Genomic DNA, 72,089 nt, shown 5'->3' with positions numbered 1-72,089 from the left:
AAACAGTCAGATAGGAGAATAATGTAGAGAAAAAAGTGCAACAAAAAATGTAATAATTTATTTTATTGTAACACTGCATTGGTCGCATAAAATGTTTGAAAACCACTGCCAAAAAAAGTGTTTAAAATTTAATGAAGCGGCGTTGGCATGACAGTAAGTATGCCAATTTGCCATGTGCTAGACTTGCACTAACTACCTCGAGTTGGGTCCCGGTGGCACCCCAATTGTTTTTGCAGCCACCCCTTGGGTACAAAGTTGGCCAACAGAATGCACTAATACAGCTAAGTGAGTGATGCGGCCCATGGGACTTCATTGTTTTACAATTTGATGTTATAGGTGAAGTGTGACGTCATGATCTAAATAAATGGGCAAATTTAATCTTACAAAAAAAAATAACTTTTTATTAATACTTTTGTTAAATAAACCTCGTCTAAGAAAAAATATATCATTAGGAAGAATCACTACGAACTATTGTCCATTCATTATTCCCAAAGAGATTTGAAGGCAAACAGGTGGCCAGTCGTAAAATCACAACGAAATTATTTATCTTTCATGCCAGGCTGCTGGGCCTTATAGGCTATGAGGCGTTTGGATCCTTCGGCTGAAGGATGCAAACGCAAGTATGAGACCTTCTATTAATTCAGTCTAGCAATGACGATGCAGGTAAAATTTTGTAACTAGATATAAAATTAAACATTTTAATGAGCGTAAGTTGTTGAAACAGTAACTCGCGTTTGGTCGTTTGAAAGAATTTTGCACAAAACATTAGTCTATGAGATTTTCATCAAGACTACATTAATTAAGTGATACTATAAACGTCTCCATGCCGACCTTAATTTAATTAAAACCATTTTTTGTGAAATTAATTTATTTAAAAACAGACGGTTTTCAATAAAAAAAATCTTGTAACCACATATCTATTATATTATCGAGAACTTTACTTATTCGTTGCTTCGTACGGTCGTCGGCATCCCTAGTTGTCAGGTCATTGGCACATATATCATCCTTGACGATACCAAGCCAGCAATAGGGTTTGAGTCTACTGTCAGGGCCAGCACTATCGAGTTTCTCAAGCCATAATACTTACAATTTTTCACTTGAAAAAAAAAATGTTTGCAGGATTTTTAATTTGAGTGCGATATTCGCGAGTGTCGCCTTTTGTAGCAAAATCTTGGCTATCAATCAACGCGACACTTGACTGAAGACTTACATTTATCTTTCTAAGGGTGACGACCGTGGACGCGTGTTAACTTTTAGTTAATTTTGATTTATTTAATGTCAGGGGTATGTGAAACCCTATTTTCGAGCTACTGAGACTTATAAGTTATATTTAACAAAGCATAAGGTTGAGTTGATGTTTACGTTGTGTTACGCTATGTACCCCCAGGTTTCACTGCGTCACAGCCTCGAATGACATCGGAAGCACACGAATGTTAAAGAGAGGGATAGAAATACAGAAATTGGTTAATATAAGTATTTATGTGGAAATTGCCATGATTATTATGTCAGACACCACGTATGCTATCGCAGAACTAGATTGTAAGTCAATCAAGCGAAAGGGCTAAACTTGAGATTATTCTGAAAGGCGCTTCTCATGGGCAATATAGTGAGAACTTGCTGTGTTATCTACCATCTAAATTATGTAAAATGAAAATGATTTGATTTATAAATTAAAATTAATAAATATTTGATTTGATTTGATACCTTGATATAATCTCAATTCCTTAACTTCCTGTTGCTCTCCATTTACACTCAAACTACCTACTACACTACCTGTACAACTCTAGTTGTACATCGCTCCCTAGGACGAGTTACTTATTTATTAGTTGTTCTAATAATAACAATTTTCGTAGTAACAATTTTCTTATCTCCAAGCAAAACATAACAGAAATAAGGTCCTTAGGTAATGCGGCCATTGCGTGACCGCACACGAATTGTAACCGAAACGTAACCAATGCCTAATGGAACCGGCGGCATCATCACATTTACTTGGCGTCCTACGTGAGCGATAAACACGACAAAGCTGCGCGACATATCTAATATTTGATTACTTTACTGTACGAATACTTTTTTAGTATAGTGGGCAAACCAGCATGCATGTCGCTTGATGGATATCAGCAAACCGATACAGATCACCGGCGCATTGCAGAAAGATACATGCATTTTTTTATGGAATCCTATGTACATTACTAACTCTATTACTGTAAGATACTTATCATAACTATTTAGATTACTGTAAGTCTTCTACCTCCCTCCGCGTCTGAACTTCAAAAGATGGCAGCTATATAATCAACGACTACTTTATTTATGTAATACAAGCTGAGTAGTCTTTTGATGGCACCGTGGTGCAAAAAAATGTAACAATTGTTATATTTCTAATAGGTTAAAGTCTTTTTTTCTGTACAACTGTTACATATTACGCAACAATGAAAAAAAAACCGAAATTCTTATGTATTTTATTTTTTGCCGTGATTATCATACACGCACAGCGTCGTATCACTTTACGCCGCTTACTGAGGACATAAAAACGCATTTTATCTATCATTCACAAAGAAAGAAAATCATAATGTGTTCCTGATTATTAGATTTGCTTTAAGGAGATGAAACCAAAAGTATATTATGTGCCTAGCAGATCTCGCACGCTATAATTTCTGTTTTTTTTTGTTCACTTACTGTAGGAAGGCCGCTTTTAACCGATCTAGCGATATTTCTCAAGTTCAATACCATGATATGGCTTCACGGCTACTACATCCACATAATTTAGTGAATTGTATTGCAATTTTGTGATTCAAAATTGCGCCTTACGGACGAACGTAAGTCTGGAGTCTAGCCATCATACATTATGTCGACATTAAGTCCTCTGTCACGTCTGTAAGCGATAAACTCACAAACTATTGTATGGATTTTTACAATAGTGTTACCCTGAGGAAGTATTAGATGTATAGTGTACTATGTTGCTACACCAGCGAAGCCGGGACCTGGCCTCTAGTACAATAATATAGTCCATTTCGACGTATTAAAAATATGTGGTTGTTGGAAATAGCAACATTTTAGTATTGTCTATGACGTTTGTCTTTGGTTGTGTTTCTCGAATGCTCTCTCTATCTCGCTCTCTCTCTCCCCCTCTTTTTCTGGACGAATACACGCATTTCATCACCTCCGGACGTTTTATTGCATCAGCTCTATTAAATACAGTCCTAATAATATTTTCATCCATTAACATTGGTTTTAAGATGTTTGCATCAAAGTGATGCGACACAAATACTTCAAAATAAAAATAAAAATAAAAATAGGCCAACTAGCCCCATATATTTATATTATTTACTTAATTACGCAAAATTAGTACTAAATCGAAGGCTATACATGCATCACGTGAGAGAACAAATACGGGGCAATATCGTAGCACGAAAGCTCCGTAAGCTTTCGAAGTTAGCGATCGTTACGGCTCATTATAGAGCTTGTTGTGTGGTCGAGGGAAAACGTCTAGGTATAAGTAATTAAAATTTAAAAGGCATCTGAATAATACAGTAACATCAGCCGTCACACATAAATGATATTTGGTCAAGTAGATAGGCCTGACTTATCTTTCTAATCTCATCGCATGTTAGGCTGTGTTCGGAGCTGTGATGCCCCGAAGCCCGAGGCCAGCGTCAAAACTAAGCCAACGATCCTATATCATACATAATAATAATAATAGCGATAAATTCAAAAACTACTGCACGTATTTTGATTCGGTTTTCACCAATAGATAGTGTGGTTCCTGAGAAAAGTTCAGGTGTTTATTGTTGGTATAATTTATTGTGTTTTTACCCAAGCGAAGCCGGGACAAATATAATATTAACTTATATGCATGGGTGGCAAAAGTCGGTTTCAAAAGAGAGAATTTACCTTTTTTTTATCTCGTTTTTGCATGTTAAGCGTTATACCTAATATTTTCTTTTTGTGTTTTTGTTATAAAATATTTGAACTACAAATACTTGGTTAATATTGTATACCGCCGTCCAATAGCCGCGGTGCGCTGAAGCGTTGACCTCTGATTTGGTCTCGATAAGACCCGAAAATACTTTGTAGACCAACATACCGACGAAATTGGGTCGTATAAATAAATAATTTTACGATGTTACCCCACAACTAACTAACAGTTAACAGCCAACCATTAAAATTGTATAAAAAGTCGTAAAAACTCAAAAGAAAATAATAAAACACATCATTTCTTTAGTGAAAAATAGTTAAATTGGAATGCATTTTTTATCACGAATTAACCTTTTAGTATAGTCGACCGCATGTCAAGGTACTCTACATTAATCTTTACACTAACAGTATTAGAGGCGAATGTGCTATGAGATTGATGCTGATTGTACCAAGCATTGAAGATTAGTTAAACAATTTGTTATAATTCTAATATTCTAATATTTTTGAATGCATGTAATAAAACTTATATTTGTACGTAAATCAGTTAGGGTGATTTGTACCGTTTTTAACCGGCGGCGGCGCGGCCCTTACGATACACAAAATATTGTACTTGCGTTTTTCTGCCCACGTTAAAGTTAACGTCAAAGTTGACGGTGCAACCCACACTTAGATATATGTAGTTTATTTGCTAATAATAATTAATCAGATTAAAAGACGAACAAACACTTCTACAAGTATATAACACAAGTCTCGAACTTACTTTGGGGCTAGCTCAATCTGTGTGATTTATCATAATATACTCGTAGGTGTAAATTTATTTAATTTTTATTTATATTTCTCAAAAAAAAATTTACAACAAACAACACGGCAATATTAGGCTCAAAGATGAACGTAGAACGAATATTTCTTTGATAAAATTTCAACAAATATTTTTTGTGTAACTTCTTTCCTTCACTTCAACTTTATATAAATTATATTCTAAAATTAGATTTTCTATTAGAACAAGTACGACTTTCTTTGTAATCTTAACTAAACTTTCTAATCTTTTTTTTCTAATCTTTCTAATCTTTTTAGGTTAACTGCATTTTTTTATTATTATCTATTTTGTAATTGTGTCAAGCTACTGGAAGTATTATATAATCTGTGGTCATGGTGTGTTTCTATTTCAATTTTGTATGCTCGACATCGACTGAATATATTTATATAATATTTTATGGCATTTTATATAATGTTCATTCAGCAAATAAACATTTCATTCTACCTCGCGACAAAATCCTACCGTAAATCCTGGTAAAGACCAGGAGTAACAATAGTTATTACATATTATGAGTGTTCCAGTAAAAAATATTTTAAAGTTTCGTTATTATAGAAATATTCCAGTGTAATCTCGTAAAAAATGTTTTTGTTACACGTGTAGGTATGTATAAAGTTACCCATTACGAATTATACGAATTTTCCTGAAATTCAAATGAAAACCCTAAAACACAAAAAAGAGTACTTCTCAAAAATCAAGTTCGTAAAATCAAAGACAACTGTTATTAGCTCTGGGTATTATATTTCTGCTTCAGTTTTAAAACTTTAACAATAAATCAAAGTAAACATTTTCTCCCGCTTTGATAGAGGTCAAGTATATAACTTCGTTGTTTTAATTCTTCTCTTCTATTACGTATATTTAGTGGTCAATACTACTCGAGGAACTCCATAGCACAGTGCTTTGCGTGCTCAATGTATGGTTGACTAAAATTGTATTACTTATCTCGAAATAACCCGGTGAAGGAAAACTTCGTGAAGAAACCTATACACTGGTAAATTAACTTCACTAGTTTGTTGGTTAATCGAATGCCTCTTGCCAATTGTAAAAGTTTAGACGACTTGAATAAAATCTGACACCGGCATTTAATCGAAAAGTAGTATCAAGATCTCACATGCTTACGAAGGCACATAAGTTACTATGTACTTTTACACTTTACTGCTCACCACCAATCTGCATTGGACCCGCGTGGTGGGTCTTTCCTACCCCGTGTCCATTTATAACGAAGGCCAATATTCCAGCAGTGGGAAAATAGGTAGTACCTAGGTACATTTCACTTTTTTAATATACCTAAAGAGTTATTAACAGTTACTTGAAAAATTTATTGATAGAAACATTTATGAAATGTGATTCAGCGAATCAGACATAATCGGTATGTTACAGTTTACGAGGAAAATTTATTATTACGCCATATGTAGCCTTCAACTTTTGCCAATGGCCTACGTGCCCGGGCATAATTTCAGTTTGAAAACATCGACCAGATTTGAGACCAGTCTCTAGTGTAGTAGGAATATACAAACACGAATTATCTCAGGCAATCTATGTTAATTTAAAACTTCCGTTAGTAAAAAAATAAGCTACATTTTTTACATTCAATTCTTTACGTCAATTTTGAAATTAAATAATTTATTCTGTCATCAATTTCGTTAGGATAGGATTTTTTTGGCTTTTTGTCAAGTTACCTTGCCTTGATCTTACCTTACCATACTTCTCCTGCTAGCTTACCCTGCCTGTACACCGCAGTAATAGCAGTGAAATTGCAATGAAACTGATTAGTTTTGATAATGTGGACTGTACACAACTTAAGCTCTTTTTCATGTATTTTTCCAGCTCCAATTAATACCAAACCAGCAACAACAAATAAAAATAAACTTCAAATTAACGAAATGGCCCAGTATTGATAAAATACGAAACGAAATTGTGAATATTGTTCGTAAACTTTTTGTTATTGTTCAAATTGTTCGTTTCGACAGATACCTCCAAGTTCTGTCTTGTTAAATGTTAAAGCTATACATCAAAATTGAAGTAATCTTGCCGGGGGCTGTATTAATTGATCAAAATAATGGAACAACGTTTGTTGACTAGCTAACAATTTCTAAAGTTATTACTGTTTGTTACAAAGGAAAGCGTGTCTCTCAAAAAATTTATTTGACATTCCTTTTCAAACATTTGATTTAATTGAAATATGAATAACTAAAAAAAGACGAACTAAACTAGCCTAAATTTTTATTTGAAATAATGTTTAATATATCATTTACATATTTCAAATGATCGAATTTATTTATATGGTAACTAATACGCTCAAATCTTTAACAAAAATCAAATATACCTCTTGATCAAATAAATATAAAAAAAATACATAGTTTTCCTCAGCTAGTAACTACAATATGTACAATACTGGGACACTAAAGATTTCTGTAACAATTTGACTGGTTGTGTGATTGTGGTTTAAAAAATCTCGTCTCCTGATGCTTAAAAGTTAGATAGTATAACCAGGAACAATCCATATCATGTAATTAATTACTCTTTTGGGAAACCAGCACCGCTTTATCACTGTCACATACACTTAATTTTTTTTTTCTTTTTATTACACAAATCGTTTATATAATTTACACGAGTGTATTATTCCAATTTTAAGCATTGAACATGTCTGACAAGTATAATGGTCTACACTTATGGGTTTATTGAAGAATACTCTCTCCTCTGAGCATTTTCTGGTTTCTTCCCCAGCCCTTAATACCGGAACCCAGGGTCCGCTTAACTGTCTATAAAAATTTTAAGAAATTTAATTTACAAAACATCTATTACTCAATCTGCTAAGATCAAACTCGACCAAATAATCACAGAATTTAAACTCCTAATGCAAGCTGCACTACAAATTATGTTCATCCTAGAAATAGTATATCTCCATGTATTAGCTGGTAATAGGCAGGTTCAAAGGCTGGATTGTAGCTGTTATCGTCTCGGGACTCATAAAAAGAGATTGCTTCCAGTCGGACGACGTTTTATTGACTTATTAACATCGATATCAGATCGTAACACTTGATTCTTGGATCTTCCATTCGCAGTATATGTTATTCGACTTTGACCTCATAATAATCTCTTTGAATACACTTTGAGCTATATATTGAGATATCTTTATTTGTTGCCTAATATATTATTTTTCTAACTCAATATATTTTAAAGAAAGGGTAAAATTAGATTCAGTGATATCTCTCTGTAAATAGCTATTTATTTCACATAAGAGCTTATACCTATCTCCTTCTAGCATGGAAAAAAGTAATCAATAATATTGAAGCTAAATATAACAACACTTGTACACTTGTATGAAAATGAGTTTTACATCTACTTGGGCTGTCCCCAGTTCCTTCGGTTACCTAATAAGTTATAATTAGAAAAGAGAGGGCATCAAATCGCTGATATGATACATCAAAAACTATATATTTTATCTCTACAATAGCAATACAAATCAGAACAAAGATCTTCCTATAAAACAGCGACAACTACATTGATATTTATTGTGTGATTTAGAAGAATTAGAAAAACTGAAAGCGACCATATATTATTATATAATATAAGTATAATATAAATTGTAATGAAGTAGTAAAATATCGAAAACTTAGAGTGTATTGCACCAATCAACTTTGACATTACACTTTAAAATGCGTGCCGTCGTCATTTAAATAAAATAACGTTCTTTTGCGTTTTTCTACGCAGGCTAAAACTAACGTCCGAATCTTATTATTTTAACATTTTAATTACACCATAACTTATATAAAGCCAGTAAGTTTTGCAGCCAATCCATTCCCTTCTCGAAGTAAAAAGCAAAGAACAAAATAAAAGATTACTACACCTGGTGCGGGGCAACTTAAATTCAAACAGAACAAACTTGCTATCACGCTTTAGTGAGACTCAATAAAAAGTTCTACTGTACACTTGGAGGCAAAATCTTGTTATACCGATTTGTGAAACTGCAAGCGTGGTTCGTTTGCTACTATGATTTCATTCTTATGAAATATAAAAATCCCAACACTCGTATAAATTTTATATCTCAATATTGCATTGTGTAACGATTTTTCACAATCGCATTGTTTTTAATCACTATACATATTATAAAACAAAGTCACTTTCCGCCGTCCGTCCTTATTTATGCTTAGATCTTTAAAACTACGTAACGGATTTTGATGCCGTTGTTTATAATAGTGTTATTCCTGAGGAAGGTTTAAGTGTATAATTTATTAGGGTTTCATACGAGCGAAGCCCGCACGGGCCGCTAGTTAATAATATGATATACTTGGCGAATTAATTATGCCTGAGATGTATATATTTTAATATTTCCTAATCGATCGATTTCCTCTCAATGGTAATTTAAAAAACCGCTAATTCGACAACAATTTATTATCTTTGTCACAAAATTGCCATAAAATAAAAAAAACCTAATGTAGCAAAGTACATTTTGAACGTGTAAATTTGTCTTCAAGTATAAATTGTAGGAAAAAACTTGCACTGCAGTGTACACTGTACAGCCAACTACTGAATTCAAGCGACCCCGCTTTACCGGCGATAAGGATGAATGGGAGTAGGACATCCTGCATTGGGTTCCTGCAGCCCTTTGCTACTCATATTTGCCCTAATTTCCAAATATTCGCAAATATTGGCTTCACCATTTTACAAATTTCTCAAAGGTTCCAGACATATTATACTCGTATATGGAAATATGTGTAGAATATTATAGACTTCTTTTATGTAATACAAAGTAAATTAATGCAAGATTACAATTTGCCGCGTTAAAGTGAAATAAAAATTTACAGTTAGTAAAAATATAGTATTATTATATTTTATATATATTACAGCTATGGTGATAGTTAAATCTCAGAAATGACACCATAACTAACTAAAACGCTCACTTATTATTGTTTATATTCAGTTTAAAAGTAGTTCTTAAAGCTTTCAACGATGGATTTTTATACGTCGTCGCACCGTTGAAAATTACAGCCGACAACAAATCAACGGGCCCAAACTTATTTTAAATTCCGCTGATACTGCGCACATAGAGGGTAACTTCCCAAGCAGTAAACTGTACAAATTTTTCCCATTAATTCAACAATAATCAGGTTCTCGTAAATCGTGTCGAGTGTATCATTTAAGTCGGCCAAAATCGGACAATAGGCGGTAATCAATAAGAGCCGGCGGGCCATTGTGCCCTTAATGTGTGGGGATTAGCTATTTGCTCCGTGACGAAGACAAATTATATCCTAACTTCGATTAATTACATCGCTTAACTATTGTCAATATATAAACACTTGTACGTGAGTCGTGCACTGTTCAGGTATAAGGTTAAACGTCCACTGCCAATTTACTAACTAGTTTAACTTAGATAAGTGCGCGGTGATTTGCTTTCATAAGTAACCAGCTGTAGCCCGAAGATACGCACCAGTGAAAATTTCAATATTAAAATACCCTATATTCTATTCTAGGTTCAAAATCAAATCATTTATTCAAAAATTAGGCCTTCACAGGCACTTTTTCACGTCATATTCTAAATTAAATGATATTTACCAAAGCTATACAAAGCTATTCTTCTCTTCAGATTTGGTGGAAAAGAGTGTTCATGTATTAATTTTCACTCTCCATCATAAAACATAGAATGCCACGAAATCGCAATATTTGTATGTACTTACTTAAGTATAAATACGTAAATATGGATAAGTTGCTCTTTGGTTGTGTCATTCTTTTTAAATAATACTTAATATTTTATTTTTATATTAACATTTCTTTTTGTATAAGCATTCGTAGTGTGAAATTATATAAAACACTTGAAATAAAACGATTCACAAAATAACATTATAAAAATTGACTAAATGTAATGTCGAGCCAATATAGCTTTTAATATTTGTGTCACGCGACTTGCCACGTCTCGAGAGAGGAATTTTCATTTTACAGCACCAGTGCTTTTTTATTACATTAAGCTAAAGTATAGCTTGATGCATGAATTGTATATTTTATCTCCAAAAAGAATTATTTATTTGCTTAACTTTTGTTAGAAATAACACGAATATAAAATTACAATAGAAAAAAAACCCTGATAATTAATCTCAAATTGTAGATATTAGCATTCGCCTATCCAATATAGGTTTTCATTTGTTTATTTGGAATATGTAAGATACTTATTGCAAATAAACAAGAAGGGTATAATACAGAGAATACATGTTAAAATAATTTGGGTCGTTGGGCGATTGAGACTGCGACTTGGACCACGGTCTCAGTGGTCCAAGACGAGATTTGAACGGGTTCACTGAGTTGAGACCGCAGCTGTTAATATTTGTTTTTATATTACACCTAATCATTTTATATACATGATTAAAATAGTATTTGTGGCGGACTTGTCCCATGAAACTCTGTCTCCAGCCAGCGATAGATTGATATATGCATTACATCTAACTTGCAAATCTAAATTACAAAAAAAAAGTCAGGGTTCTTAATATGTCTTTTACAAATGAACAAATATGAAAACTAACAGTTTCTCCGTACAATATGAGCTCAGAAAATTCAGTCTTTTTAAAACCGTGACTCGTGTTATAGCGTTGAAAATTCACAGAATACAATTTAAAAGTTTTACAAGTTTATACAGTGAGTTTAAGCAAATAAGCTGACTTTTTTATGCAAAGGGAAAACCTGCTCATATTTCACACAAGTAAATAATGCATTAAAATTATATTTCTTTCTTATTCTAACACAGTCACCATTTGAGTTTCTACATAACTGTTATAACAAGTTTATAACACTAAAAAATGTGTACCTACGAATGACCGTGCGAAGTGCTCCAGTGCTAAATCGCTGAGGAAACAACCGGTAAAACGCTCACATGAGAAATAGTTTTATAAAACGCTTTATTTTCCGTGTTTCGTTTAGAATCGAGTCCCGCTATTTTCTTTTTTATAAAATTAAACTTCATGCAGGTGGATTCGAGTTTGTCATCAATAAAAACCAATCTGGAATATTACAAAGGGTAAGTTCATTTTAGCCTAAAGTTCCCACGGAAGAAAAGGCCCGGGGCGCTAACACATGCGCGACCATCCCTTATTTGACATTTCGTATCTTAAACGCTGGCGCTGGCAAAAGGTCTAAACATGTTTCCGATTGCCCCTCGAATTAAACGAGTGCGAACAAAAAGTGTATCGTAAGTGTTCATTATAATGCTCCCATTGCAACTGCGAGTCGACCCAACACGGAACTCAGTGGCGTATCTACCTTGGGCTAAATGGTCACGTGTACCGGGACACTGAAGCTCAGGAAGCTCTTGAACTCTTAGCTGATAGCTAATCAAATACTTTATATACATCGCAACTCATCTCTTTATATCATAAAAGTTTTACAGATTAGTTAACATGTAGCGCCGGATATTACACAAGGGCCTTAAGTAGGTAAGTATTTACCTACTTGCATCGTCTATTTTATTTATTTGTATGACACAAATAAATAAAATATATGTGTTTGAATGGGGCCTAGAATCTTTTTTTAACTAGCGCCCATTATTACTACTCCGTTAGCTACGCCACTGGCGGCATTCAAATAATTTCAGCGGTTTACATTTCAACGGCAGTATAAAGCAGAGCAATTTACCTTTAATGATGACTGTAGACCTTTTTTCCCGATATATTTCACGGAACCCCAAGTTTTTATGGGAGTGGAATACAGGAGGGTTAAACGGAGTTTTCATTGCCTTTTTACCTCATAATACTCGTATTGCTCAGTCGAGTAATTCCGAGTTGATAATCCGAGCTCGGTTTAATGAGCCAAATGTTACCCTGACTGGATTAACCAAAGTGCTCGCATGATGTTATACAATTTTACCTGTATTCTTTTCACTTCCATTAACTTTATACACACGCCGGCACTGTTAATATGCGACCTGGTTATGCGAAGTGATTTTTGTGATCTTTAATTTTACAAAGCGCTTTAAAAAATTTTTGAACAATTATCCTTTCGCCTTTTATCTATAACATAAAAAGAAATGAACAAGATCTTATTGTATCGTATGAAGTTTTGAAAGTTTCTGAAAATTGGTCTTTTTAGGCTCATAAAAATATATTAAACAATTTAAAAGTTTTGATTGTTTCTCGGTCGTTTATTTTCAATTTTGTTACGTTTTAATTCTTAGGATCAGTTGCATCTATCAATTTGAACGTTAACTTTAATCTGCGCACATTTCGCCATTTTATCTAAATGACATAAAGACAAAAAGTTAACGTCAAAGTTGACTGATGCAACTCACCCTTAACTGTATTCTAATTTCAATATAAAGCTTTATGCCAATTTTCATTTAAAATATTCGAGCGGCTAGTAAATGGCAATTTTTTTTTTCTTCGAGTTTTAATTATTTATTCATTCACTCAAATATATCTTAAACGAATAATCAATTTATTATGTAATTACTATTTATTTATGTACCTATATTATAATATACTATATCAGTATTTCAACACTTAAATCATTTGCATTACTTTAGTTAATATAATGTCATGATATTATTAAAATTCATCAATTGTATAACATTTATTCAAAAATGTATTAAAAGAAAATTATTAAAACAATGAAATAAAAAAAAATGTATTAAAACAAAAGAAAGTAAATAATTTAGGTATTATAATATAATATGCAAAACTTCAGTAAGTATCGATTACCCTAAATAGATCTAATTAGTGTTTAGAGCCTCTAATCATAATCAATGTGAGTTTATTCATAGAAAGCTATGACCCCTCGGGCAGAAGTTGCTCAAGTTGCGAACTTAGCTCAGCTAAGTGAACGATGTTACCCGAGGGCCCCGCTAACATCAAAACCACATTTGGTCGTTCAGTTCAAAGGCCCTTAAAGATTTTTTTAAGCCCCCATAAATTATTAGTTACTACAAATCCATATAATTCATGCTAATATTATAAATACAAAATCTGTCTGTATGTCTTTCTGTTCCTCTTTCGCAGAGAAATTCATTCGCGCGTGCGAAGCCAATAAATAGCTAGTACGTTAATATACTTGTTGTTGGCCATGACATTTTGACCTCGCGGACACAATAAATTTTCATTGCAAACTCGCCGCTATTACCGCGCCATATACAGGTCCGCAGGTTAACTTAATGCGCTGTTGACTGTACTACTAAAATAGTGTAACATGATTCCGCGCCTGTATAATTTATAATTAAATATATATTGATATAAATTCAAAGTAAACTGCAAACATCACACTCCCTTTTTGGGCAGTCGTGTAAAAACAATACTGCTATGGTCTTCAGTGCAGTTATCGACAAAGTTCACCAATTTAATTGCACGAGCAAGTTGTAACCCGAAATTGGCGGATCATCGAGAGCCCCTTTATGCGGCGCTCGCCAAATTGATTTTGCATATCCGTGTGCACCATCTATCGGGTATCAAGATTAACCAGCTGTGAAATGCACATTCAGACGTTTTTTACAACGAAGGACATACCTACTTCCAAACATATATATACATATATAATCCATCCTTCCATGGAAGTCATACGAAGTTACGGGACAGGACCTGGACTGCTGAGAGGCAACAACATCATTTTCAAAGAGGTTTAATGTTAGGCAGACATTCTTGAAGATATAAAACTCGTAAAAAAATTACTAAGAGCCGTGCCCCATTGCTCAGTCGCGCTCCGTCGTTTTCCCGTCAACAGACAACGCAGAACAACGCATAAATTGTATGAAGTGCCGACGGACGTCAACGCATGTCAGTCAAAACAAAACCTATAGAAAACAACGAAGCAACAACGTCGTCGCAACGGAGCACGACTAAACAATGTGGCACGGCTCTTAGTCATTATTTTTAGAGTTTTATATCTTCAAGAATGTCTGCCTAACATTAAACCTCTTTTAAAATGCTGTTGTTGCCTCACAGTCCAGGTCCTGTACCGTAAGTATGACTTCCATGGAAGGATGGTTCTATTCTAGCGGGTCTATTTGATTTGAATAATATAAATACAAATTTTAACCTTACTTAAAACGCTTAACCTACAATTTGTTTTTATCGTCTATATCAGTAAACTACCAAAATATACTATTTTAGTAAACTACCAAAATAGACTATTTTAGTAAACTACTAAAATAGACGACAAAAACAAGGGTTGATTTTTTATGTTCATGATTTCGAAAGTCTATCCTAATATTGTATTTTTGTGTGCTTTAAAGTCGTTTCAAAATCCAAAGACGTTCACGTGTCTAAACTCTCTCTCTCATCTGAGCGTTTCCGGCTACTTCCGTTCAGCCGTTGGGCGTCGAAGCCCAGGGTCCGTTTGCCAACTTTTTAATTTTAATTCGTATTTCTTGTATATAATATAATTAGTTCTAGCACAAAGCTATTGAACGGCGCGAGGCTCTGGGCAACTTGCCACACGGAGGCGAATTTTCCGAGTTGCATCCCCCTAGTTAGTAATTTTCTTACTTAACATTTCACATGCTCCTCTAGTAGAACCAAAGTAACCATTAATATTAGCCAGACTATTTGCCAATAATCTAGTAGTTCTACAGTTTGTAAAAGACTAATAGTATATAGTATCTAATAGGGAAGATCACAAGGTCAGAAAATTGAAAATAAAATTGTATGCTCTAACTAAATAAAACATATATATTTACAATGATTGTGTTAATTCATAGGCTTCTTTCATTCATTCGTACACAACAAACCTGTTAATCAATACATATAATAAAATTGAAGAAAGGTCAAATTTGTACATTGGATATATTTTTTTAATTCTTATATAATATAGAATATACTTAGTTACTGATATAGATGACGAAAATATAGTTTTAGAAATTTTTGTCTGTCTGTCTGAAGTGCATCACTAGAAATGTACTGGACCGATTTGCTTGAAATTGCGTATGTAGGATTGTAGGTGCCTTATATACCGGGTTAACATCTTAGATACATTTCATCCCGGGAAATGGTCAGGTTCGTGTAGGATAATTGAAAAACTAATTATGAATCAAAAATGTCTCAGAATCTATCTTAATATTTTCTAGACATTTCATCCCGGAAAATGAGGAGGGTCCTGTAGGAAAATTAAAATAACAATCCACGGAGCCGATTTTCTTTAAAATTTTGTAGAAAGGTGTAAACAGAATATAAACAAATTGTTTTTATCGATTATAAAAGTCTGATATAGATATAATGGGCGCAGTATGTATCAATATATCAGTATAAAACTCTTCCGTTACTGAGTGACTGACTGATTGACTGACAACAACATACACCCGAAACTGCTGGGCGGGAAGCTATCTACTTTACATTACATAGCATTAGTTCAATACTAAAGATGAGAATAAAATGCTAATTTGAATCATATATGTTTACCAGTCTTACAGAGTACGCAATAAAAAATTACTGAGATTTTGCTATGAAATTCACGCGGGCGACGCCGCGGGCACAAGCTAATTAGAAAAATATTATAGAAAAAAAAATAAGGATCGATATTTATATATTTTTATGTATTAAGTAGCTGTGTCCGCAACTTCGTTTGCATGCAATTTAAAATAAGTAACAGTTTGTTTTACTAGTAAAAACACTTGACCGTATACATATGAATAGCCTAGCATATCCGTTTTTGCATAAATTCCATGCCAATAACATAGAAACGGTTCGTGACTTCTTAAGTTCAAATTCTACTTGAAATTCCGTCTGTAAATTTGCGGTTCCCTAGTGTATCACTGGCATCGGGTACCTACGCTCACATCTCACCCGATGTCATAGGTGATCGACAAAAGCGGCAAGACAGGTCGACGCGACGCGATGTATCAAAATCAAATGTTAGGGACTTTCCTAGCAGATATTATAACGGAAGGTAAACGAAATTAACAGTAGAATTAACTAGCATAATGTAGCAAAAGACAAAGAAATATACAAAGTGAGAGCCGTTATTGTATGTATGCAGCTAATGTGATCTCTGTTAGAATGTAAGCGAGAACAAGTGACCATATTTAATTCAAAATAGAAGGAAACGCCCCCGCCTTTGTACAAATTTGCATTTAGTTCAACCTATCGTGAACAGCCGCCCCTGGTAGTGTGTCGCTGCTGCTACACTAATTAATTTATTTATCTGCTTGTCATTGTATTCATCTATTTACCTATGTTGTCGCCGTAATCATACACGCACGGCGTCGCATCGCGCCGCGCTCACCTAGGGTACCAGGTTGTAGGCTTACAAATAAAACCTCCAACGTTGAATTATTAGACATATAACTTAATTGCTAATTACCTTGACTTGATTCCTATTGTGGTGCTCGTGACACATCCTGTAACACATGGGAATGTGCTCCCTTTGAGATTTGAAACTTATATTCGACATCTGAGAATAAGGGCCCGAGGGTAATTTCATTACGATAGGTATATAACATACTCGATGGTGCCACAGTGTATTATAAATTGACGCTTTAATATTATAGCTGTATCAGTTATAAACTTGTTTTTTAGTTTTTTTCTTTTTTTTTCGCAGCTTCACAACTGAGAACACACAAAGATGACAGAGTTTTATACTAATATCTATTATAAAGCTAGCTGACTTTGTTTTACATACCAACATTTTCAGAACCTATTTATTTATGTGCTGCTGGGAATCTCCACAACTCCCAATCTAAAGCGGTTGTCCGCCATTCTCTAATTCGTGATTCTGGTCTGATTCAGGTCTTTTTCTTTCTCGATTGCATACAAATTTACCTTACCTACCTTAGTTTGTTATGTTTCATAACATTTTTCTACTTGCTACTTAATCATGTAACATTTGGAAATAAAACAAAGTAAAATAAAATAAACCAATTTATTTCCATCAAAAAGCAGTAGTGGTCCGCATACGACATGCAATGTTACAGAACGTTTGACACTAGTTGGGACAGAATAGGAACGTGATTTCTAAAATATATACCTCACGTTGATAGAGAAAACTATAGACATCCTTATATCTTAGATTTCACTGATAGAAGAAAGAGGAAAAAATATTAGAAATACACGAGAAGAAATAGGACAGAGTTCTAATAACCTTATAGCTACTTTTACAAGGCAGGGTGGACCGCGCAGTATTTGATTTCTATTCTCATTCATTGTCCATAATTTTCTCAGTCAACGACATCTCTACCTCTAGTTTAAAGGTAGGTTTGCTCCCAGGTGTAAACCTGACATACGCATTTTTGCCAGAGACAAATCCACCTCTACCTCTGATCAAACTTATTAAACTTTAGTCAATCGAATGTTAGGATTCACTTCGGCTTTTATTGAGAGTTCGGACAGCCGGTCAAAGTTGAATTAGTTTGACCAATCTTCCGCAAACTTGTCACAGACTGAAGTAGCCCCTTTAAATACTTATAAATAACGAATTTCTTTGCGAAACACAAATGCGATCAAAAAAGGTATTCACAACGTACACAATAAATTAGGTAAGGGACAAAAAAAGGTTAAGAAACTCTTGATCTACTTATTAATAATTTTTATTAGCTATTTTCTTTGTGAACTGCGCTGCTTTCGTTCAATATACATTTTTTATAAATACAGAAGCAAATGTAAGCCGTTAATCAGGTTCCCTCGTCATGCGGCCTGTAATTGACTGCCTACAGCACTTTTACATTTTTCATAACATAATGTTTTCTTCTTAACCAAAAAACAATGGCGGTACATTTAATAAATATTATATTTACAAGCCTAATTATGAAACTCAGTCTATATTTAATACTTTCTATCTCTCGCTTTGTATTATTATTTTATTTACCTATAATACATTACTGTCGGATTTTTAATGTACAGATATGTCATATTCACTGCTATTCTGTACGACCTTCAAATAATTTTATATTGATATGTCGCTAATAAATCTACATTTCGTTACTGTAAATTTAAGTCATTAAATTTTAATCGATATTTAAAATCTATATATTTTTTTTTACATTTCAGTACCGTCGTATTCATTTATACATTATTTTCATCTACGTGTCTGTAAATGACATTCGCAAACGCATGGAAAGCATATTATGTATTTTATCCTAAATATTCAATGAAAAATATACCATACACAGAATGAATGAAAGGAAAAAGACATAGAAGAAAGGTGGCATTCAGGTTCGTACTTAATCTTTACTACAACGTATTTCTTACTTTAATACTAAAGTGAGTATTTACAATTATTTATATAGGTACTGCCCTAAAAGGAAAATGGATATTGAAGACTATTATTTATTTTTGATCATAATTATATATACATTTTATACCTCTATATTTCATTTTAACAAAAGCAATGTTTAACTACTTTCGTGGAATAATTAAAATTTCATAACATTTTACTATTTTAATCACTATGATATTGAATTTTTCTGCAGATAAAGTAATTTTTTTTAATATATCATTTCCTTTGATCTTTATATCATTAGAAAATATTGATATAGTCTTGTCTTTAGTAAATAGAATCAATATGTCCTTTCAAGACGCAAAAACGCTTTCATTTAGTTGACTTTAGGGAAGCTGTTCTTTTTATATAAAATTAATTATTTCGTTATCAGCCCTAAGATATTGCCGTTTCAACTAAAATAACTAATGTGAGTAAAAAACTGGAGGACAGTCGATTCCTGGAAACAGCTGTGTTGAAATCTTGTAGCCTGAAGTCTGAAAACAATTCCTCAGTTAGTTTACAAACATCAAAACTTACGTTTATTTTGCTTTAGGGCCTGTTTCATCGCTTTCTGGTAACGTAGCTGACAGGCTACTCGTATAGTGGATACGGCTAACTGGCAAATAATTTTAAGCATTATCGTCATCATCATAAGTCTTGAAATAGGTTTACTATTAAACTGTAAGTATAATTCCACTTTTTCGAAGATTTTTCATTAAGTTTGTGTATTTCTCACGTTACTTTAAATCAAATTATCATCAAAAACTGTTCAAACGATGTTTATTCGAAGTTACAACATCAAGGGCCTGATGTTGTAACTTCGAATAAACATCGCCATTTACAAGATACATTAATTTTATATTATTCCGTATTCTAATCGGGCCGTAGTGTACATAATTATCCTGTTGTTTTTATCATTTTGGAGTTGAGTCATGAAGAAGCTTTGTGTTATTTCAACGCAGGCGAAGCTACAGGCAAATGCGAATCTGCTATGAATCTTTATTTATTAGTCTATAAAATTAAGATAAAACAAAGCAAGTTTTGCGAATATAGATAAAAAAGATGATTGGAGTTTTAATTAGCAATGTCGCAGTTAGTAACAGTAATCGGTCACTTTATGAACTGACCGGGAAAGTTTGTTGGCAACTTTGTCGCCCGGCTCGGCTAGTTAGGCACGCCTGTGACTTTATTAGCTATCTCAATCATATAAATTAAAATCCTTTTTCTGACAAAAGTATTCGATGGTATATTTCCATGAAGTTGTTGTCAAAAAACGACAGTTTACAATTCATTGTTTTCATCTGAATATATTATATCGTTAAGCAAAATATATCCGTTGTGCTATCGATCGTATCGATAGCTCATTGAAAATTTTGACAATTCACCTGCCTGTTATCCGCGGGGTGTCCACATTTCACAGAATTACTCTTCATCGAAATCACGTTTAGCCGAATTTTTTTTTCTATCTCCTAGTTACTTAAAGTTTATTATCATGTTCTTACTTAGGTAAGAACATACCCGAACCTAACCTAATTATGTCAAGCAGATCTGAATTTACCGGTTATTTTAATTCAAGCCAATCTAGATTTTGAGAAACCAATAAATGTATTATCCTATTATTGGGGTAAACGCCACAATGATCATCTGAGCAATTTGTTGAGCCATAGAGCGTCGGAGTTTATGGTCCGCCTTTCTATTTATTTCTTCCTTAAAAATATCTAATTCCTTAAAACTATCGATTGATTGAAAATAATATTTCATATAAATACAGGGAGGAAATATGTAGGTAGTCGATAACCTTTATTTCATATTAGAGAAAAGCATTGGCCTTTCAATGATATATTAACCTAGCCTGTATTTATTTTAAGTGCTTATTTTAATATTGTACTTATTTTAAGTGCATCCTCTTTATCCTATAAGCGTTTTTGATGAAATTAAATTTCCGTATTAGGTACCTGACTTTATAAAATTTTATATTTACTCAGATCAATTTGATATAACATAGATGTATTAAGATTGATAAAATATATCTTTAAAAAAAGTACAGCGTACGTACGACAGAATTATCTAACAATTAAGTTTTTGATAATACACAGAAGACTGTATGCTATTATAATAAACAAAAGTATTTAATAATCTTGATTATATGAAAATTTTCTTGTTGTTTTAACTGACCCGTCTAATTATATACATTTTAATAATAAAAAAAACCAATGGATATTTTTATCTATTTTTGACTTGGATGCCGTGGGATGATTAATGATCATATTGGAATGGAATAATCGGTGAATAATCGTTATTCATGTTATACTAACAGCCTGAATAATATTATGATAATGTTATTCAAGTAATAACTACCTAATGTTGACAGAGAGGGTCAATAAGCAATTACTTTGAAGCAATGGTAAGAAGTAGTATAGCCAATATTTGTGTCGAATAATTTCGTGTTATAGGTTAGGTAAATATTTTTATTTTCATACATGATTAGTTAGTTAACTATTATAAGATAGGTAAATATTTTTATTTTCATGGATGATTGACTTTCATGAATTCGACTAACTTTGACAATTACAATACTATACATATGCAGTTGTAAAAAAACTACAGATATATGTATCATACGCCTATAGTTTCCTTTGTTCAAAATCATTAGGTTGCTAAATATACATAGAAAATAAAGTTTTTCTAATCCATATTCGTCCTTCCATTTCCAAAGACCTCATGTAGGTATTACTATGAATTCTTTGTATACTTTTAGTATACTTATGTAAATAAAAAATGTCTTAGCAATACGTGGTGTAAAGGAATAAATTAATTTGGGTTAGTTTAAATAAAATTTATTTTTCAGATTAGTACTAAATTGTTTTCAACTAAATTTATCTCCCAGAGGCACATTTTGAAATATTTTACTATCAGAAATTTGTTATAAACTCACCCTGGGTCCCAAAAGGGGTGCTTTCCGATGCTTTGTCAGCCATAATGTTCAGCCGCTGTACAACTGTCAAAACAGAGCTTTATTAAAACTTGAAAAGACGCTAAGTTCTAGGCGCAATATATAATATGTCACTGAAACTTACCATTCTTGTTTTCTAGCGCCGCAGGAGGCATGGCTGTTAGAAAAATGAAAAAATACTATTATCAGGAGAGTTTGCGATTAAATTAGTTTTAGAAATACTTTATTCTGAGATTCCACTAACTATCGATATTCTAGATAATGTAATCTAGCATCACTAGTGCAGGTAGATGATCTAATTAATTCAATACAAAAAAAAACATTAGCTGCCATCCACCCTGAATTTCCCAAATTTGCTTTTGGATATTTACCTATTTTTTGCTTTTAAATATTGAGTCTCAGGAAAAAAAAAACAAACGTCTAAGTTTTATTAAGAGTGCATTACTCAACTTTAACATCAACTTTGATTTGCGCGCCGCCATCGTTTAGATAAAATGACGCACTTAGCGTTTTTCTGCGCATGTTGAAGTTAACGTCAAAGTTGACTGGTGCAACCCATCCTAAGTTCACCTGCGTAGGTAATTTATGCAATGGCAGCCCTAACTTCAGGTAATTGACGTTAATTCCCTATGACTAATACTTACGGTATAACTTAATGGTGCCTTCGGTGTCCCCTAGTGAATTCTTGGAAACGCATTTGTATGCACCGTAGTCCGAGGTGGTTATTCTTCGTATCGCCAGCCGCAGTACTGATCGATACGACCCTTCAACTTTCTGAGGCTCCAGTCCCCCGCCTGGTGGAAGAAAATGGGGTTGCTTTTGAATATGGTACCACTTAAACTTTTTATTTATTAAGAAAATTTATTGGGAAGACAATGGGAGTCTTTTGTCTAACGATAGATAGGCATCGCATATAGTATGTATGTCCTAAATATTGTATGTTCTCTCATCTATTTGTATGTCCTAAATATAAGGCCAAATATAGGTTTAAATTTACATGTGAAAAGAAAGTTGCACACCAAAAACCAATAAAATGTATTTATTTTGTTTTGAAGACAATTATAACGACCTTAGAGTTAAACCGACGCTATAAGCTATAAACGCCCTACCTATGATATAAAACATAACAATCGAATAATAATAAATGAGTCAAATGCTGTATATATACAATTATGTCAATGCGTTTTAACCCTTCAAACGACATAGATACCTTTAGTTACCGTCCGTCAGAAACAATCCTCAATTCGCTAACGACTTTTTAAGTTGTTAGCTTTCCTATCGTCTAAAGGTGTCATGGCGTTCAAAGGTTTATTTAAACAGTTATTGAGTTTTCGATGAAAAAAAACATCGGGAGAAAACCAGCTTAGATCAGTTAGTGTACGTGTGAAATTAAGAAGGCCATGACAAACCACACCATTAATATTGTCCAGGAGCCTAAAAAGGCGGAAAAATATGTATTTTATTTTAACTCTTCAACTCAAATAGATCCCATCTCTAATAACTTGAAGTACTTAGCTCAAGGTACTCTAGTAGTAATACGTTTTTGTTATACCTAGAACCGCGCCTGAAATATATTGACTGGCTCTAAACGGAACCATTAGGTGAAATTTCAATCGGTGCCTTTCTTATTCTGGTTTAAGAAGAAGAATAATTTGTGGAACATACAACATATTTGATAATATAACACAATATATACGCGAAACATGTAATAGACAAAAAAATATTTTGATAAAAGATGTGAGTAAAAAAGTTACATCACAGATTCAAGACTATTGCAAGTGGCAAGTGGTCACGTAATTTTAATATTTTTGGTATATTTGTGCGCTGATCGGGATATTATATTTAACTAGCAGCCCACCCCGGCTTCGCACTGGTCCAATATTAGGCATGTAATATACATAAAATTCCTCTTGAGTCACTCTATATATTAAAACCCGTTACGTAGCTTTAAATATCTAAGCGATATGGACAGATACTATGTAATAATACTCGTACTACTTATATGGAAAAGTAATCTACTTCTGTGCATTATCTAAACACAAATAGACTGCTTCCATAGACAATGCACCAGCAAGATATTCCCCGGATAATAACGCTGCCACAATAGCTGAGTACATTATTATCTGCATCCGATAAGTCGATGTTAGGTGAAGACAAAGCATTAACCGATTCAATTCCTAATGGATTATTTCTTATCAAAATACGAATAGATAAATTGTGAGCAACTAATTATTAACAATATTATGTACGACGTGTGGTTTCCGCCGTAGTATATACCCACTACATATAAATACACTCCTTTCTTGGGCAATCGCTTAATCGCAATAATTGCTTCGCTCCCGTGTGAATTTCGAGATAAAAAATATCCTATATGTTAAAAAGTTCACAACGCCGCTAAAGAACTTTTCACTTCAAAAAAACTTAGGACAAATGTATGATAATAGGTGATAACTGCACGAAGTATGAATTTATAAATTTTGCTTGCGAGTGAAATGTGTAAAAAATTATGCTTATAAATATAAAAGTATAAAAGTACACTTATTTAATATAAGTATAGATACTTTATAAGGGATGAAAGCGCCACGTGTACCTACATATCCACAAATTCTTACCAAAAAAGCATACGAGCAACAACCTTGGTGGCATTTCCTTTTGACCATGGCCAGCTATGCTAGCGTATAAATTACCATAGTAACTTTCCAAGCACCATTTATTTTTTTAACATCAAGAATACGTTAAAAGCAGATGCCCATAAAAAGTAGTTGCAAGCTCTTTATCAAATTATATATATATATATATATATATATATATATATATATATATATATATATATATATATATATTATACACGTGGCTCTTTCATCTCTTATAAAGTATCTATACTTACTCGTATATTAAATAAGTGTACTTTTATAGAGGTACTTATTTATATTGCTGCAAATTATTAGCATAGATATCTCATGTAAACTCGCACCACCTTTGCGTGGTTGGTGACAGCGAACCGGACGCACTACCTTGCCGTCATACAGTTTGATACTAGTACCGTGAGTATTGGTACCAGCATCCCATCTAGCAAATGTATAATGCAAATGTAATCATATATTTGTACTTAGGCTAAGTTATTGTGAAAATAAAGTTATTATTATTATCACATTAATACATTTTTCATTCTTCCCAATACGAATGATTTCTCTGTTCTCACTGCTCCGTAACTCTTAGACTAGGGATGGGCTTCATGTCGCACTATCGATAGGTTGCTTTAATGGCTAAAGATAAAGATTCTCTAATTCTTACCAACAGTAACGATCGTCACTCTTTCTGCTTCAGTGACTGATAAGCTTGGACTAAACCTCCGTCTCACACTTGAAGACAAGTTCCTTCATCTAGTAGCAGTTAGTTCAGTTGATAAAAATCATGCACCGAACTTTGGCAACTCTATTATAACAATAGTTTGGTTGGTTAATGATAGATGATATAGGTTCTTTCTTACCCACAGGAACGATTTCCCCGTTCTCCCTGCTCCAGTAACTAACAGGCTTGGGGTAGGCCTCCGTCTCACACTCAAGGACTAGGTCCGTGCCAAGTGCAGCGCCCACCAGCTGGTTTCTTATCGTGATCACTGGTGGAACTGGTAATAAATGAATTGGTTATTAATCTACTTCTTGTCAGTTTTGTAAAGAATAAATGCAACGAGCTGGTTGAAGCAAGCAAATATTAAATAGGCGAGGTGAACGTCTATTCCTGGAAGACTTTTAAATAATTTTAATTGTAAAAGAGATATTTATATGAATGCAATAACTTTTAACTTTTTGAGTTCCAAAATACCTACAATACCGTCAGACAATTCAGCTGTCAGGAGTGCGTTAGATAGATAATTGCGCAATATAACATATGTTCATAAGTTTCATGAAGTGAAATTATTATTGTACATTATAATGAAAGTGAATATACTTCAACCGTAAAAGTCCACTTTACAAAATAAACATATACCTATTCTTACCTACTTTTATACAAGAGTGAATCTAAAACACTTATGTATTCTGTGCTAGCGTTAACTTACATTGCACCGTCAGCATAATCCTCTTGCTCACAGTCGGAGGCACCCCGTTGGAAGCTATGCAGAGATACGCCCCAGCATGTTGTCTGCTGACCCTACTTATATTTAGCACATGGCCTTCCAGTGATGACACTGTAAACAAAGGGTCGTTATTAGTCTGTAATTTATCTATGAACAAAATCTTTACATTAGGTGTTAAAGTTGATCTGCCCAAAAAGCAACGGACGCGGTTACCATCATGTAAAAGTACTCGTATTATACCTATAAAAAAGTATTATACCTATAAAAAAATATTTTATACATGGTAAACAAGGCAACCGGTAAATAGCCGCCTAATAGGAAGTGATCACTGAAGTTTTGCCCTATTGAGCACATCTGTGGACCTGCTTACTGGTTAGTAGCACGTACCTTGTATACCATCAGCTATAGTAATAGGCTTGGAATGCTCTCTCCTCCATACGATCTGCGGCGAGGGCGAGCCGCTGGCTGCACACGTCAGACTGACAGACGCGCCCTCTCGCACGGTCTGGTCCGTGCTCGTACCACGATCCAGAATATCAGGCGGCACTACATTAAATCATTTGATGTCATTATTTATATTTATAGCTTATCGTACGTAACAAACTTTAGAAGCTCTCTATAGAGCTGACAGGCACGAAGAAGCGCTAAACAGAAATATGTGGAAAAAATCCAGTATCACTGGCCATAAGATTCTATTTAGATGGCTGAACAATCGAAGTAATAAAATTTATCACGATGTATTGATCTTGTAAGGTAGCACTTAACAAAAATATCACCACAGTAGAGGATATTCGATTATATTCTTTTTCATAAGAGTAAAAATGTTTATTTACTTATGTGTACGGTAAACATATTAAGAGATTGATAGATAACTTCAAGACTTACCAACAACGTCCAAATAACCCAGCTGACTCTTCATAGGGTCGGTGTTGATCTGACACATGTACCACCCTCTGTCTGTCTCCCTCAGTTCCCTGATGTGGAGGAACCAGACCCTCTGGTCACTGTGGGTTACCCCCACCCTCCGACTCCGAGATATCACGTGGTTATGGATCGTAAGAATGGTCTGCGTGTCCACTCTTAACCATGCCACCTGGACGGAAGGAATTATGTACCCATAACTGATTGACATGACTGTTTTTTTCTTTACAGTGTCACTAGTGTTACATAGAACGTACCAACCATTAATATTTTGCAAGTTAATAATAAATACCATGTATAATTTATATTAATCTGCTAGCTACATTAACAAGTTTTGTACTTTACTGTGTAAAATAAAAATCGCTACTCGAAGAATTTCGAAAGATCTTCCGCTTTAAGTATCTCAGCTTATACACTACGCTTCACTCAACGTGTTGTTTAAACCAGAGGCAAGGGATCTCGGGAATGCTAAACTTCACACAATACAGAACCTAGGAAGAACTGAACTTTTGACTTTAAGCTAGATTTTAATGCAATTTTATAAACTTTATTCAGGCATTCAAAGCAAAACGGCCAAAGTTTAACAAATTGCGTCGGTTAATTATACTGTAGTATCAAGAACATTGAAAATAAACTGATATTTTGAAATGAGGGTCAGTACAAAAATTGTAGTCTCAAGGGTAGACGTAGGTAAATATGTTTTGTGAAATTGAATCTGACCCATACATAGATTTTATACGGTCTAGTAACAGTGTACGTACATATTCCCATATTAGGGAATATGTACGTCGTACTCTTTGTAACATACGTACTCTTTGTAACAGATATAGATGATTTAAAAGACGTCTTTCCACAAACCCCTATCTTATCTGTTTGTTGACAGTCACTCAAAAAGCTAAAACTACTGAAGTATTTGTCACTCATCGCTTATTATATGTAGTTACAAAGACTACAACTTTATTATATGGTCTACACGGTATTATTAATTGAGTAGAAAAATCTAACGGCGCAAGTACTTGTTTTTAGAGATAAATAAAAGTATCATGAATACGAGGAAAATTCTTCACCTATTTATTTTCCAGAATTCAACACACATAATTACACATATAACACAATATGTGGTCGTCCAAATCAAAAGAGACCTTGTGACGCCAAGCACTTACGCCGTTATTGCAGTTGTTTTGTATTTGCAGCGGCAATAAAGACCTAAATGCCAGCCGCTATGACTTCCCTTTTGATTTGGACATCCACTATAGTTAATTAATAATCATAAATAATATTAATAACCAATAAAAAATGACCTCCAATTTTACCCGGCTCAAAGGTGCCCATGCTTTCTGCGTTTCCTCATTGTATGGTAAAAAAAGAATAATTCATCTTCATAATAATTTAAAAATATTACAAAAACACACAAGTTTTTATAAAAACTATATCGCACTCTCGTCGCGAAAATGGTCAGAAAAGAAATATAAAAAGTCAAGCGCGAGCTCAACGACGATCAGTAGAAACTCCTTGGTATGTCAATACTTTCAACAAATAGCATTTAACCAACAGCCTTTGAACCCGATACTATCCAGAGTCGTGGAAAAATACCTTAAATGTTGACAGATTGTGGACAGTACACGCGAGGACTGCCTCTCGGCCCAACGGCGCTGTCACATTGGCTATCGGACCTGTGAAGCCTGGTTCATCTGAAAATAAAAACATAGAGTTAGTTTTTTTTAATGACGCGCAGTCAGGCGCCCCAGATGCCGTTGGAGTGACACTGTGGAGGCTGATCTGCATGAATTGGCAGCTGTCAACTGGCGAACCATAGCGCAGAAGGCTATAGCGTTTCGGAAGACACAGTGTGGGGTCACTGAGCCAGAGGAGTAAGTTTTTTTTGGCTATATTTAAATGTTCTAGTACAGTGAGGAGAAGAAACAGCCATTTTAGGGTACACCAATGGTGGCTTATACGAAGTCGAGTCTATCAATTAGTCAGTCCTTACCTTGCCGAAAGTAGCTAGTAAAGTTTATTTTTACTACATATTAAAAAAAATATTATTATAAAGTCCGTTCATAGACTATTGTCTCACGTGTACGTTCACACGATATCGAGTGTCGATATTCTAGATTAGTTTTTAAGATCAACTATAGTAATTTGTGTATAGTCGACAGTACATCAACCTGTCCGAATTCATTGCAAATTGGCTGCTATTACCACAGCATAGAGGCGGTCTGTGCAGGATAAGTGGACGTTCGGTTGACTGTGACAGAAATATTGCCCTTACCAAAGGGATTTACTTACTAATATTATAAAAATTGCTAACCCTGACCTTGAAAATCATTCAGAGTATTGATAATTCAGTATAATAATTATTATACTACTCGTATCGATATTCTAAATCAATATTTTTGTGGTTCTTTTATTTATCTCTCGTTCATACAATTTGATTATGTGTTTGTCAGTCAATAAAAACAATTTAATAATAACGGAGAAAATATTTACATCATTACCAATATAAGACGCTTTTAAACATTATATGGTATGTATTTTTTTCAGCGGTCAATATCAGCTTATTTCCATTGTGAATAAACCATAAACCATCCCAAAAACATCCCTTTTTATAGAAAAAAATATAATACATCTTAATAATAATACATCAAAAAATATAATACGCTAGTAGGTAGGTAGGTAGTATATACACGGGTGGGGATTTCATAATAAACATCTAAAGTTGTTCTTGTATAAATTTCATCTTTTGGGAAATTCCGTAGATTACATAATCAAGTGGAACAATATCCATCCCTGAAATGGAAAGTAATTAAAATATATTAATTTACATCAGACGTCCTTGATTAATTAAATAATAACATGTAATAATCCTCATTTATATATTCGTAGATCTCCGTGGCCTAATGGTTATACAATGGAGGTCCCGGGTTCGATCCCCGATCAGTTCATAATGGAAAATGATCTTTTTGAGATTGACCTGGTTCTTGGATGTTTATCTATAGTTGAGTTAGCATCCTATAACGCAAGTCTCAATCTATGTTGTTTGCCCCTATATTTATATATTTATTTATATGATTTTAACAAAAGCAAGGTCGCAGAACATCAGACAGGAAGAAGAGAAGGAGACTGACATACTGTACCGACCCCACATAAAGTGAGATAAAGATAGGCAGATCATAATAAAAGGCAATAAACATCAGCCTACGCAACTGAAGTGTTTTAAAGTGTTCCTGAGATTTCTGAAGTTTAATTTAAAATTTTCTCATTATAATAAGATCCACTAGACCCAAGGTGCATTTACACCAAAAGACTGAATGCTCATTCTATATAATTTTTTTTTTACTTGTCTGCTTGATGTAAACGACACTAGAGCGTGCAAACAGTAGGTACTTAGAACATTCTTGCGTGTACGAAACATTGAAACGTTCATAGAATATTCCGTAAACACTGCTCTGTACTTAGACTTTGACTTAATCTCCAAAAATTAAGACGATTTTACAAATTTTTATACAAAATAAATTAACTGCCGAGATCCATCCAATTGACTACTTTCATTTGCCTGCATGTTGACCACTAAGCTACTTCCTCTCCTCTGTGGCTTAGTGGTCATCTGGAAACATCGGAGGTCCCAGGTTCATTTTTTTTTTTATACATCCATAGATAAAAGAAAAATATATGACTATTCAATCTAATTTTCCCTACAGCCACGGAGTAAAATGTTTGAACTGCGAAATTCAAAAATTTCTAATAAAAATGAAGATCGTAAGTGGTAAACGATAAACATATTCATTATGTATAACCTAAATTGGTTTCTTTCCAAGTGTAATTCTATAAGGTACTCGACTTAAGAACTTGTGTGTGACTCGACGCGTGGCGTTAATGCCAAAATACCCTTTGGTAAATCGTGTTTTTATTAAATTAGTTCGGCGTCACGCGACTCACGAAGCTAAACATACGAAATTCAGGTCAAACTGACATAACTTGAAATTATATAAGTATTTTGCCTGCCCAATACAAAGTAGGTCTTAGATATACATACAAAGTAATCAAAATGGAAATCGTGAGACCTAAAAATCGCGGAAAAATAGATTGTTTTAAGTTTATCGCCGGATCGCATGTAATTAATAGTCAGGGCAGTAACCTTGGTTCCTTTATATCTGTTACTAGTTTTTGCCTGTGATATCACTAGCGTCTTATTTTTCAACTGATTTCAAATTTAGGAGGTTCTTGAGTATGTTTTAGCCCGTGCTTATTGCTAACACTGGTGTCAGATTTATTTAAGGGGTCATGTGGTATTTGAATTACTTTTGCGAATACTGAGTGGCATACATACTAGCTAGCTAATGTGTTTATTTCAACACGATGCTTTCCTTCACCAGAAGCAAGTGAAATATGAAAACTACTACAAACTCATGTAGCAAGAGTAGGACTCGAATCAAGGCTCTTTCGATCACAAGCTTCTTGACTACTACACCGCTTCACTCACATAAAAGCAACCACACGCAACGGAACCTTCGAACCGTTGGTCCGATTTTGATGAAATTTAAAAGGTATCATAACTTTTAAAATTTAAAATTCTTCGTGGGGCAAAACAATCCGTTAAGCCGTTTTTGAAATATTCTCAATTTTGTAAAAACTCATCAAAATTTATTGTGTTCGCGAGGTCTAAGTTCGCGGCGAACAACTAGTATAAGTACAATCATATACCTAGGCGATTTAATTTTGGGTCCTGTTGATACAGTTACTGAATTACCCTTAACTAATTTCCTATGAATTGTATGTACAACATTGTATAATTTTAATTTCATCTTTTAATTTTAACCTCCCAGCATATACGAGTCGAAACCGTACATAGCGAAAACACTGTGGATGCGATCTACATTTGGCCGTAGCCGGCTACGATTTGCTGTACTTGATTAGTGACGAAAAAAAACGCATAAGTGTTAACACGTTATATTTTATATCTAAATTTGTTCACTCAAAATTAACTTATATAACTTAACAGGTAGGTGCGGGTAGTGAACTGTGACTCGTACAGTGGTACGACAATGTTGGTGCGTGACAGCGTGCGCCCTCTCCCAAAATTTTAACCTGGCTTCTTTTAAACTTATCTTTATCGAGTATGTTATTGCTAACAGATTTTTATATTGTAGTTCGTGGCTTCTTATTTCTATGACTAGCTTTGTGGAACTAATGATTATATAAGCGGCAGCCTATGATACTATTCTATATCCTACGTTCTTTGCGGGTGACCTAATTCAAATTGGAGTCAAAATATCAGGTCCTGCGCACAGCTGTTCCTAAATAATAAGTTCACTTCTCATAAATGTATGTATGTTTCGTATTTCGCAATAAAATTTTATAAAACTTCAAGTAGCTAAACACGACGTTGAAAACCGTGGTAACCCGAACCGCCTCGCTTATACCACTCACGTGAAATAAGGACGTGAACACGATATATTTTTACACGTTCAGAAAAATATATTGGTACAGCTGCTTGTCAACATGACTCGAAATGCACCAGTAATACGAAGTTTGCGATCAATTTGGATAGGTTGATTTGCAATTGTCTGTACTTCATGATAGGGACCAACACTGTTTAAATGAGTTTATGCTATGATATAATTTTTAACGTGAAAAAATTAAGGGCTAATTCGCTAATTGGAAGAGTTGATGCTTTGATTTGACTACTAGCATCCAAACATCTGAACATTTTTAAGATCATTTTCTGGACACGCAAGAGCTACCTCTTCATTTTTCTAAAGCTACCTCTATGTGACTATATTTATGTCATTAGCGGCACTAATAAATAAAATTCGTGCTTAATCCCATTCACAAACTTATAAAAACTTTAACACTACATAACAAACAATTTATTTGTTGCTCTTAAAATAGCAAAAAATGTCGACTATTTACTGCTTTCACCGCGGTTCTGGGCGTCGATTCTGTGATCTTTAAGTATAAAAATGAACAATAGTTTATAAATCACAATTCTTATTAACACGCAATAAGGGCTACTATTCGAAAACCAGTGAGACGCTATTTTCACTTAACGTCTGCAGAATGAACACCCGGTTATATTTGGATCAATTTGACGGCAGTCAATTAGCGGGGCAGGTCCGGTCGGGCGTTGGTAATTTGTCAGTGACAGGTCCGGAACTTTAACAAGCCTAGTTTTAACTACACCATTAGGGTTAGTTCTTTCCCTATTTCTAGGTTTCACTTTGCATTAATGTTTTTGCAACTATACAATACTAGCATTCGTTCGCGGCTTTGCCCACATTTACTTCTTGCGCCGCCCATAACTTATTATTAGCAATATCTCGGGTTCTAAATAACATATCACGATGTAACTATATCTATACGAGATTTTTTGATAGACCATCCGCTATGCGACTGTGAAAACCGCATCCCATTTTATTTAATAGATTTTGCGTGACGTGTGAATAAGCATACAAACAAAAAGACAGACAGACATACATTAAAAAAATATATATTTTGGCTTCTGTTTGTTCCATAAAGACCGGGGGGGGGGGGTCTTTATGGAACAAACCAAAGGCCAAAATATATTTTGCTCATAAAACATTTTTCTTTAATATCTCATATGTAAAGACATAGCCTATAAATTATATGTATAGATTACAATCGAATAGTACAGTCCTTGCAATTTACTGTCAACTAGCTGTGAATACAAGCGGGAACCATGATGTTTTAATATTTATGTATAATATGCAGCATAATATATTTCATTAGAAGTTGTCATTTATCGGGGATAAGATATAGATAAACAAGATATGAGCAGGTTGCATTTACATCTAGACGTAAATTACTTTCAGCAAATTACATTGAGATGTGCAGTTCCTATGTGTGGGTTGCACCTTTGACGTTAACTTTAACGTGGGCGGAAAAACACAAAGTAAGCCATTTTGCCTAAACGTCAGCGGCGTTTACATACATTTAAAGTATGGAGAAAAACATTGTATACTTTTCTTCCCGGAAAAATAACTTTTCCAGTGGGTTATTTACGCGAGCGATGCCGCGAGCAAAAGTTAGTGCGTACATAAAAGTTCCCGTCACAACAAAATACTTAGCTAATAAGATTAAATAAATCAAATTCTATCATCATCGTGTTTTCTTGGTACTCTTTGTTATTAATTTGAAATTTGTTCTGAAAGGTTTCCTTTGACAAAATGCTTTGAGAGTTGTTTCACAGTAAAGTACCTGCCAACTTTGCTAATCATATGAGCTTATCAACATCAAATACTCATGAAATAAAGGGTGTGATACCCATTTAACTAATAAATATTAAGACTTTGACAAACAATATAATTTTAAATTAGTAAATAATAACTATTTTTGATCTCTGATAAATGTTTGTGTTTTGATTTTCAAAATGTTATTTTATATTCTCGAAAACGACAGTTTGTCAAGAATCCGAAGGATCCTTCACTCCGATTTTCAATATATATTTTTCTTAATAAATCGAATAGTCATAGCAGTTTCATATTATCAAAGAACATGTTATAAAAAAATATATTTAAACCATTTTTCAGTTACTAAAAAAATGATACATAGATCTAACATTTTATATACAGTATTAAGTTATCAATAAACTGTTCGTTCATAAAGACGTGTTTCCATATTAACAAAAAGTTTTTTTTTGTATCAATATTTATATATAACTATTAATTACTGTAATTTTCGTAAGAAGAAATATATTTGTGTTGATTAATGCATTACTCTGATAATAAACTGTGCCATAATTAATGATCATTGCGTATAAGAGTCTGACCCGTATGAATAAACTTCCATACGAATGAAGCCACACTGATGGCTTCGTAGCTATGCAACAAAAAAGTTCCATCCAAATCCATCCAGTAGTTTTGTAGATTAGCTAGTACAAATAGACAGATTTTTTATTCTTACTCTATTACTGCTTCTTCATCATACTAAATTATTATTATTAATATATATATTTCTTTGTAAATATATTAAACGTACAAACTTTTTTTTACTGTTTTTTTATACGTAATGATTTATAACCTACCCTAAAATACGTAGTTTTAGTGATTTTTTTATCTAGGCAATAGTTATAATTTATCCTGATTTTTTGAAAATAATTTTAATCTAAATATAGAAATGTAAAGTAGATCATAATTAATCTTAAGTAATATATTAATCTGTTACTGATTCCTTATTAAGCCCATGCTCAAACTATCTTAATTAATATTTCTTTCATCATTGTCAAGTTCTATTGTAATGACTCAGAAGGATTATATAAAATTTAATATAAAGACAATAGATAAAATGACTAGTTTTAATTAAATTAATTACCACTGCCTTTACTACTAAGTACTTCTTAGTGAACTGTCTAGGTGAAGATGAATATCTTGTACAAATATATTCAGTCGAGTGTTATCAAGTTTTGTGACTATAATAATACTGAATGTAATTAGCTGGATATTCTGTTCGAATGATAGCGATTTTATAAAGTACAGTCTCTCACTTCACAATTTTTTCCCCGCCCGTTGGGTATTGGGTATTTATAACATGCATTCCAATGTTTTTTTTATTAATTTATATAACAGCTATATGGCACAGCTTTGGCCTTGCTCACGTGGAAATTTTCCAATGATGGTTAACCTATCTCTCTCCAATGTGAGTGCTTTCCCGGTTTCTACCTCAGCCGTAAAGCGTCAAAACCCAGAGTCCCCTATGCTACTTTTCCTTCTGCACTTCGCGCGGTTTTTGGAATCCTGAGTAGTCATACTATTGGCACGCATATGGATTTATCAAGAAAGCTGGAAACAACATTGGATAACTTACGTTCTTCATTATAAATTATACTAACACTCACAAAATCACATCGGACTGGTAATTTCTTAAATTTCTTAAATTTTTACATCTCTTTAGTTTTTTATTAGTATAGATTTAAGGTGAGACAACCAGATTCTTATCAAGAAATTAAAATAACATCTTGATTCGTAGTAATTAATAATAAAAAGTATTTTGAAATAATACTTACGTATCGTAGCATCTGTACTTCCGGCGAACAGCCAATCCAAAACTATTATCGCTAATAGCAAATTTCCGCTTTTTATTAAATTAATACGACTAAGAAAGTGCATATTTATATTCACTAATATATATTACATTCCTAAAGAAATTACAACAAATGTCAACATTTGTACCATCTGAAAATAAACTGAGTTACACGTTGGGCGCCAAAATATTTTGTTTTCCTTTTTTCAATTCATTTTTTAACCGTACAACTATGTAATCCAAAGAAAAATAATACAAAACAGCGACAAAAAATAATTTATATTACCGGATTACGACAACGTTTTTCATTAAAGTAAAAAATAGTTACAGTCCAAAAAGTATTTTATCAGAATACACATGGAAAATACTGTTTCGAATTGCATTTAAACACACGCAAAAAAGTGATTAGCCGCAGTCGGCCGACTTCGAAAATGTATGAAATACGCCGATCTCCCGGAAAAGTTTGATACGCGACATCCGCCGACTACACGGCACACGACCGCCTCCGCCGAGCGTCTGAAGATAACTGTTGCAAGTGGCTTGCACCGGTAGTATAAAGCACCACCCCTTTTAACTATTGCTGTCCTTTTCTACCATGGTCACGAGCGCAATTCATAAAACAACCCTCGCCATAACCTTCTGATTCTGACATTTTCTTTCATAGTATTACAGCAATAATGATGACTTTATTGACTTGGGACCGCATAAACAGGATGAAAACTGTATATTTCGAATGCCAAGCGCAAATAATGGTAGATTTATTAGTCCATATTTCTTTTACGACAAGTGCTTAAAGTGGGTTGAGTGACATTTCATAAAAATAAGTTAATTTGATCCCCTAGGTTAAGATATTAGCCAAATATAGTAGGTAATTTCCGCTCCCTTTCAAAATTTAACGTAAAACGGTTTTTATATGAAAGTAATTTATTTAGACACGTTATTAAAATGACACACATCGTAACAAGTTGTTAGTTGTTGTGTGTAAAACTTAAAGAACAAACATAACTAACTCGTCTTAATTCCCTTTTCCCGATTTTCCACTAAATTTATACCTTTCTAATATTTAATACAAAATATTCGTCGCCAGTTGGGTGTCAAATGATATAAGTAATATAAATATTTTCAATGTAAAGAGTTCACGTCGATAAAGTTGGTCGACTTTGTAAGGCTTCCACCATATCCTGTGGTTAGCCTAGCGGTGGAAATTGATATAGGTGTATTATATAAACCCTTAGGTTTAAATAAAGTAAAATTTGGAACAGTTTGTCTATAGCGAAATGTGGAGAATTTTGTGTTACAAGGTTTAAAAGGTAAGGTTTGCGATGCGAAGGGAACATTTGTAGGAACTGTAATGTTTATACTGAGTTGAGGTGTTCGATATTAAGTACATTAGTAGTTAATTTGGTTAATTTAAGTATAAGTAATTTTACGGTCATAGCAACAATTTATTGTAAATTACACGAAGAAGAGAACAAGTATGCAAAATTTCAATGAGATTGATTAAGCAGATAAGGTGTGAAGAGGTAACAAAAAAACAAACTTCCACATTTATAATATTAGTTACAAAGTTAGGGATAGAATTTTGGTGACAAATATGGCGATATTATTCCATTCTCAAATCTTAAGTTCTGATGGAAAAGCTTATTTTTCATCAGAACTTTTAAGATTTTATCACAATTGTTTGGTAATAAATGATAAAGCCAAGTAACGTATGAGAAGCATTAATATGTATACCATAATAACCGCTAGGTTGGGAAACCCTGTAACTCTGAACTCAAAAGGATGTTATAATTACTAGGCTTTATTTGTCCTAGAGACTTATTGAGTTTTGGCAACTAAACCTTTAGGTTAAAGAAAGAAGCCAACAAAGTATCTATATCAATAAGAAACGTAAAAAACTTGTTGTTTTATAGGTTATAGTCTTAGAATTTGTTGCTGTCAAAGTTGGCTGGCAACTTTGACGTTGACTTTAACCTGCACGCCGATTAGGTGAAATGGTATTCTTTGCGTTGTTCTGCGCAGGTTAATATTAACGTCATAGTGGACTGGCGGACGTAAACCCACCCAATTATAGTAGTATTGCAGTTTTATTACTGAAGCCCTATTTTTCAAAATTCTAATTAATTTTGATGTTCTTTCGAGTTAAATTGTACAATTGTACATACAAGAAAACTGCGTTTCCGTTGTTATGAAAATCTTATATCCTCGAAACTATATCTTATTCCGTAGCGTTTGAAAGCCCCGAAACTATTTTACTACATTAATGTAAATGGTTCAAGTTCGAACATCACATCAGTAGATTTTCAAGAAATTTTAAATTTCTCGTTAAAAAACCTATTTCCTAGGACATCGATTCTAAAAATCATTTGTAATTTATTAAGTTCCTGGTAATAATATTATCCGACAACACGGCGCCATAGAATTGAGTTCCGAGAAGCCAAGCATTTCCTTGCAACTCCCCTAGCGCTGGCCTTAGAACCGCCATTAATATTTATAGCCATATACATTATGAAGTTCCATTTTATTCAAAAATGAATATTTTTTACACGGGCCTCAGTTTTATGCTGGCAACACACTATCGCCTAAATCAGGCAGATGCCATGCCGGTGCGAATGAACGGAAATTTAGTAGCTTGAGTAGATTATTAATTAAATGTAAACTGTTTAATGCCGATAGGCAATTTTAATTGTAGATATACTTATTTTATTGTGTAATTTAATTCATGTTCATTTTAGTTGTACTCGAGCGAATGACATTTTGTATTTTGATAAGTTTGTGGGTCTTTGTTACCAGCAACAAATTGTTTTTTTTTAACGATAGTGTATAGTCGACATTCAATTGGGACAAAAATCGGCTACAATCTTTTATTTTAGCGCAAAATTTTTCGAAAACAACGTAGGTATGTCACACCTACTTTCGTGATAGAATCTTGCAGATAAGTAAGTATTACTGATACTGAAGCCCAGCAAATGACATAAGTAATAACACTAAGATGCTTACCGTACTGATGTGCTAATTTTTGCTGTTGAGCAGATAATGAGATTGTTTTTTTCACTCTCTGAGTATATTACTAAATATCTACATATTATATAATGTGCTGACTCTACATAATTACAAAAGTTGATGACATAGAATACTTTTACGAGATAATCCCACAGGAACTAATTATTCATATTATGGAATGTCTAATCATTTATTTAACGTATTTTAGTTTATTAAGTAATATTAATGTACACATTTACAATTGTATTTTATTGACCGATAAATTAAATCTTAAATTACTATCTGATGCTGATGTTTTGAGATACGTATCTGATTAGTTTAGACATCAGTCTCTCATTTACACATTATTATTATTAATAAATTTAGTGTACATTACAGTAAAATTAAATAAAAAAATTGTAACGAACTCAAAATAACTAATTAAAAAGAACATACAACAATTACAGTCCCATGCAATTCGTTGGTAACGTGCCCAGAAGGAATGTCTAATAATTGAATCTCATAATATTTGACAATTTATATAATGTTGCGCCAAATGCAGTGTTTTCACGAAAACTCCGCGCAACATTTGCTTTTGTAAAGCGTATTCATAAAGGCAGCGCTTTTCGACTGACGTACAAAATATATTATGCTTTTATGTAGTGGCGTAGCTATTAGCTACATGGTGACGTGCAGTAGAACATCCTTCGATCCTAGTTTTACTACCAGTCTTACTATCTGTAGTAACTACTACAGAAATTACAAATAGTAATAACGATGGTGTCCGACTTTTTCGTCTCCTAACGACATCTATCACCTCTTTTACGAATACTAAATTATCCACAAGTTTGCAGGTTTTATGGAAATAATTTTCCTTCACCGGAAGAAAGTGGTGGTCTATGAAAATCAGATTGGTAAGTATACAAAGTGGTGTGGTAGAAATAACTCTATACTGTTACTATAGGCCAATATTATTATGGAAATTGAAATGAAAGATGAAATTCTGTTACTTTTCCAAAATCCATGTGAACTTATAATAAAGTAAACTTATAGTATTTTTTTTTTCTTTCATAAAGAACCATTTTATGAATGAATCTCTATGAAATATGATATAATATAAATATAGAATACATTTTTAATAATAAAACTTTCGCAGCTTAGCTGAAGTAGGTAATCCCCAGAATTTTTTCTTTATTTTATAATAATCTTCACACTGAATGTTCGCCCCTATTGTTTTGCATCAGGGCAAATGCTTACCTAGCCACGCCATTGCTTTAATGTTTTTCAAAAAGAGGGGTAAACAGACCTCGTGGAAACAAGTGGCCATCGTCCTCAGTGTGACGCACCGCCGGAAATAATTCGAATTTCGAACTGAATGAACTGAAAAGGGCAATGGTGAATTGTGAACTTCACACTTCAACATTCTCTTCCACTAACCGTTGAGTTTAAGTGCAAATGGGTAGAATGAACTTATTCCATATTTTAAACTAGTAATAGGTACTTATAGTTACATATTGTACCTACTCATGTTTTGCAAATCAGAGGGGTTAGTGCAGGTTAGCATTTCACTTCCCCACCGACGGGTTCCCATCTTGTCGCGATGGTGGGGCTTAGTAACCGGGGGGGCTGGTCTGACACAACCAGCCACCCCGGTGAACCAAGAGGAACCCAAGGCCAGAGACTTTGGTGGGTGCTCTGGGCCTGGTGGACGGTCCCCTCGGTAGTACTGCCATTGGCTGGTGACCCGCCAATAGCCTTTGGATGTGGAAACTAGAGGGGACCAGAGGTGGGGTCGCGGGGTTTTATCCTCCGCGACCACAGCGCGGCCGTGGCGCTGAACACGGTGCGGTGGGGCCGCAGGGGAAGAGGAGAGTCGGTATGTCTCTCGACGATCCCCCTGTCCTCTGCGGCCGAAGGGTGGCTGCCTCTGTATCGGACGCAATGTGTGGGTGTCACCTGCCTATCACCTCTTGCGCCCGTACAGAGGCAGACTTGGGTGCCCTGTGGCACCCAGGATTTTGTTGTGTATGTCCTATGTGTGTTGTGACCGCTGGTCCCTTCAGGACCAGTGGTCGGTGATGCCCGCTCCCCCCGTCAGCTTTCTGACTGGTGTGCGGAGTGGGCTTGATGGTCCGCGCCACGCTCGCGTGGCGTAAGGGGCGGGTGGTTAGCACTTGTGCTTGCTGCCCGCCCAGGTCGGGGCCGAAAGGCCGGCCGGGGGGGCGTCGCGGTGAAATGCCTAGCGACCCCGTGACGTCCCCCATAACGGCAGCGTGAAAACGCCCCAGGGGTTTAGTGGGTAGGCTGGGCCGACTAGCGGCCCAGGAGTCCCACACTCAGTGCGTAACAAGCATTCCCCTGGGTAAACAAAAAAAAAAGGTTAGCATTTCACTTCTCGCCATCGAATCGATTCGAAGTGAGACGCTGCGAACCAATGACATTGCAGTGTGGTTGTCGTTGCGTCACAATGGCGCAATGTGATTGGTTCACTGAGTGGTTCGAATCGACTCGATGGCGAGATGTAAATAACAAACCCGCACTAAGCCCTCTGTTCCTTTCAACTCACAATATGTATTATATTCAAAAAATATACCTTTTCAAGACAGGTATTTTTGAAGAAGCTATGAATTTAAAGATAATTTTACTTATTTCAAACAATTTTCCGGCATTAACTAGCTATAATATTAAGAGGATTGCACAGCCATATTTCGGTACCTTTTGATTTGACTATATTTAAAGTTTCTGATACTGAGATCAATAAACAACCAACCATTTTAACACAAAGACATGCAATTCGCAAATTCTGTGTAGTAATAAAGCACATAAAGCGGTTCCGTTAATTGCATGTAAATTCCATTCACAGCTGTTAATGAAAAGTCTCCATTATTATTTTAAATTTTCTTTTGGAGTCTTAATGTAAGAGAAAATTATTTTTTTAAACTAACTCTAATTTTGATTTTTTGTTCATTATTAATTATTTATCTTTTTTTGTTAACAATGGCAGCTGGTTAAAATTAAAATACAATTTAGATCAAAGAAAAAAAATTGTAATATGATAACAAAATTGGACCTTAAGGCTTTGTTCAGCGTGGGTTAGTGTGAACACGGCCTAAAGTAGCACCACAAAAGTCCAGCGGATTTAGGTACCAGGTGGAATTACCAATAGCAGATTGGAATAAAATGTCAATTCACGTGAAAACTTCATTATCATTACATATTATAAAACAAAGTTGCTTCCCGCTGTCTGTTCCTATGTATACTTAAATCTTTAAAACTACGCAACGGATTTTGTTGCGGGTTTTTTTAATAGATAGCGTGATTCAAGAGGAAGGTTTATATGTTATAGGTATAACATGCCATAATATTTTACCCGCGCGAAGCCGGGGCGGGTCGTTAGTATTATATATTGATTTAATTGACACGAGCATACCATTAATTTGATTTCGTTGAAACGAATAAGAAAATCTCGAAGTTCGTAGAGTTATTATTAATCGTTAGTAGCCAAACTGCAAGCCTACATTTAGTTTTATTTATAGTCAGAGAGGGTGCTGCCCGTGTGACATGCCGAATGTGCTACGCTCTCAGATCTGTCAGACATTATTAAGCTATGACGCGACATTTGTGATTTATGCATCGCACTGAAGCCAGCGTTTTGTCGATATAATGGATTTACTGCGGCCTGTCCCGGCTTCGCTCGGGTAAAAACTATACACCTAAACCTTCACATTATCTAATAGTGAAAACCGCATGAAAAACGGCGTAGTAGTTTCTGAGTTTATCGCGAACAGACAAACAGACGCGGCAGAGGACTTTGTTTTATAATATGTATATATGGATTAATAAAACGATTCATTTACGAGAAAGTTTGCGGAATCAAAAAATAGTACTATTTTAAATTATTTATACTACCAAACAGATACGGCCCACCTGATGGTAAGTGGTCACCACAGTTACAGTTCTTACTTTGTGGCCTAGGATCTTTTGCCACAGTACCCTGTAATTACACTGTGTCTCTCACCCTTCAAACCGGAGCACAACAATGCCAGGCACTGCTGTTTGGCGGCTGAATTTATACACATAAATTAAAGAATGGTAAGCCCTTCTGGCATAATAGAGACCAACCTGTTAGAATGAGTTTCTTTCGGCATTTCTTCTAAGCAGTGGTCATTCCGAAATGCCAGTAGTTTGTAGCTTTAATTTAGAATATGACGTGATAAAGTGCCTGTGAAGGCCAAATTTCAGAATAAATGATTTGATTTTGAAATATTATATTAGAGTGGGTTTCATGTAGACAAGCTTTGTACCAAGGTCAACCTCTGGTAAAAATTATGTGTTTGCTACAGAAATTGATAAGTAAAAACATGATGGTTGCTATTTTTTATGTACTAGAACAATTCGTGTAGCCTTAAGTACCGCAAACCTAATTGGTTACATGTTTACTGACTTATAGAAGTAATTTGTTGAATTTAATTTGTTTTCGTTCGTATAAACAGGCTTTGGGTATTGGGTAATAACAAAATATAAATTAATATACCTATTCATTCAATATATAGAACATTTTTATAGTAAGTAGTCCAATTGTTATACATATATCGATATTATGTATTTCTGTGTATTGATTTAGTGTAATCAATAAAATATATTACTACTTACATACTAATTGAGTTGAAATAAAAATTATTTAAATAAAAAACTTAAAATATTGGGAATTACCTATATAATACGAAAATTAAAATTTCACAGTGCAACTCACCCTAATATGTCCATACGAGGGTGGCGATCACATCACTGAGAGTATCCGCGATATATCGTTAATCTCAGTTTGATACCCCTATTTCACATTTGGGATTTGATCCGCCGACCCGGGTATGAGCCCTTCTCTAGGGGTATTCAAGTAGAGTGTATTCGAAAAACTATCCCCTTAAGCATTCTTCTTCAATTTTGAACTCTGTAATATATCTGATTTGTTAGTCTTAAATTGCTTTATGGTAGATATAATACGACTATAAGTCTACAACTGTTAGTTAAATGCCTGCACCGTTAACGTACGCAGAAAAACGCAAAGTACGCCATTTTGTCTAAACGTCAGCGGCGCGCCGTTTAAAGTCAACGTCAAATTTGACGGTGCAACTCAACCTTACTGTTGTCGCACAATGTAGTTAACAAGATCTTAGTCTTGAATATATGTTTTTTTTTTATTTGAATAATAATTGATTAATGATTTTCAACATTTTCTTTCAATATTTATTAACATTTTGCAAAGCTCCACAAACATGCAGGTTTCCTCATGATGTGTCAAATTGGTATACAAACTCTGTGGCACGAGTAGGATTCTCGAGCATCCGATCTCAGGCGGACGGTCTTACCCGCTTCCTGCATTGCTTTGATGGGATGTGTCTCGCCCATTCGAAACGATAATGCAAAAATATGGGGTCTTTTAATAAATGGCGAAGCAATTCGCAGTTTATTTGGCATTTAAGTGAATTTGGGGATGTTTTCTGTTCTGGCATTTTGTTTTATGCGGCTGCTCGTTACCGCCGGCGGCCGGGCGTGAAGTTACGGCCGCCGCGGGCCGCGCCGCCGGCGCTTCACGTCAAAATGCTGCTTCATCGCTAACGAAAATCGGAAATGCCAAAAATGCTACTTGATTCTAGAAATTTGTTGTGTTTGTTACAGTTAAAACTTTGGGTTTTTCTAAAACAAATATATCGTGTAAAATAAGAGCGCTCGCGGGGCTCGCACCCGTAAAGCACTGGCGATAATTTTATACATATTCAACTCTCAAAGAGTATTTTGTCGAACAAAAAACAAAAATGTCAGCATTTAGCACTGTGTTTGCTTTGCCATTTCAAAATATGCTATTGTATTTTGAAATTCGCCCGAGAATACGTTATTTTTTATTTAGTTTTGAAATGTACATTTAAAAAACTAAATAAAATATAAGCTTACTGTTGCACCACTTCGATGTTGACTTTGACCGGCGCGCCACTGTTTTTAGAAAAAATGGCTTGTTTTACCTTTTTCTGCGTAGGTTAAAGTTACGTCAAAGTAGACTGGTGCAACCCAATCTAATGGCTCACTTAAGAGTCCAGTTCCACTGTATATCCCATAGATGTCTTACGAGGAAGCAACCGCTCAGATGAGAGAGACTTAGTTTTAAGTAGTTTACTTGTCAATAAATGATGTACTAGATCAACCTCATTTGAATAAAGAATTTTGGCTTTGACTTGAGATAGTCTGCGTTAAATCACCAACGCCCGAATTTCAATCATGGCTAAGAACACGCTCGATTAATTTACAAAACAACTAGACGCATAAAATCCACTTTATCCGTTTAGTTCCCACATGCGTTTGCATGTGGTACACAGATACTCGAACTCAAAACACCTTGCATCGGGGCTTAAAAATAGTAAGATGGAACAGAATAAACAAACAAAAGAAGTGTTATATTTGACATTTACGTGAATGGGGAGAAACAACTCGTTGACTCAATTTTGAGCGAACTATTGCACTCGGGGGGTGCATGAATATTATTGTTATCGGAGTTCGACTTTATTGCTTGCTTCGTGTTTATTATTTTACACTTTATTACGTAAAAAATATCCACAGGTCTCTACCTGTCTCTAGTGGATATTTTTATAAAAACCTGTGGATAAAACTGTTGTACTTTTCTCTTAAAAGTACAACATAGTTTTATAGAGGTAGAAAAGCTTTTCAGTCTTGTGTCTGTAGGTATATTTGTCATGACTAAACTTCTAGACTGATTTTGATGAAATTAGGTTTAATCCAAATAAGCTACTTCATCCAAATAATAATTTGAAACAAAAATTAATAAAATCTAATTTTTTCTGACAGTTATATGGCAATACATTAAATTTAATTATAAAAATCATGTTGTATATTAATAATTTCATAAATTAAATTTCATTACAAAAATTATGTTACTATTTTACACAAAATATTCTATAGTAGGTACCTTCTCCCCAGCATGGTAAAAATTTGTATATTTTATACTTTTTGCCGCCGACAGTTCGACGGGCAACACTTAGGTAAGTTTCAGTATTTTAAATCTGTATCCTGCCTTTCTCAATCATCATTGAGATGATGATTGAGAAATTAAAAATATTACCCCACCAACTATGGTGTATAATGTATCTGTCTAATCTGAGCGTATTTCCAGTTTCTTCCTGAGCTGTAAACATTGGGGCGCTTTCCTACTTTTTCATCTTAATTTCACACAGTATTCAACATCATCAACAGTGAGTAACATGATCCAATGGCATGTATATCCTCCTTTAATTATGGTGCATAATTATTGTTAAGCTAATTTAACAATCTGTTTGGAATGTTTCAGTTCCACGGCTATGGCAAAGGGATTACATAAATTAACTGATTCAATTGATAGTAAGCATGACTGAACAATTACAGAAACGGAATACAGCGATTGAGGTAAATACTTAGACGTTTATACATGCACACCTTTTATAATTTCCAGAATATAGCACCATTCACTTCAAAAATAATAATACACTAAACTGTTATCACTTTTTTATATAATATAAACTACTTACATAAATGAATAATCGCATTATGAAAACTAAGCTTTTGGTTCACTTTAATAGAAAAAATAGGAAATTTAAATTGATTGCAATTTAAAAATCCTTTTTTTCTCTAATAAATAGTAAGTATGGCTTAAACAAAGTGTTATTATTATTATTATTTACTTTGTACATTACTACATTATCGAGGCTTCCATTAATAATGTGTCTTAAACAAAGTTAAATACTTTTAAGTCAAAATAGTAGGTATATTTTCTTCCACTGATGCGACGCCCGAACATAAATCCCGGAAAAACCTAAAAGGATCCCGGAAACATATCACGGTGGCAGCACTAGTACATCTTTACAAATCACCGAAGAGGGACGAATACTTGAAGGCTGCCTCGAACTCACCTCGCGCAGGCTTATGTCTCGGGAATCGTAAAATATTTCACGGGCGTCGCGCACCCTATACCAAGGGTTACAGATGTAAAATATCTGAATCTGGCAACTCATAAACATTTTAGTATTAAATAAATTCAGAAATTAATCCTTTAAGAAATAATACTATACTTGATATTATTATAAACGGAAAAGTTTGTGACATTCCTACCTACACCCGTAGGAATGTGTGTATTTTTGTTACAATTTCAGGCAAAATCTACATGACGGATTATTATGAAATTTGGTACACAGTTAGAATATAACCTGGAATAATACACAGGGTACTTTTTATGCCGAAATTCCCACGGGAGTGAAGCCACTGGGCGCAGCTAGTAATAATATAAATAACACTCGCAACCGCCAACACTCAGCACTGAACTTGTATCGCGGGTCCGATTGGACACTACAAAAACGAACTAGAATGAAGTTGAAAAATATATACCAAACATAGAAATTGGATTCATAAATTCTATGATTTATGATTCTACAAGAAATCAATTACAAAAAACACACACAATTTAAGATATCACAATTAATCGAAACTGAAAATTATAATATCAAAAAAAGAACAGTATTGTGAAGTAATATAATTTCAAAGGTAACGGATAGTTCTCCGAAATCTATTGGTGGATTGAATAACGGCAAGGCAATTTGCAACCATCTAGTTCAACAAACAATGCGGCCAGTGTAACGGGACCCGTTGAGTAGGGTGTCCATAATCATAATTATTATTTAAATTAAAGTTAATTTAATTACTATATATTCATAATAATATAATATTAATATTAGTCTATTCTCACCAATATTTTAAAAACTTTAAATTTTTCCAATTTGAGTTATTACATCACCATATACATATAAACATAATTAAATGAATAAAATCAAAAAATTATAATTCATTGAATTTAAACCCTACTTATGTGATAGGAATTATAACAATGATTATTTTTGAAAACTAAAAATTATGAATAAATATAAATCGTTTGATATTTTGTTCATTTCCAGTTTCACCTTTCAATAGCATTGCTCAAAAGAGAAACTCCCCGAAATGTAGGAAGCGCCCAATTTACCCAGTAACTGCAACAGAATGTTACCATATCCGCGGAACAAGTGAAGATTGAGCTGTGAATGGCATTCTTGTCGTAAACTGTCTTGTTACCCTCGAGCGCAAACATGGAATTTATGAGAACAATTTAGTTTTTACGTAAGTGAAAAACATTTTTTTCCTGCGCCTACAAGTATGAACTTCGGTCCTTCGCTCGTATGCAACGTTTATTGACGCGTAAAATTGCAATAAAACTGACACAATTCAATTGTTCATACATGACTAGCCAATATTATATTCTATGTACCTAATAACTTCATTTTATGTCATAGTTTCAAAATAATATAATATTTATTTCAGATAGTAATAAATAAAATATATGGACATATCACACAGATTCAATTAGCTCCAAAGTAAGTTCGACACTTGTCTTATGTTATGGAATTAGAACTCAACGATACTATATTGAGCGTTGTAAATAAATTTTGTCCTAACCATGATCGAACTTCTTGAATTAAGTCGTATATATTCATATATTCATCACATACCTACCTATAGTATAATTTATAACTTATATTATCCTATACTAGCGGCCCGTCCCAGATTCGGTGGAGTAAAACTTAATAAATTATACACTTAACTATCCTCAAAAATCACACAATGTATTAGTGAAAACCAAACAAAAATTCGCCCGGTAGTTTTTGAGTTTATCGCGAACAGACAGATGCGGCAGATGACATGAATTCTTCTTCGTATCGACATTATCCATACTTTTATACAATTATTATAAAGAGTTAAGCGTTTGTGAGTAGTCACAAACTCAGTGAGTTTGTGTGTTTGAGACTACCAAACCGATTTCAAAAATTCTTTCACCATTAGAAAGGGACATTATCCAAGATTACTATAGGCTATTTCATCTCAAAATTCCTGGCAACATCTAATGTAATAATAAACAAGAACACTAAATAAATTATTCAAATTATTTAAAAAAAAACTATTTCTCATTGAAAGCCAGAAAGTCTCACATAGCTAATTAAAATAACGACCGTAGAGATGCAGAAGGCTGGTCAAAACGCCATAATTCAAATAAGAAGCCGGCACTTTTATCTCGGCGTCCCTCGGCGCAGTTAAGGCTCCCATACATTTTACTCCTTTCCACAGACTGCACTGAAAAATACAGCCACCAGAGAGGAAATCCGCTGTAAAATACACTTTAGTGTTAAAACCATACCGAACAGATTTCATAGACTTATTGCCGAAGCTACAAACAATGTCACAATGGAGGAATTTAATCATTCATACGTGTGATTCATTGGGGCCCATCCGAAAAGCCGTTCCGATTGTGGAATATTAATTTCCTTTTGTCATCTTGAACTTAGAAATACTTATTGTGGTGCAACAAGAGTTTTTCCGTTTATTTCCTCAGATGAATGGCATTTCATTCATTTTTTTATTTACAAATTACACGTACAATAAAACTTTGCGATCAATTTTGCGATTTTGCAACATCCACACTTCAAACTTAACTTTCTGTTAAAAGTCCTATAATGTATTAAATTAGTACCTTATCATTATACAGTATTATCACAAATCCTATAATGTATTAAATTAGTACTATTAGTTTATATTTCATACCTACTCTTCTTAAGTTCAGCTTCTGCTATCCTTAAAAGCACACGCAACCTAATGTAATTCAGACCAAAGAGTAATTTTAGCGTTTGCAAATAAACACGCCCCGTCGCGTCGCCCGAGTCAATTATTTGCTGGTATTTTTAAAGGAAGTCGAGATGTAAGCCTTTAACTGGTTTCCATAGTATTTAAATACTATGGAAACCAGTATTCTCATAATTCTCTCAATAAATTTATTGATAAACTTTGTTTTTCAAAGTAACATTCAAAATTTTTTTTATTTACAAATGTTGAAATATTCTCTCCCAGTCCAGCTGATGATTTTTTACCTTCCATAAATAAAACTTTAAAATTATCATAAATTCGAATTAGGTACAATCAGAACGACATCTATCTTTAAAAATATTTTCGTTTCACATATCTATATAAATCGCATAATTTCATATCGATATTATCTAATATCGGTATTTCAAGCTTTGGGTAGCGGACACATCCTATAATATATCACCATACGAATCTGTGTTTCCGTTTTGCAAGTTCTGCAACCACATATTTTCCTTTCCTCTCCCCGTCCTGCGGCTATCCATCTAAAAGATTTATCGTTTTCACTGATAAAAATTCAGTAATCTCAATCTATTTTTTTTTTATTGCGAAAATATCACTAGTACGTAAGACAGTTATTCAGTTTCTTCGAAAAAAAATACTCGAGGTATCCCGCGATGAAAGAGCGCAAAGCTTTATAAACATTTTTCAATGCAGTCATTTCCGCTTACGCCCACGGGTATTATATTAAAAGTTAGTTAATTTCGCCAGAAATCTTGGTACAAAGATCATCTGCATGGGCAACTCTCATATATTTCAGCCGCCAAACAGCAGTGCTTCCATTGTTGTGTTCCGGTTTGAAGGAGAAAGTTAAGAGGTAGAGTAATTACAGGGTACTGTGGCAAAAGACCACAGGCTACAAAGTCGGCAATGCATTATTTACTCTCATATGGCAACTGCCATTACAGTTCAGTGTGTGACCTACAATGTTATAAACATCTAGTCGAAAACCTCCAATAGGACTATATCCTCTACTCGCCATGTCGTGGCAAAACCGAAACAGGAACGGAGCAATAAAAAAGTTTTGAGTAGGCAACAGATAATACATCTCCTTCATAAATTTCCAAAGGCCGTCTGTGTGTTGTGATTTGATATAAATTATACGCTTATCTAAATGACGTGGAAACTTTCCGAACGCCCAAAAGATAGCTAACAGGACGAAGTTTGCTGACTTCAGTCATTAGAATATTTAGAATACGAAATAAATTGTTCCAATATAAAATTACTAGCTTTTGCTCGCGGTTCCACACAAATTTCCCACGGTACCTATCAGTATACCTTATGTTCTTCTCCGTTTACTGTAAACTACATGAATGCATATGTTCAAGAATATTGGTTGAGTAGATAAACAAACTAAAAAGGAGATTTACGCCACTCCATTCGTTTTCGTTTTTTGTCTGTAATTTTGTTATTTCAATAAAAGTTGATTTCTGAAATTTTCAATAATGTATACAATTTTTTTGTTTTCCTTGTAAACATTGTACACGTTCCTATTTAGAAATCACAAATCTTCTTGTGGTAAAAGTCATGAAAAATTCAATCATGTGTTCGTAATTTATCCGTTATCTACGTATGGAATACGTCTAAAAGTATTAGTAGAAACTAATACTTTTAGGCTGATTCCATACGTAGATAAGCGATAGAGAAAAAAAAATATTTATAAAATAATTAAGAGAGTTTATTTCTGTCGACATTATAAAATATTATATTTTGGTTCACAAATCCTTAACACACTATCGGTTTGTAAATCATTCGAGCGGTATAATTAGCGGCGGTGGGCAGCTCACGTCAATAGTCCGGGGGTCAACAACTGAAAAACAATAAGAATTAGAAGAAAGCTCATTAGACACGCGACCACAGTTGCCTTTCGTTATTTACAACGTATTCGATACACATTTCATATTTACTTTAATGCCTGCAGTATTTAGGTTTTAGTATGCGAGTCAACGAAGTGAAATTTTATCCACAGTGTAGTTCCAATGTTCTTTACTGAGTCTATGTGTATGTGTTTAGTTGTGCCATGATTATTTCAAAATAATGTAACTTAATGTCGAAATTAGGATCGTCGCTGTACGAAGAGAAGAAACTCCTCTGTCTTCTTAATGACGCACCATTAAGAAGACAGAGGTAACTAGTTGTTCATACTAGTTGGTAAATTAGGGAAACGATATTAATTATAAACAATATTTTTGTAGGCACCTTTTGTATCAATCGAAAGAGGCAAATACATACGTTAAAAAAAAAATAAAACCTTGCCCTTGTTATTAATTTAAAAAATCAACATTAACTAGAATAACAAATGCTGAGGGAAAATATTAAACTTGGGAAATCTTTGGCGACTTATTATACAAATATGACCCTTATTTATGATCCAAACTCAAGACTTATTTCAGATTATTCACCGCGATATGATGCGACTGCGCAGCGTAATAAATTAAAATCAAATTTACAACAACATTACGGATGTTTTTTAGGATAAGGAATTTTAATGAAAATTTAATAAAGTTCCTTCACGCATACGTACAATTTGAAAACTTTGTGGAATGCAACAGCATTGCTAAGCTAGTTGGCAAAATGAATGACTCTGTAAAAAGAAACTATTTTTATGAAAATATTTTGTGACGTTTGTTTAAATTCTTGAAAATATTGCTAAAATATCGAAAAAATATTATAGACACCATTACATTCGAGAAGATTTTTCGAGAATAATTAATTCAGAAATATTTTTATTTAAAAAATGTTCTTCAATTTTTGTGGATATTTTGGCGAAATCCTTTTATGTAACTTTGTAGTTATGATTTTATTTAATTTCGAGTATGTTCCGTAATTCATCGAAGCGATACCATGAGAAAGATATACTTTACATTTATTTAAAAACAAATCAATGAATTGTACAGAAATTCATATTTGGTGAAAATTAAAAGAATTCATAATCATGCTAACGAGGTTTTAATGTAGAAACCGGTGCGTCCTGAGCTTATCATAATCTCGACCAGAATAACTCATGTGATAGCATGATAGAGTGAGCGGACTGTGAAATGTGACCACTGCATACATATATAATGTTTCTATAACATTAGGGAAACTCCACTTTGTCGAGAGAGATATTTATTTTACGTAATCCAACTTCAAAAAAATAAAAATAAAATTATATTCTTGCTAATTAAGCCTCTAATAATATCGGACAAAACACGTCTCAAAAAATATAATTTTGAGATATAGATTCTCAAAACTTATTTTAATACACAAAAATAATAACATAAACATCATTACACAAATTATACAAGCACTTAGAGAAAACACATGCACTTAAAGGAAAGTTTTGACCAAGTCATACTGAAGTTATCGTTCGTATCTAAAGGCAATATCGAATATTGATCATTTTACTGCGTATAAATAAAGCGAAAGTGAGGTTTTATAGGCCAATACAAAATTGTTAGGGCAATAACTTAGCGATCTGAATCTCTCTCATATTGAAGTGGATGAGTTACGCCGAAAACATTGGCGGCCACAATTCTACCATGCGATCGTGAATACTAACGGTATATTTTGAACTAGCTGCGCTCCGGGGCTTCGCTGCCGTGGGTGTTTGGGGAGAAAAATACCCTGACTTCTATTCCAGGTTAAATTTTACCCTTGTACCTAATTTCTTCGAACATTATCATTATGGTTTGGTTTGATTTAGCCAGCAGGATTCATGCCAACTAAGGACGATGTAGACTATGTAAAATGTAAACGAAAAACGACTAGGTATTGATTTTAACAGTACCTAGTCGTTAAAAAAATATGGTTAAAATAAACACAAGACGAATATTATATATTAAGTTGTCTAACCTCTTATTATGACTGCATCTGACAACACTAGAGTGAGTACTTTTACAATTAAGTTCATCATTTGCTTTTAAGTATGTATTTACTTGAAATAAAATTACGACACACTTCTTGAACATTATTTATCAGGAAAAATAAAATAGCAATGTTATGTTTACTTACATCAAAGTAGAGACAACGTCACGTACCGCAAATTGGTTAGATACGGTAAAACTGTGACCGGCAGTCACGAATCACGGCCCACGTGACACGTAGGGGTCATTCGTTTGGGGCTAGGGGACATACATTCTGGGTTCGATGCGTACGACTGAAACATTACTGAATATTTGGGTCGAACTTGCAGAACCTTCGAAAATCTTCACTTTTGTTATTCGGCAGTTTAAGTCTATCTGAATGATATATCTATATTTTTATCATTAAAATTAAAATAAATTTATATGTACGATAATATACGATTTTGGAAATCTTTAACTCTTTGGGAGTTGACATTAAATTTGACAGTGAATGGAAATGATTTTGTAAAAATTAAAAAAGGTACTTAGTTAAAAAACTTTATTTGTATATTTCAATAAAGTACAGACGACTACAAAGTTGTTGGAACGTAAGCTTCATCAAATAAAAGAGGTTCGTGCTAAGTCTCGTTAATACATAATTGTGTAGTGTTCAAAGCGCGAATGTTTAAAAAATACTACTCAGGTCTAAACCCGCGGTAATGAGGCATGAAAAAAGGATGGCAATAAAGTAAACAAATAATAAAAATGTAGCCTCGTAGATCTCCCAAATCCTCGAGACGAGCCTCAAAAAGTCTGTTTAACTTCGCTTGAGAAGGGGCAGATGCCACAGAAAAGAAAAGATTTGAAGAGCAGCGTTATGGAATATTTTCGAAACATTTATTGTTGTGTTTACTTTCCTATTAGAAATAGCCTTTCGAATAAAGCAGCTTCAATGAATATACTTTTGGTTTACGTAAATAACCTACATTTGCATGCCATTGTTTGGCAAAATTTGTGATACTATTTAATTTTAACATCTTTCTGTGCCATATTTTGTGCGAATAAATGATAAATAAATAAATAAACCTTTTGATTTTAAAAGTAATTTGGCTTTTATTCGCGTAGAAATACATAATTTCATTATTCCGTTTGAAAACAACTTAATTACTTATATCGGCCATCATTTTTGGCGGAGTCGCATCGAATATTACTTTTTGTAGAAATATTTTCGTTTATTTTATTTTTCTTTATGACAGTTGCTAATTATAGCAACTGTCATAAAGACTAATGATTACATCAAAAACTAAAGTGTGCATCATTATTTTTTATGAAAGCGTTTTATTATACGAAGCTAACTGCATTTAAAGATTAATATTTGTCTAGCCAACGACCGTTAATTTCCACACTATAGAGTTTAGTTTTAAAATTTTATTAGACCACAACATAACCGGGCTTAAATTAAGAAATGCGTTAAGTTGGAGTGGATGATACAAGTCTGGAACCGCTTTAAGTGCACATAAACTCGCCGTCGTAACTTAGTGTTGCCAACAATTAGACTTTAGTATACAATTTTTTGTGTTAAAAAATATCACAACCTCCCAAGTATATAAGAACGTAAAAATAACGGAATCTATAAGTGATAAGATACGGTAACTGGAATAGATCCTATATACGAATTTTTACGTTTTACGTAATCTGTCAGTTGCGGCATTGAATAGCACCCTTTTCTAAAGAGTAAATATTAACTTGAAAATTCGCATGAAGAATCTAATAATTTACCTTACTATCTTACTTAACACTTCCTTTGTATATAGGTATTTTATTACCTACGCCTTGTATTTTTGTATACATTACACTCAAATAATTTAAGTATTCGTATTATTTATATTAAATCGTCATCTTTCTTACCATTTCCCATTAATTAGGGTTAGCACAAAAAGTCTTTTCTCTCCATTAAATTATATTTACTGTATGTTGCATACTCACGTCTACTCCTAACTCCTTCATACCCTCACACAGTCCATCCATGTCTTTCTTGGTCTCCATCTTCTTCTGTTACCTTCATGTTTAACATATTACTATATTCAATGGAATACCTATTTGTTATTTAACAACATAAACATATAAAGGACGGACTTAAACGGCTATATCTAACAGTCAAACAAGAGATGATTTAAAGAGAAAATAACATTTTGAGGCTTAGTGGTTTGAAGTGAAACGTGTGCCATGATAAATTTTTATTTTATTTGTGTGTTGTCCAGTCCTTCGACACTGACAATTGTGTCTAACACATGGCGAATATCCTTAGTTCTCAGGTGAAAAATCATCTGTGAGCTTTGTGTTATTAAAAAAAGACACAAACCTTTTTTTAAGCCAAATTGTTAATCATATTCTCAAGCAAATTTCCCACAAAAAGCCTCTAGTTTGCAACACTAGTAACACTAGATCGTGTTCTTTTTAACGAGTCTCCGGGCGGCCATAATTCATGGCGGGAAATAAAAAGCAAACTAGTGACGGCTGACGGGCCGGGCGCCCGCCGCGCTGTTTCGCTGTTAAATCCTTAATCAAACCCGAAACTTACGTGTTTGCATACACCACTGCATAAATATCATAGTTTATTTTCGACTGTATTATAGATAACAATTGTGTTTAATTTTCCAAGACATCTGCAGTCTCTCTCTCATCAGAGCAGTATGCCAGTGTCTTCCGACGTTACATAACATCGGAGCCCAGCGTCCACTCTCCTATTTTTTTTTACTTTTCAAATTCGAGCGGTCTTTGGCATCAAGTCGTCTGCAATATGAAAAATCTAATCAATGAACGCCGTTTTATAAGAGCATGTCACAGTGGCTAATACAGTCAATAGCTTAATAGCTATGCAAGATCATTTCAAATTCGCCGCTATACATCGTAGCAGAGAGCTCTGTAGAAGGCAGTTTAAGGACTGTACCATCAGCTTCTGGGGAATACACTATAAAAGTAGCCTCAAAAAATTTAGAGGCGCAAAATTTTATAGCCGTAAATGACGCTCAAATAATTTTGAGAAAATAGGTCATCAATTTCCATGTTATATAGTCTCAGTCTAGATTACATTTTAATTATATAAACTATTTAAAATAAGCATCCTTACATATTATAAAAGGAAACCACCATATCGCGTTTGTCTGTTTGTATGAACGCGAAAAACTCAAAACTACCAGACAGATTTTCGTACGATTTTCACCAATAGACTTGTGAATAGAATAGATTGTGATTTGAGTTTTGAGTGAGATTTAGGTGTATACTTCATCATGGGTTTATCTGAAACCGGGACGGATCACTAGTATAATATAATAATATATTTAAATAATTATCAATATTCCTTCCCTAGGAATCGCTGAGCCATCAAAGGAAGATAAATATAACGCGATAAAATAAATTGTATGCTTCATTAACTGTAACAGAGGTAATCGTGAATTATCTATTAAATTCACAAGTGGGAATGCCCCACCAATGAACAAATCAGGAGGGACCAAAAAATAAAACCTAAAAACATCCCATTTGTCAATTGTTTATCATAACATAACATTTTGTTTTTTCAGACATGGGCAAGCGAACGAAAAGGTTCCTAAGCTTATAATCTTCCTGGGCTCAGTAATGGGTCGGTTTGGCTTCAGCCCAGACCAGAATTGCCAGTATCAAGCAAGTCCAAAGGCTAAAAGGTGAACAGCATTATGCAAATATCCATACTCTTTGTTCTACCCGTAAGGCATTTACATTTTATTTATTTGCAACAGTATAATGGTCGGCTTATTTCGAGCAAGTTCTGCGTTATTGTTCGAGGTCCATTAAAGGATAAAGGATATCCTTATATAAAAACAATTACATTAGGTCTAACTAAGCGTAATAAGCGGTATTTTTGGAGATATTTGCATTTTTTTCGCGGCTCTGTCCACATGAAATTCACACGGGAACAAAGTTATAATAGTAGAGTAGTTGCCAAGGTCAGAGAATTGTAAAAAATATGTATAATCTAGATAAAATAGATATATAATATTTAGGATAATTATGATAATTCATAGACTGTAACAATGCGGCTGGATCTAAATACGAAGATTTATAGTTGGTTGGAAAGTCCATTTTCAAAAAGTGTGAAATTATAAAAATTAATTTAACCATCATAAATAACAAAAATTTTGTAACAACTTTTATTAAGAAATCATCACCGTAAACGTAATATTTAATGTAGCTGTTGAACAAACATATCTTTCTTCGCGAACATTTTCGCACATTGTGACGTCACTTGTTCGTGTCATTTAGTATGGAGCGTTTGGTCGAGTCCAAAAATGTGTGATTTTATTTTTTTCATATCTTTGAAAGTATTATCATTATCACAGTATTTTTTTCAGTGGTATTTCTAATGATATAAGAGCCTTCGAATAGTCATCAAAACAAAAATTTGGCAACTAGCCTATTAAACTTTTTTGTGTCTCGTCCAGCGTATGCCACAGGAACAAACCATAGATAAAAGAAAGGACAAACAGTATCGGTCTTTCATCGGAACTGTGGTGTTTCTTATAGAGAACAGATAAGTCTATGGTGTTATTCGTGGTCATGGAATTATTGCAAATCTCTGGTGTCAGATTTGACATCAAACGACAGATTCGAATTTTTCAATCAAAATTTGTAAGCAAAATATCCATATATTTTGCTTATAGTCTCACTAATTTATAATCCGTTTCAGATTGAAGATAACCATCAACAATTTTTTTCAATTGTTTAACTTCATAAACTATTCAAGCATTTGATTATATGTATCTTTAATAGACTATATTTATGTATAATATTCCTTGCACCTCCTTCTTCATTTGGGGAACCTTAGTACAGGTTCGTATCATCAAATGAGAATTTTTGAGAGAGTACTTTAAATAGAATATAAACCCAATATAATGTTTAGTTTCCCACGCGGGACGAAGAAAACGGAACGTATGTATGTACATAAGTAAAATGTATTTGGCGTTGGTTGTAAATTCACCGAAGAGTTACGACCGCGTGTGACAAGAGACTGCAATTCTAGTGCACTCCAGCTGGCCACCGGGATGCACAAGTGCACAAGTGCATCTTACAAAACGTCACACCACTTGCAATATCGTTTTTCTAACAAAGATGTCATCTCCTCATGTTCCCCATTCTTACGGGGCCGTGACGCCATGAAGCCGGGAGTGAGCGTAAAAAATAACCTTATTTATTTTATTATTCGCCTTATGTTTTTACAACCAGCTGCATCTGCCTGCCTTGTGGCAATGCCAATATAGTGGAATGTGTAAAGCATTTACTAATTTATAAGACCTATATTTATCTACTTCATATTCGTTGAATAAATAATATTTCAATTAATTTTAACTCTCCTTGGGAATGCTATTGTAGCCCATCAGCTGCCTAGGCTATATGTCCATTAGCTTCACTCATGCGATAATCATCGGAGAATATGGAGTGATCCTATTTTAGGGCGGAACTACACGCCACAGCATCGTTTTTCTAACGACGTAACATTACAAATGTTTAAAAATAAGAGTTTGTGCTTACTATTAAATTTTGCTTATATTTAAGGCGACGTCTATATCATACCACGAAATGTGACCTTCAAGTTTCGTAACCCATAGCTCTGTCTATCTCGCAAGGAATAAAGACGAGATTATGTGTGTTTGTGTACCTGCTATAGCTAAGTTTGTCGACTCGAATGGATTTTACCATGAGACATTCAATACTAAATAACGCGGCAAATATTTGTAACTGTGAATTGAACTGATCTGACTGAAACTGTGATTATATATATTTGTCTGCGGAGGCAGACAAACCCAACCTATTTTTAAAAATGTGTTAGGTGTGTCAAGTCGCGAGCTGCAACTAGTAATATATAAACAAGAGATCTTTCATTATCCATCATTAGTGTAAGCAAGTTTGTTAACGAGACCGGCTTTCCGAAATCCTGGGGGATAGAGTTGCTGCACTCAATCTTATTGGAGCGATCAATTCATCTCAGCATCTTCCGACATCTTAACACCTTATACTGGTTTTAGCGGCTTTTCAGCTGTTAAGCAAATAATCGGGTATCTCGTGACCAATTAGGATTATATTTTAAACTAGCAGCCCGCCCCGACTTCGCTCGAGTTAAACCATAATAAATTAAACACCTAATCCTTCCTCAGGAATCACATTATCTATCAAAAAAGCTGCATCAAAAGCCGTTTCTTAGATTTCAAGATCTATGGATCCACAGAGACAAACAGTAAGCGAGAAACGACTTTATTTTATATTATGTTATTACACCACTATAACCTTTGTAACATTGTTTGCAGCCTGCCTAACCCAGTGACTGTGACAATAGAATAAACTTTATCTTAATATAGTACACTGAAACAAATCAAGAAAGATCTTTCTGTTCTACGGAACCTGCTTTTAAAATCCTTATTCAAGTATTACTAGAGGCGGTAAAAAAAACTTCAGCCGGAATTCCTACAATATGAAGATGCACAATAGAATAAAGATCTTGGCATTATTTCGGTTAAGTTAAAAATTCTTCTATTTTCTGTTCTCGGGGAGCCTTTGTTAGTTCCGTGTTGGAGCATAAAATGCAAATTGCAGACTGTTACGTGGACTCTAGTCTGCATTACGCTCATATTTGAAGTTATGGCTGTGCAGTTGGCGAGTACAATACGTCTGAACATCAAATTTGCGAAATAAACTCGTTGGGGTTCTTTCTGACTTTACCACCGACCAGGTAGCTTTGACAGCTCTCAATTCACGACGCACACATATTCCTAATACGAATACACGCAGCGTGCGTATTTGCAGTCAACTATACGATTGTGTGTATGACATTTTGTAATACCGTTTACGTTTAGTCTTATATTTTTGCAATTTGTTTAAATTAAACTATTAGGTTTCAGGTGATATTAATATTATGTTTCTAGCCAGTTTTAACTCACAAAAAAATGTTATGATTAAACCACTTGACTTTCATCTGAAACAGTCAGTTGTCATAATTTGAACTGAATATCTCAAGGAATTTCTCTTAAAGGAATTTCTCTTGTGCCTTATGTCGGAATTTTGAATATCGAATCAAATATTTATTTATTGAAACTTAATCGCACATCTTAAAAGTTAACAAAGTGACCAATAAGGCATTCTCTGCCAGGCAATCCTAGGGACCTAACAGGAAAGGGTAATAAAAATAATTTAGTAGGTATACTTATAAATGAAAAATAAACTATGTACACTATTCCGTAGTAGAGGCAACCACACTCCAATTCACAAACGAGTGTAGAATCCTCGCGTCCTCACGTGGCGCACTCAAAACCGACAATTGCATAACAAAAACAAGCACAAGTGTTGAAACGAGCCTCGCCTTTGTATCGCTCGTCTTCCAGGTGAAGGAAGCTAAACAATGGTTTGGAGTCTAACACTACACGAGCCCCTAAAGTCTACGAGCCGAGACAATAGAGCCGCGAATATGGGCTCCGAGACTGTCTTGTCTTGTTATGCAGCGTAGCTATAAACTATGCTCCCTGGTGCAATACAGATCTGGGAGCCCGAAATGTGAAATGCAGCGAAAATAGGTCGTTTGGTAAAATTTGAAGGCCCGTGAGCTAAACAGCCATGAGCACTGTTAAAAAAAGATCTTGTGTCCAAGAGTCCATACATCTTTTCGAGTCGAAGTGTTAAATAAATTATTTACTTTCGCCCTAAAAGCGGTTATAGCAAACTCAGCCATTATTGGTCTAATTGAAATCCACTATACCTACTTAGAATACATAATATTATGTATACGACAAAAAAAAGTGAAGGCTAAAAGTAGCTGATCAGAGGACCCCCGCGCCCCGGTTTGGAGACCCAGGTGTACGGCACCGTCTAGCCCACCGGTAGCTACGCCACCGCTTGTTACCACGGCAATATTGTTAGTTTTATGAACGAGCTAAGGGAACCTTTTGTACGTTTTTATCGCGCACCTACTTCTCTGAAACTTGAATTTCCCTCGGTCTACTAATGGGCTTATTAGGAAGGAAAAATATTCCTCCTTGTTTATAAATACGATAATTTCTGCAAAGTACCTTCCTTTCTGGAGTATTATTTTCCAACTTTTACATTTAACTTTCAAGAAATTGCTCGAGATTGTAGAAAAATTAAATATTAAAAGCAAATTTTAGTACTGTTTGTGTTGATTATTAGAACGATTAGATTAGATTAGGTTGTAATCTTAGGAATAGTATCAATATTGTCTGATGCATACGTGGGGTGAATCTCCGGCTGCAAGTGATAGTGAACCGCATTGTCATACGAATACCGGCTAATTCGTATCGGCATTACATCAGTGAGTGCGTTTGATCAATCGACTACATGATTGAAAGGGACGAGCAGGCAAACACGAAGTCGTGGACAATAGACCAAAGCGGTTGTTTGTGCCGACCAGCGGCTACTTTTGCAATTAACATAGAATGCTGATCTCGTTGAAAACACATTTTGACTAGATTTTATACTTCACTATCACTATTTTTCTTTTAATATTTTAATGCTACTTTAGGGCAAAAACCTTTACACACATTCTATGTATCTCTGTGATCAATCTAGACTTCAGCATATATGTATACATATATACATATACACATTTTGACGATTGAGCGTTTTAAACCAAGTACAAGTAGATTTTTTCTGATGAAGATCCGAAGCGTAATAATGTTGAATTTAAGCGTTTTCCATCTCTGCCCTTAACTGATGTCATGCTATGATTTCCACATCGAAATAGTAAAGAAGATCTTTGTCTCTGATCAAGATAAACATGCTTGGATTTACATTATTTTTATAATACCACTGTTGAGGAAACTTATATGCAGATTTGTATGTAGTTTTGATCATTACTGCTAAATTTACTGCCAGGCCAGCACCAGCGAAGCGAAAGTAGTATAATAAAAAAAAATACAATATATTATTTATTGACTTTTATCTTTCGAGACTTTTAAAAACAAAAGTATATTTTATACTTGTACAAGAAACACGTTACAACTTTCTCTGTTAGGAAAACTTCATGTTACCGGCCAATCGAAAGAGTACATTATTTTCTACACAACAGCTGAGCTCACAACAGTACCGATATATAGGGCTTCCAGAATGACACGAATCACAGTGAGCATGAGCACTATTATAGTCTAAATAGAAATAAAAGTGTAGGTTGCCGAATTCATGAATATTGTAGTCACGTATTGAATTTGGTAGTTTTATGAATAAACAAACGCTACGCGACGCTACTGTTAAATTTGACAAAAAACGCTTTGAAGAGAATTTTGATCTCTCGAACAAATATTCTTTGATGAAGCTGTTATCTTATTAAAGTCCATTCGTATGCTTTTTTTTTCTTGTAAATGATTTTATATACCTACTTGTTGTTTTTCTACAGAACCATAAAAATGAGATAGAGCAAATCTGCATAGGGAACGAGTTTTAATGCATTCAATTATTTCTCATATATATTATATTTAATATAATATGCATGTTATAATTAATTCAGTAAAACTAGTTCAATAAAATTTGTTTACTTCCAATAACAGAATTAGTAGTTTTATTTATACTATACATATACTGATTTTATTCTACGTGGATTTCATTAAATTACATTTAATAAGTTCAAAAAGTCTCTAATTGGTATCTAACCCACGAATCTCATACCGTGATGGCATCTCTTCAACTGAACTATATAATAATTTATCTATTTCTTTTGTTGATTATTCTCATTATTTGTAGTTAAGTATAAATAAAAAATTGTAATTTCCGTAGTAGTCAATCTTCTACACTATACTTTTAAACTCCGTTAAACCAATTGCGGTCGATTCACCCGAACTTTTCATAGGGGTTTGGTTTAAAAATGGTAGCATAGAGGCAGCCCTGTCAGTTGTGAGAAGTTTCCGCTAGGCGGCGCAGACTTAACAAGACTTAGATTGACGCCTCGCAAGCCTGCAAATACATATTTACCACGGTACACTACGAATATGCTTTTCTATAAGTGTTTTGCTATCTTTAAACAACTTTCAATGCAATATAATATATGCTAATAATGTGATAATGATGTAGTATAATGTTCAATGGCATATGTAAAGTTTACAAGCTACTTAGAACAACAAAGAGGTGTTTCGTTTCTTTAATAAACAAAGTCAATACACAATTTATCATGAGTTCTGGTGACAAGGCAAATACAATGACAAAATGTTATTGAACTTATTGTTACAAAAATAAACAATCTATATTTATAGTCATTATTATAAAATTTAATAACACACACTGTAGGGTTTCGTAGTTTACTACAACAACTGTTATACGTAGTTATAGTAGAATACTCGCAAATTTAAAAGCCAACTTAGTTGTGTTAGTTTTCCTTCTAATTTCGTTACATATGAATACTAATGCCGCAACATTTGAATTCCTAACAACAACCTTATATGTTGGTAGAAGGGGGAGAGACATACAGACGGACATGGTCAACCTATAAGGGTTTCTTATGTGTAAGGACTACGGAATACTAAAAGCGCAATAATTTTATTTCCTTCAACAGATACATTATTAACTGTTACCTCAAGGTATTAAAACAGAACCATTCTAAACTGAAACTGTCGTTAAAATACTTATTAATTGCCGTTTCGTTACTAACAAACTCTTGTGTCTCGGATTCATGTTGTTACTTGGTTTTCGCTTAATTATTTCAAGCATAAATCTTTAGATATTTACTTATTATACCTTTCTAATGCTAGGGTGAGTTCACACAGCGTCACGCAGGGGAAAGCAAAGTGGGTATAATTTTCAAAGTAAATTGCTAAGGAAATGAACAAAGGTATTTACGTAGATTTTTTTTTTTATTTGATAATAAACTGCGATCTAATGCATGTGCATCAGAAAGCATATATGTACATAAAGTCGTAGTAGTTTTGAATTAACGTAAATGTGATATTATCTTTTATTTTATTGATTAATTAGATTTTTTAAATGTATTATCCATACATATTGTTTATCATGCCGCTCGATATTTCAATTACCAAACATCATACCATAAACATTTTATTCTAAATACTCAACGAATGACCTCTATACATTTATCAGAAAAAAATACAATTGACTGGTGGTGGTCAACACTGAACCCATATACAAAACTGCATCGCGGGTACGATGAACACAAACACAGTAAACGGACACAACACACCCAGAACCGCAGACAAACATCTGTGATCATAAATAGAAATATTTGCCCACGGTAGGTCAAATCGAACCCAGGACTTCCAGATATTGGACGAGCACGGGCACCTACTAATACATGGAAGTCGTCATTATTATTATTTACCCGATGAAACCAGACGAGATTACCTCACATACGTAACGAGCTTTTCAGCAATCATAAGTGCGTTCGTTATGCACGCTACAGTATAAAAATATTACTGCGCTGCGCATCATAACTGACCCGATTATGCTATCATGCACAAAATGTCGTTCCGCCAACCAACAATACCATAATCTTTTTATTTAGTTCTTTCCAGTCGATTTAACTAACTTTATTCGTTAGTCTAAAATGGAAACTCTATAGTGAAACTTTAATTCGTTGTACACAAAGCCAAAAAAGTTAACTGAACTGTGGGCCAACAACAACATTATCTTTGGTTGCATGTGGAGGTTAAAATAGAACAATTAAAAACGCGAGCAAACCATTAAGTAAGCCCGCGATGTTGCCAGCTCGAGTGGATTGCTTTGTCAATAATTTATTGTAACGCGGATAAGTAAGGAAGTGTTAAAAAGTGATCTGACTAAGTAAAGAAGACTGTCGACATAATTGAGTGATAGCAATTTAGTAGTTAGTAAATAAATAATTGTGTTACTAAAAATTTATTTAATTCAAACTTTAAAAAATACAAATACAAAAATGCCGTTTTATAAATAAAAATAATCTTCCAACGCGCCACAGGGAGGCAACGTGCCCAGTATACTGGCAGCGTTGCCCCGTTGTATCGCGAGACTTACACGCTGAGCAAAAAAGCTGCCAGCCCTCGAGTCTCCTGTTGCCTCCACGAGGCGCGTCGTTATTTCTCTTAAAAATAGCCTTGCTTCAGGACCCCAAGGACCCATCGTTTCAACAGCAAAAGGAAAAAAATAATAATTATCCACCAGACCCATATATTTTCGCATTTTGCCTGCTTCAGCCGCACTAGCCGCCGCGCCACCATGAAGAGAGGTGGACGGTAAATGTGACGGTGCCAAAGTGTCAACACATGTGGCATCCCAAACCAGACTCCTTCCCAAGCGCCAAGGGACAAGGGACATACCGTCCGGGCGTTTACCGTCAGCACGGAATATCCCGTTGGGCTCCAAGATTGAGAGGATACCAATCGTTGCCAATGTTCTGCGAATGATATCATTGAGAGATGCATGACGAGGAATTCGCCCTGCACTTCTCACACAAGACAGGCCATGATGGCAGAAACTGTTAACAGCCACACCACATTGACAAATGTGGGGTTGATTTACTTTCGCACCCAAGCGAAGTCCCATGGCCAAGGTAAAAGTAGTTTTGTCTAAAAGAGTGCCTACATGTTTTGATGGGAGTGCCCGAAGCCAATAACCAGACTCTTTCTCCATTAAAGCTAGAAGGCAAACACGATCCTCCAAACGGCTGCACTGAGACAGAGTCCTCTCCTGGATGGCCTTGCATAAAGGACTGTCCCACTGTCGCTGTGAACTTCTGTTTAGTGGTAACTCCTCCGAACTAATTGACCGCCATACCTCCTCAGCCTCGCCCAAGCCGCACACCTCAATGGGACCCGAAAACGGGGACAGAATCCTACCACATAATGAGGATGCCGCATGAGCGGAGGACAAAAAGTCTGGAAGAGCCACATCAGATACTTTACGCACGCCTATGCCTCCAAAACGAACTGGTAGTGAGGTGAACTGAAGTGAGTAAATAATTAATCTTTTAAATATAGGCGTAACTTTATTTAATACTAAATTTGAAAAAAGTAGCCTATGTATGAACGGAGGTTTTTAAATATATATATACCAAATTTCATCAAAATCGGACAAGCGGTTTAGCCGTGAAAACGGAACAGAGATAGACAAACAGACTTTCTATATGATTACAAATATTGACTGTAGTTCCGTCGTCGGTTCCGTCCTAGATTAGGACCACTCCATATCCTCTCATGAGAAAGCTGATAGGCCACAACCGCATTCCCGAAGGGGGTTTGTCGTCAGACAGATGGTCGGTTTTAAAATCCGCCTGTTCCATCTAATTACAGATGATACGTTATGGTACTAGTTAGACAATAACCACACGTCACTCCAGAATCCAACACCGAAGTCTTACATTCAATGCAATAAAAAATATTCTACATTTTATGCCCGTCTATTTCGGATATTATTATTTTTATAAGGCTAAGTTAAAACATGCAATCGTAAAGGTTTCCAAATACTACCAAATGTGGCAAATGACGTCGGTAACCACCGTGCGTGACACATCACCATGTGATTTAATAATATACCTAATATTACGACTTCTGATTTTGTACCCATATGCCTGGCGATCATGCCATGTAATATTTCCATACAATTACGCAAAAAACTCAGTATTAAGAAATTACTATTTTATTGCGAATCAGCACGTCAGGTGTGTCAGAGAATATTTCAAAATTAGCCACGTCTAACAGTGACGCATGTGAGTTTGAGACTTCAATTTATGTAATAAAGTACAGTCGACAGCATATCAACCTAATGGAATTCGCCATTATCAACAATGTTTTGTCCCTATAGACTTATCAGTTCTTGCGTCTATGACAAATATATAAATTACCTTCCAAATTATACATACCCCATTCTGTCAGTACCAGGTGGCATAGCCAAACATTTATTCCTTACGTACGTTACTGGCTTTACCTACGTTATCTAGATGTACTCTTCTTCTCAGTAGTACACTCCTGACGAGGATCATCCGTTATGCTTGTTGCGGCTTTTGTGATATTTCTCCACTTCTCCCTATTCATGGCACTACGTGTACACTCCGTTAGGGAACCCTTCGTCGATGTTTTAATGAGATCTATCCATCTTGTGGGTGATCGGCCACGAGAACGTTGACTTTCTACTCTTCCTTGCACTATTAATCGTCCCAAGGAGCTTTCGTTGCGGGTGATATGCTGTCGACTGTACTTTATTACATAAATTGAAGTCTCAAACTCATATGCGTCACTGTTAGACGTGGCTAATTTTGAAATATTCTCTGACACACCTGACGTGCTGATTTGCAATAAAATAGTAATTTCTTAATACTAAGTTTTTTGTGTAATATATATATATATATATATATACATATACCGGCGGCTAGATATAGTATATATATATATATATATATATATATATATATATATATATATATATATATATATATATATATATAAATATCCTCCGTTGACAAGACGTGAACAAATTCATATATCATTAGTGAGTTTTTCTTTTCATTTAATGTTTAAAAAATATACTAAAAGTCAATAATTTGGGCTCATATCAACACAACAGCCTTGAGTATTATTTGTTTGTAGTTCGAATTTTCATGTAATATTTATATAAATAGAACACACACGAAAATATTGAATTCTTTTACAAAAATAATAGTATGTATTTTTTTCTCCGTAAACAGACTCTCCACCAAAATTTGGAAATATACTCGAATCTGTTACGCCTAAACTCCGAAGTGCCGAACCTCAAATAAAAAGTAAACTTAGGTTTAGCCTTTATCATTTCGGCTAGAACTAGATGCAGCCGGTCTTCATTGACTAAATCTAGGTGCATCGTGTAATAAGACGCTGAAGGCGTAGCTAGTTAAAAATAAACAATACTTGTTAATTATGTTATCCATTATACTTCAGGTCGGCCTTATATGTTCAATTAACCTTGCGTCTTGCGTGAGTAGAACTGAGATCTTTCGACAGTTTAGCCTAAATTATAGCCAATTAAATAGTTTAATGAATCAATGCCACTTATTATACCCTTAATTAGGTTATTTTAGGCTTTTTACTACTTTTCCTCATATTTCATGGGTTTCCTCGTATGTTTTTTTGATAATGAAATTACGTCTGTCAGTGTACAGTCAATAGCACAACAACCTACCCAAATTGATTGCTAATCCGTCCCTATTACCGGCGCATAAAGATTTATGCAGGATAACTTGACGTGTGATTGACAGCATGTGCCATAAATTAATTTAGTAAAAATGAAATAAATACATACAAAATTATAACAGGTTCCTTTTCGCTTCGATGTAGTCGGGTAAAAACATAACACTTCCAAAAACATTGAGCTCAATGCTGGCCACTAAGCTTAAAGGAAATTTTAAGAAAAGAGAAAAAAGTTATAAAAAAAGTAAACTAATTTACATAGTAATGCGATGGGTGATGCTACAAGACTGATGAGATCCGTGATACCCGATAACTTGATTATCAACCGCTATGATTGATAGTACCGTCGCTAGGATCCTTTAAAATTTCCCGCCAAGTCATCCAGAATGAGTGTCTCCGGTAAAATAGCGTCCTATTTAAATAATAGTTAGAAATTACTAAATCCATTTTTTGTACGTAGATTTTTCTTTTTTATTGTAACCGCGTGAAATAAAGCCCCATATTCTTTAACGTGGCCAATAGAAAAAAAATACAAAGTCAAAGCATTTGTTCAGATATTAGACCTTTACAGGTCAAATTTAAAATTACCTTAAGTACCTAGTTCTTAAACAGCTACTATATTATATATATATAGATAAATTTATTTTTCCCGATCTACTTTAATAAAAGAAAAATTCTATACTGTGACCATGTAGCCTAAAGCCCTGGGACGACTTTATGTAGGAACCTCTTTACATGCACGTCATGTCCACATCGATCCACTTTTACAACACAGTAATAAGTGTATAATGTATTATTCATATTTTTTGCACACGATCAAGTTTGATATATCAAGAGCTGAATACAAAAAGATTTTACAAACATGGGTACAATAAAGCGTGATTTCGGAATTTAAATTTAAAAAAACTTGACCTATATTCATTGTGGAAGCAAAAATAAACACTTTTATTACACACTGGATTTTCGGTTTTCATTTAATTGTAAAGTATAAACAAATGTTAAACAATCTATGGAGTCGGAAATGTGTGTGTGGGATTGTGTGTTTGACACAATGAGTTGATTTATTTTATTGCTGTCGATCACAATGATCACAATTATAACATGTTCTTTTTGTATATTTTTTGACCAGGTACTTTGTTAAACTATCCACATTCGTACATATTATAAAACAAAGTCTTCTGCCGCTTCTGTCTGTCGTCTTTTCAAGATAACTCAAAAACTAACGCACGGATTTTCGTGCGGTTTTACCAATAGATAATGTGATGATTGTTGACTAGAAATAAGATATTATTTGTTAACAACCAAAATTTTTGATAAACGAATGTATATATCATATAAAAGAGAGCCCATTCGGCACTCGTAAACGAGGAAACGAGTAACCGCCGAGTTGACAAATTGCGACCAGCCCAACTGATATTCTACTCTACACCATAGATTGGTGATAAGCGACCAATTTGAGGAGGCGCCACGACGGGGTACGGAAGTCGTTATTACAGTAGGCGGTGCGACCTAGCAAATTGCGCTCTGGCACGACATCTGAATGTGACAGCGCTGTCGAACCGATTCCTTATTTGAAACGTCTCACTTTGACATTCGTACTCCGCACATACCAAATATTGAAATCGGTGTGAACTTGTATGAAATAACCTAACTTCAGCTTTCAATGTTATCCAACTAAATCGTGAGAAGTGAGTGCTACGAGCTGCTACGCGTTGCTACGCGCTGCTACGCGCTACTACGCGCTACTACGCGCTGCTACAAGCTGCTACGAGCTGCAATGAGCTGCTACGAGCTGCTATGAGCTAAATTTATATTAAATAAATTAAATAAATGGCTTTTCAATTGTACTAATTACTAAACATATTTTCCTCATTAATTCCTATAACTTTATTGAAGTCGTAGTTAAATTATGCTAATGAAATATTACAAAATAAAAATTCAAAACATATATTCTTGTATGCATATAAAATAAAACCTAAGCTGTATTAGGACTGCAGATATATTGAATATCTGCCTATATCTGCCTATTGACACGTAAATAATTGCTCATTCGTTGCACATGCCTGAAACTAAGTTACGTTACAAGATTATTATATTCAAATTACTTCCTTCATATTCTTCAACTCAAAAAAAAATTAACTCGAAAAACAAATGTAGAAAAATGTGTAATAAATAAATAATCCCGTATTATAGGTTGGAAGAAGGTATAAAATCATCAAAATAACGCCCTGACAGAAAAGACAACACAAGAAGTGCTGGCGTGATGTCGTCAGAGATGATATGCGTGCCAATGGTCGAACAACTGGAGATGCCGACTACAGTACGAGGTGGAGACGAAAAATTAGGAAAGCGGACTCTGGGAAGCCGCCAACCCGAAGCTCAACGGCTGAGGAAGAACCGGAATAAAGCTCAAATTAGAGAGAGAGAGTGAACAGGGTAATTGAGTAAATATATCCTCTCAAACTATCGCTTGTTGACTGGAACGGATCCCTACATGGAATATTGTACGTATGTTATACATGTACTTTTTACATGTGGTCTTTGTACGATAAAGACATTACAAACAAAGAATCTAGAGAGATTTCTGAAATAAGTACAAATTTTTAGTATATCACCCTAACCCTACCCCTAGAATCAAACTATATTATACTTAATATGTCAAATATTGACCATATTGAAATATTCTCATGAACAAAGTAATTAACAATAATCCTGCCAATGCAAACACGCAATGTTTGCCGAGGCCGGACCAGGACTCCGGGACAACTTGGACTGCGGTCCCGGCAACTCTGCGACCGCAGACTGAATTTGTACATTTCGGATAACTTATTGCCAAGTTCCCAAGTTTAAGAGTGGGTTGCAGCAGTCAACTTTGACATTTGCTTCAACCTGCGCAGATGAACGTTAATAACGTTATTTTATCTAAACGACATCGGCGCGCAGATTAATATTAACGCCAAAGTTGATTTTAACAGAAAAATGGAAACTACGCTATTTTATTTTGAACCGAAAAATACTTTTACTTTGAGGGTAGATATAAAATACCACCTGTTTTAAAAAGCGGTAGTTTCCCGTAGGTTTGGATTAGGGACGATAGACACCGGGGCCCGGGAGACCAGCGCTGACGTGTTGCTCAAGTATATTGTTATACCGGTGTTCTCGGGCAATCTGCTACGTGGCATGTTCCCAATAAGATACACGAGTTAAGACTTGTTTTCTTCATACCCTTACTTAATAGCAACTGTAAGCTGCACAAGACTATAATTCATAGTTAACTAGCTTTTGCCCGCAGCTTCACCTGCGTGAATTTCTGCGTGAAGTAAAGGTTGAAAGGTACCTTATATCCTTCTCCATACTTCAAACTACATGTGTGCAAAATTTCAAAATGATTGTTTGAGCACATAACGCATGAAGGGGTAACAAACAAACTTACTTTCACATTTATACAACTTCCATTTTTCGTGGAATTTAGAAG

The 72,089-nt window shown here is 34.4% G+C and overlaps 1 protein-coding gene across 7 annotated transcripts; it reads right to left on the bottom strand.

Moving 5' to 3' along the window:
- Positions 1 to 17,537: 17,537 nt before the first annotated feature.
- Positions 17,538 to 36,405, bottom strand: LOC128671511 (opioid-binding protein/cell adhesion molecule homolog). 7 transcript variants are annotated; one of them, XM_053748012.1, is made up of 11 exons: positions 36,164 to 36,389; positions 35,861 to 36,029; positions 28,432 to 28,529; positions 26,803 to 27,010; positions 26,305 to 26,463; positions 25,900 to 26,028; positions 25,330 to 25,467; positions 22,484 to 22,633; positions 21,964 to 21,996; positions 21,822 to 21,884; positions 17,538 to 19,380 (listed from the first exon to the last, which is right to left on the bottom strand). In XM_053748012.1, the coding sequence occupies exons 2-11, from the start codon at positions 35,961 to 35,963 to the stop codon at positions 19,280 to 19,282; spliced, it is 1,182 nt and encodes a 393-aa protein (XP_053603987.1). In that variant the 5' UTR covers positions 35,964 to 36,029; positions 36,164 to 36,389; the 3' UTR covers positions 17,538 to 19,279. The 7 variants fall into 7 exon arrangements, with proteins under 7 accessions (XP_053603987.1, XP_053603988.1, XP_053603989.1 ...); XM_053748013.1 differs by having other exon boundaries at positions 35,861 to 35,992; XM_053748014.1 differs by having other exon boundaries at positions 36,206 to 36,389.
- Between the last annotated feature and the right edge of the window lie 35,684 nt (positions 36,406 to 72,089).

This window comes from Plodia interpunctella, chromosome 7, assembly GCF_027563975.2.
Source record: "Plodia interpunctella isolate USDA-ARS_2022_Savannah chromosome 7, ilPloInte3.2, whole genome shotgun sequence".
NCBI classification, from domain to species: Eukaryota; Metazoa; Arthropoda; class Insecta; order Lepidoptera; family Pyralidae; genus Plodia; species Plodia interpunctella.
This window is presented reverse-complemented; position numbering and strand designations above follow the sequence as displayed.

Excerpts from the sequence above, each read along its gene's own strand:
- LOC128671511 (XM_053748011.2), bottom strand. The coding sequence starts at position 35,963 with ATGCACTTTCTTAGTCGTATTAATTTAATAAAAAGCGGAAATTTGCTA. Across the intron at positions 27,011-28,431 it reads ACAATCTGTCAACATTTAAG|GTGGCATGGTTAAGAGTGGA; the intron begins GTATTTTTCCAC and ends CCTTCCGTCCAG. Across the intron at positions 21,997-22,483 it reads AGGCACCATTAAGTTATACC|CCATGCCTCCTGCGGCGCTA; the intron begins GTAAGTATTAGT and ends TTTTTCTAACAG.